General features: G+C 35.4%; 3 protein-coding genes and 2 pseudogenes across 3 annotated transcripts; 3 read left to right on the top strand and 2 right to left on the bottom strand.

Moving 5' to 3' along the window:
• Window positions 1-11177: 11177 nt before the first annotated feature.
• On the bottom strand, window positions 11178-15692 carry LOC122277549 (annotated as a pseudogene).
• Window positions 15693-20494: 4802 nt separating this feature from the next.
• On the bottom strand, window positions 20495-26871 carry LOC122276910 (annotated as a pseudogene).
• A 21624-nt stretch (window positions 26872-48495) lies between these two features.
• Window positions 48496-50388, top strand: LOC122275360 (berberine bridge enzyme-like 18). Its single transcript, XM_043084372.1, has one exon. It carries the CDS (start codon window positions 48534-48536, stop codon window positions 50145-50147), a length of 1614 nt encoding a protein of 537 aa, XP_042940306.1. The 5' UTR covers window positions 48496-48533; the 3' UTR covers window positions 50148-50388.
• Window positions 50389-58566: 8178 nt separating this feature from the next.
• Window positions 58567-58983, top strand: LOC122276909 (protein MKS1-like). The gene has a single exon (XM_043086802.1). It carries the CDS (start codon window positions 58567-58569, stop codon window positions 58981-58983), a length of 417 nt encoding a protein of 138 aa, XP_042942736.1.
• Window positions 58984-69919: 10936 nt separating this feature from the next.
• Window positions 69920-71745, top strand: LOC122274963 (berberine bridge enzyme-like 18). The gene has a single exon (XM_043083846.1). The coding sequence runs from the start codon at window positions 69959-69961 to the stop codon at window positions 71570-71572; it is 1614 nt and encodes a 537-aa protein (XP_042939780.1). The 5' UTR covers window positions 69920-69958; the 3' UTR covers window positions 71573-71745.
• The last annotated feature ends 344 nt before the right edge of the window (window positions 71746-72089 follow it).

Below are 72089 nucleotides of genomic sequence, written 5' to 3'. Positions count from 1 at the left end.
GAGTAAAGCTAACGAGTAAAAGATTCAGTGGAAGAAAACAACTATCATTTGCACATAGTTTTTGTTTTTATTGATAATATTGGATATATTTGATAAAATGTAAAAAGAAGAGAGGTATGGTGATGAATGTGCATGTCAAGAATTATTGCATAATTATGTCATAATTGTAAAATTAAGCATAAACATGATATCAATCATTTAAAAATCACAACTTGTATTTATTGTTATTAACCATTTTTCCATCTAAAACCAATAATAATATCACGAAGAATTTAAAATACATTGGTTTTAAATAGCTAAAATATGTAATATTTAAGCTCAATCACTCTCAAAGCTGCAATAGCTTTCCCCAACAGAGGGTCAAGGAAGGAGGCACAGGTGGATCTTAGGGTGGTTGTGACACACCCATTCCAGTCCCTAATAACTACCCCTATATATGCCAACTCTGCAGTGAACTTTGTTAGTAGTAGCATCCCAGTTGACTTTGTAATGGTGTAGGGGGGGTTTGCACCACTGGGGTAGGGTGGAGATCAAAGTAGTTTTCTTATCTTGGGTCCTCTTTAGCAATTGAAGCTCTGATATACTAGAAGAAACTAGCTTGGTGACTTGCTAGGGGGGATAGGAATTGGGAGTCAAAGACCAACTTGTTTCTCCTGTGCTAAAGCTGCTTGGCTGTAAGCACCAGTGTGATCTGATCCTCAATAGACAATGTTGACAAGAGCTAGTCTAGGATCTAGTTAGGGACTACTGACAACAATGTTGACAATGTTGAGGCATATATGCATGCCTTTTGATGCATATATATATAAAGAAAAAAAAGAATATTTTTTGTGACATGTTTATGTTCCATTAATATAGTTTTCATTTATGTTAATTCACAACAATAGAATTTGGCTTTTGTGACAGATGAAACTGTTACTAAAAATGACAAACCATCACTAAAACTAGTTTGTGACAATTTAAAATGTCACCACAATGGTCACGTAAAAGGGATCACAGAAAAGAATTTTGTGACAGTTTACTGTTCAAACATCACAATTGATATAACATTCAAACATGAAAATTTTTTGTAACAGTTCAAATATGTCACAAAAACTAACCTTCAAATGTATATATAAACGTTGAACGTAAACTCGACTGATTGACATTCGAACAATAGAAGTTGACATGTATTATTTTCATTTCGAACATTTAATATTTACTCAACGGAGAACCGCTAGAACATGAATTGCCTGACGTTCAGATGTTTGTATGAGGGTGGGTACGTTTGGTTTAACATTCGAATGGTTAGATTGTATAAGGGGATTCAAGCAAAGTGCATTACATTTGAATGGTTTGTTATAATTTGGTGGTGTTTTGTTCGAATGTTTCTTATTTACATTTGAACGTACATATTAGAAATACTAATTTCATAAAATTAAAAAATATACAACTTGTATCATATCACACCATAAATTTAACAACTAATAATGTCTTATAGAGTTACAAAATTAGATATGAAAAGTTATAAACAATGATAATATTGATAAGATTTATTTCTCCTTCTTTCCTCACACATTGCGATTATGCTACAGTGACATAACACGCTCCATTTGGACCATCATCTACCTCTATACTTGTTCTTGGACTTCAACGCATATTCTTTCCTCATGGTCTCTTTGTTGTTCCTGCAAATACATATCTAAATTTGACTGTTGCGATAATAGAGACTCCAACTCTAGCTATCTCAACTCCATCTATTCAATTGCTTGACATGTTGCATCTAAATCCTTGGTGAGATTATTGTAAATGTAATTTATGTTTGGCTAGGATTAGATGTGTATGATGTTAGGAATAAATGTAATCTTAATTGGACTGTAGTGATCCGATAAGAATAAGTATTTGAATTGGAACTCTTATCACATCTTGTTTATATTATAAGATAAGAGTCAACAAGAGTCCTAAGTATGTTTAGAGTCTAAGCATCAGTTGACAAGATAAAGACGCAAGTTGTATTAAAGAAACTGAAGCTGATCTGAACTCCATGCAATCCAGAAGGATAATCTAGTCTAAGGTGTTTGCAAATTGTTAGAAACTTATCTGACTGTGATACTGGATAAACCTATCAGCTGAGTCATTCTCCTAGTCAATGATAGCATTACAGATCTATAAAGGAGTCAACTGAGAGTTTACCCTCTGGACTTGAACTGCACATATTTACATTGATCGAGAGCTTGAGGATCTGGGTAGAACTTCAAGGGATCGTGCAAAGGAAAATTCTGGTGTGAAGAATTTTTTCCGAGAAGCTCAATTCGTGGAATTGAGCGGGAGCATATTCTAAGGGGGAGTTTTTCTGTTCGAGATTCTACCACTAAAGGTTCCAATAGGAAAGTCAACGATTGGAGAGTGTTAGAGGTTCTGACTACCTACTCAAGTAGAAGACAAGTGGGTCGCATGTCTTGAGTAAACGCATCTAGTTACAAAGGTTTTGTAAATGGTTTACTTGTAGTTCTTATAATCAATGAATTGACTTTCCTGGGTTTGGTTGCCCTGTAGGGTTTTATCTTTGAAGAGTTTTTCAAAGAGTTTCCCTTCACAACCAAATAAGTGTCTTAACGGTATTAAGATACATTGGTTACTAATTTATGCTAACAACTTGTATTGAGTGTTAATGTGTAGAACCAGGGGTACTTGGATAATTTCAATTAGCATCAGAGTGTAGTTCACTCAATCTGAGTGTGATACATTCCCCTTGAAGATCATGGCAACACTATCATCACCATTAAAATTTGATGGTGATAACTATGCCTACTGGAAGGTAAGGATGAGAGCGTTTCTAAAACCGCTTGATGACAAAGTATGGTTAACCATGGAATCAGGATGAACAAGGCCCACATCACCTATAGAAGAATGGACCAAATTAAGAAGAATCTAGTAGCTGTAATTGGAACAACAAAGGTCTCAATGCCATTTTTATGGCAATTTCACTTGATGAATTCAAGAGGATTTCTATGTATGAGAATGCCAAAGATGGTTGGGATATTTTGGAAACCACACATGAAGGGACCAAGATGTTGAAAAATACTAAATTACAAATATTGACCTCAAAATTTGAGGAAATAAAAATGCTGGATGATGAGACCTTTAATGAGTTTTATGCTAAACTAAATGATATTGTTAACTCTAGGTACAATCTCGGTAAGAATGTGAAGAAGGCACGAGTTGTGAGAAAAATTTTGAGATCCTTGCCTGAAAGTTTTCGACCAAAGGTGACAGCCATAAAAAAAAAAAAAAAAAAAAAAAAAGTAAAACTTTAGTCACAATTCTGGTAGAAGAACTGGTAGGCTCTTTACAAACCTATGAATCTACTCTTCCACAACAGAGGAAAGGTAAGTCCATTGCACTCAAAACTACTAAAGAAGAGAGTCATTCTAATGATGAACATTGGTGCAATGATGACCTAGCCCTTGTGCCAAGAAAATTATAAAAATTCTTGTTTAATAAAAAGAATTCTGGAAAAATGAGAAAATGTAAGAATTTTGTGAGAAAGAATGAACTTGAAAAATGGAATAAAGACAAAATCGAGACTAAAGAGAAAGTGCAATGTCATCAATGTTCTGGTTTTCGTCATATAAGAATTGAATGTCCGAATTTTAAAAAAAAGGAAAAAGTTTTGAATAATACTTTGGGTGATGATTCTGATTCTGAAGATTCAGACACAACTTCTAATAGTGAAATTGCTTTTATTGCTTTCTCTGGATCCATTACTGATCATGCTGACAAGAACAAACAATGCGTTGATGACCATGTTGTGAAATTTGGTAAGTGTATGAAATCGTACCAAGTAATGTATAAGAAAGATGTTGAACCCATGAGGACTATTTACCAATTAACTATTGACATTGTTCTAATTCTAAGTTACTTGAAAATCAAGAAAAGTGGTGGATTTTGAATTCGAAAAACAGCAACAAATTAAATTAAATCAACAACTAAAAAATTGACCAAACACTTGAAAATAAGAAGATTTCACCCAAGAAGAAAACACTAAGGCATCCGACTCACCTAACCAATCCGATCCCAAATCCTAACCATACAATCAATCAATTATCATCCTATTTGACAGCGAAATATTCTAACTTATCTAAGACCTTCTCTAGAGTAGAATTAGAATTACTCAACTTACGATAACCTAAGATATATCTATGCAAATTTAAAAGCATTTGAGCACATTAAAATTAATAATATTTCACATAAAAGTTAGACAAATCATGTTGGCACATTCTTGTCTTTTGTTCAATTCATTGCATACATCATATGAAGCTAAACTACATACATCATCTCTCGATTTAACATGCACAACAAATCATTCAACTATTGGCCAAAAAATTGAAGGCATTAAACTCAATGATGTATACTCAAAAGGAATGATAAAATTATGATCACAACGAAATAAGATTCGATATTGTCATGCAGAGGCTACATCGTAGCTTTAGAAATAGAAATTAGTTCATAATCTAATCAAAACAAACCATAATAATTCTGAAAGTCATAATGAGAATTATATAAAGAGAATATTAAAGAGTTAAGAAGGAAACTCTATATAGATCAAGAGTTAAGAGAATATTAAAGAGTTAAGAAAATCTGGTAAGCATCTACTTATAGCTCAAATATATGTAGATGATACTGTGTTCGGATCCACTCTTAATAAACTTTCACATGAGTTTTCCAAAGAAATGAAAAATGAGTTTGAAATGAGTATGATTGGTGAATTAAATTTCTTTCTTGGAATTCAAATTAAACAAACTGAAGAATGGATTTTTATTTCACAATATAAATATGATAAAGATCTTGTTAAGAAATTTGGCATGGAAGGGAAGACACATGCGCGCACTCCGATGAGCACTTCAATTAAAATATGTTCGGATTCTACAAGTAAGAGTAGTGATCCTACTCTCTATAGAAGCATGATAGGAAGTCTTCTTTACATTACTACTAGCAGGCCTGATATTGCTTTTAGTGTAGGTGTCTGTGCACAATTTCAGGCAAATCCTAAAAAATACACCTCACTGCAGCAAAAAGAATCTTGAAATACTTGAATGCTACAAATGACTATGGAATCTAGTATTTCAGAGATTCAAATCTGAGTCTGGTTGTCTATTCTGACGCTGACTGAGCTGGTAATGCTGACGATAGAAAAAGCACCACAGGTGGTTGTTTTTATGTCGGTAGCAATTTGGTAACATGGATGAGCGAGAAGCAAAATTCCATCTCCCTATCCATTGCTGAAGAAAGATCACTCAAGAATTTTATTCTCTACACTGTGAGGAGGTAAATCTGACCTCTCAACAAGTTGTTGGCACCATGCATATACTCATATAATGCACCAAGAAAGGGGGAGTCTATGCCTTGAATTGACTAGAACTAGTTGAACTTATAGCCCAAATAGAAAAAGGTCTCCTCTTGCCATGCCCACAAGTCAATCCTTATAGAAAAAGTCAGGTGTTTAAAAGTCATTACGGAAAAAGACAAACACTCATGAATGGATCTAAGCTCTAAGTGTCTTTGAGAAAAAAAAAGCATTGCCTTATTCATTATGGAAAAAGATGAGCAATAGAAACTGGACATATAGAGTCAATCTGACCTGTGCTTGGAGGGAAATACCTTTTCAGGTATATAGGCCCTAGCATAAAGTTTGACTTTCTATGAAAGTCCACCCTTCTTGGAATGTTTTAAAGAAAGGGGGAGTAAGGAAAAAAAAAGGAGCAAAAGAAATAATAAAAATGGAAAGACTTCTTTGCCTCACTCACACACACACAAGTTCTTGGGAGGTTCTCTATTAAGAAAACTGTTCAATGGTAAAGACTGATCAGTTGGAAATACTTCTCCTAAAAAAAAGGTAGATGAGTTGAACAAAGTCCAAGACAAAGAGATTACTCAAAAAGGCTCAAATCTTATGGATGATATATACATTTTTTTCTTGTTTGGGTTTTTAAAATTATTTTCCTTTTCCAAATTATTTACAAAAACATTAAAAAAAAAGGAGCATAAATAACTGGACTTAATGTGGAGAGTTGCCTCTAAGGCATACTATTCGTGTTGAGAGAAAAGGGGGCCTGCGTGCATGGCACGTTTCAGGCCTTGGGCGAGAAATTGGAAATAAAACTGCTCCATAGCATTAATTGCATGCCATCACCACTAATCTATCATTAAGCCCCGATTCTCATTTCCCATAACCTTGGTTGCCTTCTCCAATACTCATTGAGAAGGAAAAACCCCAAAATCTGTTTGTGTTTTCTGAAACTTCATTCTTCGTGTTAATCCTTCTACACGATCTAAAGGTAAGTTATCTTTTTTGAATATAGTCTCCGAAGATTGATCGTCTCTTGAGGATTCCTTTTAGGGATTTACTGTGCTTGCTTCTTTAAGAGTTGTCTGAAATACCTTAAGCTTATGGAAGTCTGTTTGGTTTAAGACTTGAAAATCTATTGGAAGGGGTTAGATATGGTTTTGAAAAAACATGCATGTTGGGTTTTGTTGAGAAAGGTGATGAATAGAGTCTGCATGACTCTGTTTGGCTGGCTTTAATGTTGTTATTCTTCACTTTGTATTGCATGAATTTTTGTTAGGGTTAGATAATTTTTCCCATCCCATAAAAATTATTGAACATATATGTGATTTCTATAAAATTTTCTATAAATATGAGTATGAATGGGTAAATTTTTTAGGAGATATTATTTCACTTTGAGATCAGGTTACGTCAATACTCATAAAGGATTATTTTCTTGTGTAGATGAGATACAAAACCATTGCAAAAAAAGCCAAATTCGATCGGAAGGTACCTCCAGAAAATTCTTTGAGTAAGGAGGAATTTGAATCACTTGAGAAAACACCCAAGAAAGCTAAGGTAGCAGACTAAGGGTTAGCTTCGAATAAGGGAGTAGGGAGTACTTCAAAGCCTTCCTCCACAGGCTCAAAACCACCCAAGTTCTCTAGTAAGGAAGCTGACACTGCATACAAAATAGTTTTCTCCAAAACGAACGTACTTGGAGAAAGAGATGTAATCTTAAATGACTTGAATGAACCTGAGTTTGAATTTATAGTCCACGGTTTTGCTGACAAAGGGTGGGAAAAGATCACTAAGGGAGATCCAACTCCCTATATTCAAATTGTTAGAGAATTCTATGCCAATGCTTTACTAAGTGTTGATAACAATTTCATTACATTTGTGGTGAGAGGAGTTGACATGATTATCACTCCCGAGATCATAAGAGAGTTCTATGAGCTCCCAAGTGTGAAAAACCCAGGTTTTCCATACAAGGGCATAGGGACCCCATCTAAGGCTCAAATGAAAGATCTATTTTCTGGGCCCAGCGCACTTGCATGGCCTCTAAAACTTCATAGGCTCTCTATGAAATCTATGCTCCCCAAATATAGGTTCTTGGCAAAAGTGGTTTTGACAAATCTGTGGCCCATCTCTAGGCATACTGAATTGGTAGTTGAGCAAGCCCAATTTATATATGCCCTAGTGAAAGGTACACCTATGGATCTCCCCTCCCATGTTGTTGATGTGATTTCAAAGGCTAGAACTGACAAAATAACAAGGAAAGTCTGCCATTTGGAGGCCTTATCACTAAGTTGGCCAGAATAGCTAAAGTTCCATTGAGAAGCACCGAGGCCACAATCAAAATGTATGGGAAGATCTCCTCCAAAACTGTCACCAAGTCAGAAGCAGTAGTTGGTCTAAAGAAAATGAGTCAGGCTGAGGCATCCACATCCTCTAATCCTCCCCCAAAACAATCCACTGAAGTAGTTGAAAACCTTCAAATTTTGCATTTAAAATTTGACTCGTTTGTGGACAAATGGGAAGAAAAGATGGGGAAGATTTACCAAATGCTTACAGATCAGCAGGATGAATCATAAAAGATAAATGAAAAGCTGCAGTAAATTGTATTGGATGTAGATTAGATTTTAAAAACAGTCACTCCACTGAGGATGAAGACAAATCTGACTCTGACTGATGCTGCCAAACATAGGGGGAGAAGGGATGAAGAGCGGGTAGAGGGAGCTAGGAGCTGGGCAGTGCTGACAACATGCAACCACCACCACCATTTGTTTCGAAATTTTTTTTTGAAAAGTTATATTTAAAGTTATTTGAGTTTGGGTTGTACATTAAACAACGATTAGTGTGTTTTATTTTGCATACTACATTAAACTAATATTTGCATGTGTAGGTTTAGACTTATTGCTACTTCACATATTTCGCTATGATGAAATTTGATATGAAGTATGACTGTCTATATGAGATCTTTGCTGGTGGTTGGTTAGTTGTTTTTGCAGGTTAGATTACATTCAACCAATATAAGTTGGCATATCAATCAGCCAAAGGGGGAGATTGTAAATGTAATTTATATTTGGCTAGGATTAGATGCGTATGATGTTAGGAATAAATGTGATCTTAATTGGACTCTAGTGATCTGACAAGAATAAGTATTTGTATTATAATACAAGAGTCCTAAGTATGTTTAGAGTCTAAGCATCAGTTGAAGAGATAAAGAAGCAAGTCGTATTGAAGAAACTGAAGCTGATCTAAACTTGATGCAATTTAGAAGGATAATCCAGTCCAAGGTGTTCACAAGTTGTTAGAAACGTATCTGACTGTGATACTGGATAAACCCATCAGCTGAGTCCTTCTCCTAATCAATGACAACATTACATATTTATAAAGGATTCAACTGAGGGTTTACCCTCAAGACTTGAACTGCACATATTTACATTGATCAAAAGCTTAAGGATCTGGGTAGAACTTTATGGCATCCCAATATTGATTTCACATGATTTACAATCAAAAGCTTCCTTTCAGTGGTTGAACCAGCCCGGAATCTTATTCCTTGGAAGCATAACGCCCCAAATTTCTTTTTGAAATGTTAGTTCACTCCAATTTTTTTTCCTTATGATGTCTCTATGATGCAAATATTAGAAGTTTTCAACAATACAAGCTATAAACCAAGGCACACACAAACACATATAAAAGAAAGAGATTGAGAGGAGCAAAGACATATGTACCTTGTCCCACAAAGGATTTGGCACAAGATTCCCTATATTGTCTAGCACTTTATGGCATCCAGATAAGTCAATCCATCTCCGTGTATAATCCCATCCATTGAATTTGATAAAATGTTTTGATGCATCTGGACAAATTTCCAATGAAGTGGGTGTAAGAATTTTTATTCTTTCTTTGTATCTAAAATCACACTTGATACATAATTTTAAAAATGGTGCAACCTATGAGAGGAAGAAAGAATTTATGAGATGGATGTGCTAGCCGTTTAGCATCAGCTCTTGGGAGAGGCCAAGAAACACAGCCTCGAGTAGCTTTCCTTGTGTTCCTAATCAACGTAATAATGTTGTGGTTGCATTCTCTAGCTCCACCTACTCAGAAATGCTCCACCTATTAAGGATGGCCAAAGAGAAGTATCATGTCATAATACGACGATCTTTTCAACATGCCTGACATGGATTGTCAAACTATACGCAGACATGAGGCATACAACTTGGAGTCGTGTAGATAAACAGAACAAGGATGAGCTAGCGGATCGTGTCCTTATACTAATTGTCAAAATTCAGCTACACTCTTAATTCAATAATTTTGATTTATTCAAACTTTATTCACACTAACATTGCTTCCGATTGGGCTGATTTTATATTGGATTAGACTAAAAGTAGCCATCGGGAGACGATGGCAATGGCACTTGCTCAAGAGTATAATAATTTTCACTACCTATTACACTGCAAGTACCTTGAGTATGAAACACAAGGTGCTGCTATTTTTGGAGGGACAAAGATGGTTGAAAAAGTCATTTAGGAATGTTTATGTTAGAGATGGGCGAGTGAAGACTTTAAGGTAACAACTTAGGCATATTTTTTGGAGTTTATTAGGAGATATAATTAGTAATTATTCACGATCAACATAGGTTTGATCATTTCATACAAAAATAATATTCAACTTGTTGCATAAATTCTAGAACTTGTTGAGGCGGAATAAACATAATAGGAAAAATCAAAGGATAAATCACACGGGTGGTAGAAAGTTTTTTATTAGGCTATTGGAGGAAAAGGCAAATATTATATCTTCATAGTGAAGCCTCTCTTTAATTTCTTTCTCATCAAGAAGAATTGATGACAATGTTTAATTGTTAATGAATTTTGCTACATACAAGCACAGTCGCGCACTAATCTGTGTACTAACACTGATTTATTCATACTTAAAATTTAAATTAACACTGTTTTCAATAAAATCTATTTTTTGACCAATCACATCACATTGGTGCACAAATTAGTGCACAATTGTGCTTACAACTATACTTTTCCATTGTTAATTCATTGATGCAAGAACAAGCTCCATATTATGTTACTTTTTATAGAGTGGTACATTGGTCTACAAAGAAGGGGATATTTATTACTAAAGCTGCTGAGCACAATTACGCAAGTAAAACAAACAATGCAGTTATTTTTGTGACATTATATAGATCATTGTGGTTTAATGCCTAATATTGAAACATTTAAATTTTAAAGAATATGATGGTTGAGAGGTTGATTGAGATAGATAATTATTAGATTACAAAAATTAAAATATAAAATTAAATACATGAACTGTCACAATAAGAAGACAAACTTAGGAAGTATAGTATCATTTTCTCAAACAGTTATCCATGAGATAACTAATCTAATACTAGTGCTTTAGTAGATATATCAGTCTTTTTTACTCTAAAATTTGAACATTCTAATCTTTGAATTTTTCACCATTTATCAAATTATTCCATTTGTCATTGCATTCACACCAATAGACCATTCGAAACGTATTGTCGGCTCTAATAATGGTTCGAGATGTGTCATTTTGACATACCTTACATGAAAATTCAAAAACAATAATAATGTTTTTTTTATTGAAAAATTTACTAGAAAAGAAAATTGAAATAAAAATCGCAAAAATTAGATTTCAAACAAAAAAGGAAAAAAATAGATTTTATTAACAATGCTTGTGATCAATTGTACTCATGATTTACTTAATTATTTATAGTTTAATCACATCCAAACATTTGGGATGAAAAAAATGGCGTAAGATATATCTTTGCTACTTAAGTACCATATATAACCATCTTCATATATATATATATATATATATTTTCAGAACGGTACACAAATTTATTGATTGCCCTCACTTGTAGCGAAGGAAAACCATGGTTATATTTTAGACTTGTCGGGGTTACATATTATGAAATAAAACCCAAATGAAGTCAAAATACTAAAACCGAACCTGAATACAAATTATAACCATCTTCATTTATAAAGAAGTTGCTTAATGAAAAAACAGGGGTCACGGATGGGAATCTTGAACAAGTAGAATTGCATTTCAAACAAAATGTGGCACTAGCTTCCGTCAAAAGTTATCGGGCATCTAGCTAGCTTCATTTATTGAGCCTTGGATAGTGCTACTTCCACGCCCATCTGGTCTTCTTATACCAATACCCGCGTTCTCCAATTGGGGCAACACATCTGATCTGGTGCTGTGTATAAGAAATGCAGGTCTTGTGGGAACTGGTAGAGTAACAGAGTGGCTATTAAACATGAGGATGACTGTAGCCATGGTTGGTCTGTCAGTCACATTTTGTTGAACACATAATAATCCAAAGTGGATGCATCTCATTATTTGAGTTGTTGACCTGTCCTTTAATGTGGCATCTACAAGATTTGAGGTTGTTCCCTCCGTCCAATTTTTCCATGTCTGCATGATGGTTACATTGAGAGACACCACAATAAGCTAGACATTCATTTGTGACTTACTATCTGGTCAGACTTAATTGAGATAAAAAGGAAATGCATATAAAAAAGAAAATATTTGCACTTACATAACTTAGAAGGCCGCCAACTTCATTCTCTCCCTGAAAACTAGAGTTATTTGTTTTACCGCTCACTATCTCCAGAACTAACACGCCAAAACTAAACACCTCAAATTTTACTGAAAATTGTCCACGCATTACATATTCTGGAGGCATGTATCCACTGCAGGCGAACATTATCAGTAGCATTAGTTTAATTTGAAGGACATCATAGCTTTAGGTACATGTAGTTTTTTATGAAGTTTATTCCATCTTCTTTATTGGAGATGGTTTAAAGGATTTCCCATGTTGTTTGTTTCTTTGGCACAAACTGTATGTGTTACTTGTATATAGCATGCTACATCCTAGTTACTAGCTATAGATTATGTGGATATACTTACTAGGTCCCCACAATTCTGCTTGTTTTGCCTTGAGTTTGATCTGGTACAAATAATCTTGCTGTGCCGACATCTGAAATCTTTGGATTCATATCTGCATCTAACAAAATGTGGCTAGCCTTGAAATCACGGTGAATAATACGAAGTTGTGAATAGTGCACTCTTGTTTGGATCAGCATATTCATGCAAATGTACTGTGAACATGTTGAAGCAATGTACACGGAAGACAAGACAATTTCGTTAAGATGTAATCACTATGAATAGAATTTGGGATTTGAGAGGAATGGTAAACATACCAAATATGAACTTTTCAAGGCTTGCATTAGGTACAAACTCATAGATTAGAAGTCTTTCCTTTCCTTCCAAATAGAATCCTAGGAGCCTTACCAAATTCCTGTGTTGAAGAGTAGCCACTAACTTGACCTCATTCTTAAATTCTAGATCTCCTTGTTGAGAAGCCTTGGACAACCTCTTCACAGCTATTTCTTGTCCATTTGGAAGCTCACCCTGAAAGATATGTATATACCAAAATCTAGCATTTATAACCTCAACATTCATGATATCAGACTTAAGTAATTATGACGAGTAAAATGACATAATTTACGACTCGATTACACCTCATTACCTTGTAAACAATACCAAATCCACCTTGTCCAAGCTTGTTTGCAGCAGAAAAGTTGTCGGTAGCAACTTTAATTGTCTCGATGTCAAATTGCAAGGAATCATAATTAATAATTTCATCCATGCCTTCACATAAGAACAGGTTATGCATCTGAATTAGATTAATGCATTGCCACAAGAAAAGTAATACAATTTGCTATTTTCTTCATACAAAGAAACAACATGCTCTGCATAATTTAATGTCATGCATCTCATTATTTGAGTTGCTGAAGTACTGGCCTTGATTTCTAGAACTGATTGACTATCTGACTGATGGTAGCAGATTTTATTTTATATTACAGAATCCCCATGGTAAAGCCAATGCTTTATGCAGAAAGATGCAACCAAAGATAAATCTTAAAAAGCAATAACCGAAGTTAGTTTTACCAGTATTGCTTGGTACGTAGAGAAGAGATGCTTAGTACTTAGTTTTACCAATATTGCTTAGTAATTATAGAGAAGAGATGCATCACATCAAAGGCATACAGCAAGGTGTCTAGATATCAATATTTTCCCGGCTACTTAAAGAAATGATAGCAACAATGTAAAATAAACAAATATTGAACTTACTTTTAAGTTTCTCCCTTGGCTTCTTCACTCTTAAATAGAAGAGGTAGAAACATGACATGCAGAAGATTAGTACAGCAGAAACAACAACCAACGCCACTATAGCAACTGTAGTTCTCGATGAGTTACTTTCCTTCCCTGCAGACACTAGAGTTCTACTTCTATCAAAATAAAACTAAAAATTCATTTAAAAGAGACTGATTTTGAATTAGATATCTGATATTAGGTTTAAATAAAATTGTATGATCAAGTTAGTCTTATTCTTTTCCCAAATTCGACTGAAAGATATTAGCAATTTTTAAACTACCAATGCAAGTAGTTGATCAGGACAAAAAATAACTATGGATTCTTGCATTTCATTTCTTAAGTACTTTGTATTATTATTGTTGGTTTTCACTGAATATAAATAAATGTCACTAATAATTGAGTAGGTGGGAAAAGAAGCTTAATTATTTAATTAATTTTTTAACAATTTTCTCACTTTTTGATCAAATTCTTATTTAATTTATTAATTTACTTACTTTAAATAATAATATTAAATATAAGTTTAAGGTGGGCAAGTTTTATGCAAATCCTATATATAAAAATATACTTTTTACCCTAAAAAATAGACTTTTTTTTTTTTCAATTTGAGTAGTTCTACTCTTTTCAAAGGACTTACCTGAAACTTGTAAATTAAAAATTTATAGAAATTAATTTTTTTAAATTATTTTTCAGTCGGATAAGATGTGGAGTTAGAAATAAATTTTAAAATTAATTTATACGTTAATACTTAATATCATGTGAAAGGCTAAATTAATAAAAAGCGATGAACTGAATTATATAATTTTATATTCTAAAAATATAGATATGGACCACATGACGGCATCCCTGCATGCGAGGCACTACACAAGAGGTCACTCCAGGGATTTAGTGGGTACAGAATTGAAAGGTTCGTTGTTTCAAAATTTCAGCTGGGGAGACGCCGAGACGGCACCGCCTAGGGGACCATTCGTTTGCTAGTGCATGAAACACCCAGAAATATGCGTCTCTTTCTTTGTGGAATAAAGTTTATTTAGACAAGAAATACAGTGGTGCATAAAGACAGCTCATTTCGGGAGGTGAATAGGTAAAGTTAAAGATATGTATACCTACTACTACAAGAAAGAATTGTCTAATCGCCTAACGAAATTCTAATTTATATGTAATATTCTTCTCTCAAAATCCCTTTACGGTCCATAAATGATAAAACGTTGGCAAAGTAGGATTATATACCTTGTAGGACCAAAACAGAACGAAAAGCTCGCTTACCATACATACCTTGTGTGGGTGGAAGCAGTTGTACTGGTGGTGGGGGAGCTGGCTGCGCTATAGGCGGTGGTGGAGGCGACGGAGGTGGTGACTCAGCTGCAGGGTCATAGAAACTGTATGTCTCAAACCTTAAATAACAGCTTGGTGTTACAAATACTCCTCCCACCTTTCGGCCATTACAACAATATGACGTATATCCAACCAACGTAGCAGGCAGTTGTTGCAGTCCAGCGAGTTCAAATCAGGAGTACACTGCAAAAGTGAATAGATTGTTTGGAAGTCTGGGGCTGCCTCGCTTTTCAGAGCAAACTTGCGAGTAGAATTTCCAAGTGCAGCGCTATTTCTTAGCCTATCTAGCAGGGGTCTCAGCACGTTGTTGAACCCTTCTACGTTGGATGCGTTTTGTACGTTATAAAAAGCAAGCATAGGCTGCTCCTCCATAACGCCAAATATAGACCTGTTTGAGTATCTTACAGTACATTCATCGGATCCGGACCACATGATTGCCTCCTTCTGATTGGGACAAGACTTTAAGAGATCTTGACTTGTCGAATTGATACAACCACGGCATACATCCGGCGTAACGTCTCCTCTACAAAGTGCAATCGTGTTCACTTTGTCGCGTAATTTTCTCCGGCGGTGAAATTGTAAAATTCGTAATCGATCTTCGTGTTGGAAGACATGGAGGTCAACTAGGTTTGCCCTGTAGGTACTGTCGTTGCTGGTGTAGTTACCAGTTTGATAGCAGTACTGCTGAGCCGTGGGAGTAACACAAGCAATAAGAGTCGATTTGAATAACATATGATCTTCGTTGTTCCTCTCTCTTTAGCCTGCAAATCAAGAAACTAATATGATTAAGTTTTATGGAGAATAGGAAGGATGGACTTGCGCTGTACGTTAAAGATACCAATCTGGAAATTTGTGTTGCTTCTGTATTATTTGTAACATAAAGCAGTGCGGGCAATTAGATGTTGAAAATTCCAAGTCTCTGGTCATACGCGTTCATTTGTCATTACCCTTCCAACTAATTATTAATGTATCTAATGATATATTAATGGTATTAACCATCAACTTTTAAATAAAAACAATTCATTTATTTAATATTCATTTAAATAAAAATAATTTAAAGATGATAAAAAAATATAATATTTTATATAATAAGATAAAAATAAGATAAAAATACCTTATAAAGTATTACTAAACGCAGTCAACATTGCGGACTCTCCGTGCATGACCCAACGTGTCCAATACATTAATTAATAAAGAGAAATACTTTTTGCAGTCGGCAGATGCAGTCGGCTTGCAGTCGGTTATAAAAAAAAAATTAATATAGGACCTACATGAAAAAAAAAATTATTTTTATAACTTTTTATAATTCATGTAGGTCCCCCTGAATATAAAAAAAATTTTTTATAATTTTTTTTATTCATTCCGTACAGTCGACTGCACGCTGACTGCATCTGACGACTGTATGTAGCAAAGCCCATTAATAAAACACTTTTGCACAAACCCCACTCTCTTATCTCTCATCTGCTCTCTAGCACAGTAACACTCCGTTTATAGTCCAGGCGACTTTTATGCATGCGAAAGTTTTAATATTGTTAATAATAAAGGAAAGTATTTTTAAGAATATTTTAAAAAATTATCAAAAATAGAAATTCTTTTAATATATTTTGACAATATTTTCATTATATAATCTATTCTTTTTATTTTTTAAATTAATTAATATTTTAGTTTAGCTTATACATTTAGATTAATTTTAAATAAAACATAATTATATGACATTACATATAGAAAGATATTGTAAATATAAAACAATACGAGAATATCATTACTAGTTGGAGAAAATATTTAAAATGAATAAAAAAGATTAAAAAGTATAATATTTAAATAATATAAAAGAATAAATAAGCTGATATATGGTATATTGTAAAATTCGATATATAAAATAGAAAAATAGATTTTAGTGACATATTTTAAATGATAGGATATATAACCCATTGAGAGTGCTCTTATGATCTTATTTCATCTTATCATTATGTTTTTTTAAATTTTCACACAAATTATAATAAATAATTTAATTTTTTAAAATCTTAAAATAATAATAATATTAAAAAATAATATTATAATAATATTTTATTTAATTTCCCACTCTCATCTCAATTTATATCATTTAACATGCCTTCTTCTGAACGGTTACGTCGTTCACAGTCCTTAACAAATAGACACGTTAGTAATCCACACTAAATCCCATGAACCACATTATAGGGGATATCAAAGCGTGAACGGAGTTGAACCAGTTCTTCTCTTATCGCAAACGTTTTTTGTGAAGCTTTGGATAATGCTAGAGGATGGAGACCCAATCCGTTTAACCTCTTGCACCTGTTTCAAATACAATGAGTTATGCAAGATTTAAAACCAACATACAGGTAAAGGATACCATCAAATTCAGAATTTGCAACGTAAAGGAACCATATTCATCCAAAAAGATGACACTTTCGCAAAAAACCCGAGGACCAAGATGGAGACCAAATTTCTGAATAATTGGCCGAAATCTTTCATTTTCCAGTAAAAAGAAATCCAAATCAAGAAAGAAGAAAAACTTAAAAATAAAATATAGAGAAGCCCGTACATTATCAAAACGTTGATGAAATCAAAGGGGCTTCCGACGGTGGAGCTAAGTTTGCAAAGAATAGAAATGACAAGATCATTAGGCAAGGCATCGAACAAGTTAGACTTTGTGTTTCCGTCAATGGCTTCTATTTAAGATACCAACTATATCTCTTGCTTGCTCTGCCTTTCTCTCTCTTTCATGGACACAACTAGTTCTTTGTTTTTGGTGTTGAGCAGTGTGTGAAAGGAAGTCTTTATTTTCACGATCTGAATTTTTTCTTTCTTCTAAACCATGCATTTTCACCAAATGGGCTTCTTGTTTCGTGCATAAGCCATTTGCCTTTTGATTGTTGGAAAAAGTTGCTCTGTTTTTCTCTATTCAAACCAACAAGGTTAGGGTTAGAAAAAATAAGGGTTCTTTGCTTTTGCATTTTCTTGTAACCTTAACTGTAAAAAAGTTTTGAAGGTCCTAAAGAAGTGGCTCTGCAAATTACGGTTTGTTACGTGAGGTAAGTTGTCCAATTTTCACTGAAATTTTGGTTGCTTACTGCTTAGGCTCTTGGTGGCTAGGGCTCGAAGGAGGGAGTGGTTCCTAAGAGAGAGAGAGGGAGGAAGGAAGGGAGATGGAAAAAAGGGAGTTTCTCTACAATGCGGTTACAAAGTTTGAAAATGAAGTGTCTACATGGCACATTTTCATTGGATGTCGTTTTTTAGGGGAGAAAGGACATGCCGTTGTGAAGGTTTTCTCATCATTTAATTCCCAGTCAAAATGGCACCAGTCTCCGTTAAATGCTCTTTTTTCTTTCCTTCACTTTTACCAAACCAGATGAAGACTGTAATGGATTTCGTCGCACCCATTGTGGTAGATTATGTTGATGCTTTCAACCTTCTTTTTATTTAATCAGACGCTTGAATTTAGTGCTTCCATGGACTTGAAGGCCAAATCTGGTGAGATGTTGGAAAGCATAGATACTGACCTTGCTGACATTTAGTTTGAAGAGTTATTAGCATAAGAGAAGGATTCATTTTGGTATGCTGATTTGTATGATGACCTCGTTTTTCTTTGTGTTTGGATTCTGCTTATATATTGCTTATGGCCAAAGAGCTTCTAGCTTTTGCTCGATCTGATGAAGGAGCTCAGGGGCAGAGAGTAGTCGATCTTGGTCTAGACGGCATGGCTGAGGAGTGGGGAATGATTGGCCGATCTGAGGCCGAATCTCACCAAGCATGGTGGGGAGAGAGAGAGAATGGAGGAAAGAGAAAATGAGGACCTCAAAGTGGTGGAGGAGATGAGCCACTCGATGCAGGTGGAGGGAGATTTTGGTGGTGCAGGTTGGGTGGAATTCGGTTGCTGCAAAGCTTTGTTTTGGGACGTGTATGGTGGTGAAGGAGCTGCACATGCCAAAGATGGTGGAGGATCTGCATATCCAAACGTGAATTTTCTTGTTATTTTATCGGTAAGATGACTGAAATAATTTGTCGGTGAGATCGAGTGAACAATTTCAACAGTTTCCCTTTATTTATCATTATCTTGCATCACATGTATTACTTTTGTTTTTGTATTTATATATAAAATTGGGGGCAATTTTGTTTTTAACATCATCCTGAATTGAGAAGGAAAGGTATTAAAGAGTTGAGGGGGTTTAGGCATAAAAAGGTGTTGTGTTCAGGTGTAGTGAAATGCATGGTCATTATGCAAATATGATGACGTGTTGCATTTGGATTGGAGGGTTGATTTTCTGAGATAACCAGGTGTGCTGGTTATAAGATTTTCTCAAGAGTTGATTAGTCAATTAGATGGCTGGACTAAAACACAGACTCGGATCGATACAAATATGTATAACAAATGTTGACCGACAAATGACAATTGCATGATATATATTTTTCTAAGCGACAATTGCATATATATAATTGTAGATGTTGTTATCCCTAGTCACATCATTATCGTGGCGGAGTAATTTAACTAATTTTTTTATACAAATGAAACAGGAAATAATTTAAAATGAAGAATAAAAAATTTTCTATACATGTATTCAATCGACACTGATAAATCAAAGTGAAGTTGCAAAGGATGTTTTTTTAATGCGTACGATGCTGCTGGTGGGTGGCTGCCAAGGTCAGCTACATCCTACAGCTCATCTTAAGTTGCATTGACCAGCTTATTGTATTTTGCGTTATTTTGATCAAATACATATATAGAAGAAAGTTTATCACAATGAATTAACTCTTGAACAATATTTAAAATGCCCTAAAATAATGATAATGATTGTAAGCATCGTTTTCTAATAAGAAGTTTTTCTTTGTTTCTGTATTTATAATTCTTTATGACTCTTGTCATTGTGTCAGCAACAAAACATAAGATTGGTGTTAAGATAAATTTGTTTAGCACTTAAGATAAATTTCTTTATGACAAAGGTGTGGTACTGTTTGTTTCTGGCTAGTAAGAAGGAAAGGGGTGTAACTGACCCACTTGAGATTGAGTTGTTGGCAAATCTAAGGGACCTTCAACTATGCATACACAGAGGCACTAACAACTTAATTATTGAGGGTGATTCTTTGATTATGGTCCAAACTATTCAAGATGAGAGAGCCTTGCTCCTTATCACTGCCGGGAAACTTAGTTCAAGATACCGAGGGGCTTATGCATATATTCCCTCAGTGCAGTATTCAACATGTTAGATGTCTTGGCAATGAAGGGTGGATAAACTAGCTAAGTATGCTTGGCATATTGAAGACTTGAGTGTGTGGGACGGGTTTATTATTGATTGTAGGTGTTAAGTCTGTTGTTTGGATAGGGTTGTAATGTTTTCTCATATTTTAAAGAAGTTTCTTCTTTCTTTTGAAAAAAAAGAAAAGAAAAAGGGACTAGAAATTTTGAAACGATTCTTTTATGGAGAAATATTAATTAGCGAGACTGATAAGTCTAAAAAAAATAGAAATGATAAGTCACTAATGGCTCTCGTTCTTGTATCGTTCAAGATATTTTATAAATAATATTTGAAAGATATACAAATGTCTTAAATTCATTGTCCAAAATGAGGAAAAAAAAAAGTCAACGCATTGTCTTTGTGAAATGTCTAAATAAAGATGTCTAATTACTTCCATCAAACTTTAGCGAGCATCTAGATCAATAACTGAAACTCTGTTTCTTGAAGCTTGGAAGGACTGATTAGGAGACATGTCTGATTCAATATTCCCATACATAAAAAATGCAGGTTGTGAGGGAGCTACCAGAGTGTTAGAGCCATTATGGAGCATCACAACAACCGTAGCCATCATTGGTCTGTCTGCTGCGTTTTCTTGAACACATAGCAATCCTATGTGGATACATCTCATTATTGCAAGAGTTTTGTTATATACAAGCACAGTCGCGTACTAATCTATGTACCAATATTGATTCATGCATACTTAAAATTTAAATTAACACTATTTTCAATAAAATCTACTTTTTGACTAATCACATCACATTGGTGCACAGATTAGTGCACAATTATGCTTGCAACTATATTTTTCCTTACTGCAATCCAGACCTCATTCTGGAATCTACAATATTTGAAGCAGTTCCCACGCTCCAGCTTCTCCATGCCTACAAGACATAATTTTAATGAATACCAGAGAGACAATTCCTCTAGCATGTGCACTTATTGGCGTTGCACTTACAGGAAAATGGAAGGGAAATGTACCCAAGTATGATTTTACTTATATAACTTGGAAAATGCTCGTCCATTTCGAAAGGAATGGATCCCCTGTCCACTCACTATTTCTAGCACTAGTACTTCGAAACAAAAGACATCATACTTTACAGAAAATTGCTTATGTATTCTATATTCTGAAGCTATATATCCACTACACATTGATGACAATATTATTAGTTTTTATTGAATACTAATGAAGTGAGACCATAAATTTCTACAACATTTTAGTCTCCCTTTAATTTTGATAAGAAGCTAAATCTTAGTAGATTAGAGATGCAGTTTCTACCACATCAAATACATATCAGTTCTTTCCTTCCAAAAGTACTTATGAGGTCCCCACAACTCTGCTTGCATTCTCTCGTGTTTGATCATTAAAAAAAAAACATTCTTGCCGTGCCAAAATCTGAGATTTTTGGATCCATTTTTCCATCTAGAAGGATGTTACTAGCTTTAAGATCACGATGAATAATATGGAGTCAAGAATCTTCATGAGGATAAAGCATCCCTTGATCAATGCCTTCGATGATTTTGTAACGTGTTTCCCAATCAAGATGTGCACCTCTGATTGGATCTACATATCAAAGCAAGTATGTGGCTAATGATTTGAGAAAAATATGCGACAAAGTAATCTAACAAGAGAGTAAAGAGATATTAAAGATACAGTGACATGAAACTGAAATGCAAACATACCGAAAAGAAATTGATCAAGGATTGCATTTTGCACAAACTCATATACTAAAAGCCTTTCATTATTTTCCACTTCCAAGTAGAAGCCTAAGAGGTGAACCAAATTACGGTGTTGTAGTTTGGCCACCAACAAGACCTCATTCTTAAATTCTAAATCTCCTTGTCTCGACTCTCTTGACAGTCTTTTCACAGCTATAACTTGTCCGTTAGAGAGTATACCCTGTGAACATACAACGGTAAAACCTTGAAAATTAGGATCTTTTAAGTGATCCTAAACATTTCTCCACCACAACTCATTCAAAATCAACTCTTACTTGAGTCCATTGAAGTGGACATTTTTGTTGGCCGGAAGAGTCCGGAGCTGCCGTTGATGCAGAGATCGAGAGGTTCTCGTAGGAAGCTATAGGAAGGTCGGAGTTCCGACACTACATGCATGTAGAGATCGAGTGGGTCACTCGTGGTGTTGCAAACCAAGTTTAGCTACTACAAAGGTTTTGTGAATGTCTCTAAATTAGTTGTAACAAACTAAAATTTCTATAGTGGATTTGAGGTGGTGTCTTACACCCGGAGTGGTTTTAGATTTTGAAGATGTTCTTTAAATGAGTTTCCACTCCGTGATCAAAATCATGTGTTGATTATTTGTGTTATTTGATTCATTTATTAACTGCTTGTTTGTCTAATTTTTAAAAAGCCATAAAAATTAGATTACACCTATTCACCCCCCCTCTAGGTGTAGTGTTGGGTAGAACCACTGCCTTTTCAAGCATCATTTCCAGTATCTCCATTTATTGACTTGGAGCCACTTGCCGAATCTGTTCCAGCTTTTGGATAATTTTTCTTGATGTGCCCAAATTGTTCACACTCTCAGCAGACTACTTTCTTCTTCATGGAGTTCTTCATTTTTCCATTTCCAGCTGCTACCATTACTAAGTTTACAAGTGGAACATTACTTCCACTACTTAGTCTTCTCTCTTCAGAAAAGATTTTACTGGTAACCTCTGAAAAAATTATTTTCTCCTTCCCATATATCAAAATAGGTTTCATGTGCTTATAAGAAGGTGGAAGAGACCAGATGAGTCTCAATGCTTGATCTTCATCATTAATTTTACTCAGCGACAATGCCATTGAGAATGTTTAAATGATGTGAAATAGTTACACCTTCACTCATCCGCAGTGTATGAAACTACTCCTTCAGGTACACACGATTTGAGATGCCCTTCGTCTGATACAACTCTTCAAGTTTTTCCCAGAATTCTTTTGCCGTAGATATTCCATGCATATTTGCAAGAACATTTTTGGCCAAGCACAGACGTATCGCACTTGTTGTTCTCAAATCCAGATCTTTCCAATCTTTATTGCTCATTTTAGATCTGCTCATTTTACCAGTCACACTAGTACCAGTGCTGACTTCAGGTGTTGGTCTGCCCTTCAATGCCTCATGTAATTCTAATTGAATCAAGACATCCTTGACTTGTACTTGCAACAAGCCATAATTGATTCTCCCATCAAATTTCTCCACATCAAATTTGACAAGATTCGAAGGCCTACTTTCTGACATTGCTTTGATGAATTTTACTGTAGAAATGAATAGTACCTCACTAAGTCAGTTCCCAGGAAAGATTGGAGGGTCACAATGGACACACTTAAAATTTCCAATCTCCTAGACAGAACTTCCTTAGACTGTATGTATCCACCCTATCACACTAAAACTCCACCACACAAAAAAAAAACCTAGTGGCTTTGATACCAATTGTTGGAAATTTGGACCTCTCAAATTCACCCCCTAGGATCTACCCTTTGCAAGAATAACAAGAAAAATAGAGAAATAATAGCAACACAACAAATTTACGTGGAAACTCCAAAACAGGAGAAAAACCACCAGACTCAGAGAAGAAAATTCACTATGTGAAAAATTGTTACAATCACATAATTTTTCTCCTCACCCCAAACACACCCACAAAGTTATTCTACTAGTAAAACTTTAACTTTACACCTCTTCCCTTTTTACAAAAAAGCCAACAGAGGAATTTAACTAAAGTCAAAAGTTACTAAATAAGGTTTCGACTGGTGCACTTAAACTAAGAGACTAAACCTCTTATTTATAACTTGGCCTAATGTTTACCTATTTATATCCCACCGGTGTGGAACTAAAAAAGAAGCAATTAGTCAACATGCAGGTCGTGAGGGAGCTGGCAGAGTGTTAGAGCCATTATTGAGCATCACAACAACCATAGCCATCGTTGGTCTGTCTGCTGCGTTTTCTTGAACACATAGCAATCCTATGCGGCTACATCTCATTACTACAAATTTTGAGCCAAACCTCATTCTGGAATTTACAATATTTGAAGCAGTTCCCTCGCTCTATCTTCTCCATGCTTGCAAGAACATAATTTCAATGAATACCAGAGAGAAAATTCCTCTAGCATGTGCACTTATTGGCATTGCACTTACAGGAAAAGGGAAGGGAAATGTACCCAAGTATAATTTTACTTACATAACTTGGAAGATGCTCCAGATTCTCTCCATTTCAAAAGGAATGGATTCCCTGTCCACTCACTATTTCTAGCACTAGTACTCCAAAACTAAAGACATCAGACTTCACAAAAAATTCTGGAGCCATATGTACTCCAAAACTATTGCTTATGTACTCTATATTCTGGAGCCATATATCCACTGCACATTGACGACTTTATTGAATACTAAAGAAGTGAGACCATAAATTTCTACAACTTTTTAGTTTAACTTTAATTTTGATAATAAGCTAAATTTTAGTAGGTTAGAGATGCAGTTTCTACCACATTAAGTACATATCAGTTATTTCCTTCCAAAAGTACTTACGGGGTCCCCACAACTCTGCTTGCATTCTCTCATGTTTGATCATCAAATAAAAACATTCTTGCTATGCCAGAATCTGAGATTTTTGGATCCATTTTTCCATCTAGAAGGATGTTACTAGCTTTAAGATCACGATGAATAATATGGAGTCGAGAATCTTCATGAAGATAAAGCATCCCTCGAGCAATGCCTCTGATGATTTTGTAACGTGTTTCCTAATCAAGATGTGCACCTCTGATTGGATCTACATATCAAAGCAAGTATGTGGCTAATGATTTGAGACAAATATGCGACAAAGTAATCTAACAAGAGAGTAAAGAGATATTAAAGATACAGTGACATGAAATCAAAAACGCAAACATACCGAAAAGAAATTGATCAAGGCTTGCATTTTGCACAAACTTATATACTAAAAGCCTTTCATTATTTTCCACTTCCAAGTAGAAGCCTAAGAGGCGAACCAAATTACGGTGTTGTAGTTTGGCCACCAACAAGACCTCATTCTTAAATTCTAAATCTCCTTGTCTCGACTCTCTTGACAGTCTTTTCACAGCTATAACTTGTCCGTTAGAGAGTATACCCTGTGAACATATAAGGGTAAAACCTTGAAAATTAACATCTTTTAAGTGATCATTATTACCCGTTTCCAAAAGAATATATCTATTTAACTTGTAAACAGCACCAAAAGCTTATTTGCTTTAGAAAAGTTATCTGTTGCAACTCTAAGGGTGCCAAAGTCGAACTGCAAGGATTCCATGCTTCTAATTTGATCCACAACTTCACAAGAGAAACAGGGAAGCACTTCATGAATGGACTAAAGTTCATCACTGAAGATGCTTGACATAAATTTTAATTTGTTCATTCTCAAGCAATGGGCTCTCCAACACAAGTGATTAAAACAAACTGACTTCCAATTACTTCCATATGGTAATGTAAAAGCAAATATCGTCACATATAGAATTATTTCCTAAATTATGTGCTTTATTTCTTAATTGTTTTATTTCCGAATTACGAAGACTGCCTAACTTTTGAATCATAAATAGCAATACAGAGTTCTTACAGTTACTTTCAACTTTCTTCCTTGGCTTCCTTGATTTTGTATAGATGCAAATGGAGATGACTACGAGCATAAGAACCACAGTTGGTACGACTATAATGGTGATCGTCCGAGATGTGTTCCTCTTCCTTCCTGCAAAAACCATGTATCTGTGACTTGTGAGCGTTCTCTGAGGGTTAAGGTTGGAACTAGCATTGTCTCTTGATATCGTAAGTAAAAGTAACCTTAGAAATATTGCTCAGAAATGCATTTAATTGGAGGCTATGATTCGACCATCTTAAGAGAGAGATTGGAGATTCATGCAAATGGCCTTGGTACCTGTTGTGGTGGTGGTATAGTTTGATGATGGAGGAGGAGATGCCGGCGGTGCAAGTGGAGATGACGGCGTGGAAGCATCGGGAGTAGAGGAAAGGAAGTTGAAGACCTCAAACCTGATACTGCAGCTGGGTTTGAACACTCTTCCACCTTCCTTCCCATCACAACATTGTGGAAAGTCTTGAACTAAAGTCCCGAGTAAGCAATCGCTGCATCGTTGCTCTGACAAATCAGGGGTGCACTGCACAAACGCATACAATGGTTTCGATTCTGCTACGGTTGTCTTGTTTGCCGCAAACTTACGAAGGGAACCGCCTGCTGCAGCTTGACTTGTTAGGCTTTTAAACAAGGTCCGAAGATCATCATTGTACTGATCCACAAAAATGGTCGATACGTTATTTGGGTTGACAATAATTGAAGAAGGATCTGTTTCCATGATGCCAAAAATGGAGCGGTTCGAGTAACGTAACATACAGTAGTCGAACCATCCAATTGCCTCCTTTTGATTGTGGCAACGCAGTGGGAGAAGAGAGGTAGCATTATGTAGGCAACTCCGGCAGGTATCTGTGTTAACATCCCCTCTGCAAAGTCCAATTGCATATACTCTGTCGGAGTTTTCGCCATGACAGGAATTGTAGAAGCCATAGGCAATTTCACAGTTCGAGGTGAGAGAGGAGAGGAGATAGTTGAGATTTGCCTCGTAGGTACTGTTATAGGCGTAGCTGCCCTTGTATGAACTTTTGTAGCGGGCGTTGTCGTCTGGCTGCGCGACAGCATGGGCAGTGAATATTAGAAGGGCAAGGAAGAAGAACGGAAATCTAGGGGAAACCATTGTTTTGTATTCCATGAAACTGCAACAGTAATCATAGTTACTTTTTTAAGATTGTAATTGACATTTATTTGTGAAGCGAGAAGTAGAGGGCTGACTTATTTCCACTTTCCATCCGCGTTGGTGCTATCAAGGAAGATAGCAGAGACAACTCACAAACAGCTCACAGTCGACAATCCAATTAGCAAGATTTGTGCAAGCGTGATTCTAGGATCAGTTTTTAATTTGGTAGTAATTTTCTGTAACTGTTTACATCTAAATGCTGTATATTTACGTTACTGCCTTCTATAGATAGATTACTCAAATTTCGTGTATAAAAAACTTACCTTGTACATCAATACGATTTGAGTTCAGAATTTTTCCAAAATCATTAGCAGTGTTATTCTCTTTGAAGGTATCAAGAGACCCGGTCTCTAACGAGATTTAATTTCCTTCTGAAAATGGCTGCAATTCTTGAGTCCACTGCTAGTCCGATTATCACCATCAATACTTCCCCTACCATCAATGAAAAACTCACTCCATCCACCTTACCTCAATGGAGAGCCCAATTTGAAGCACTGTTGATTGGATACGACCTCATCAACTTTGATAATGGGGAGCATACATGCCTTGCCAACGATGCCGAAAATTTTGCAACCTCCAAAGCAGCGAATTCCCACTAGATTTGCCTAGATAAACTAATCATTCATGCTATCCTTGCTTCCACTTCCACTGCCATTACTCCATTACTCCTCTTCTTGCATCCTGCAAAACATTTCACCAAGCCTGGAAAGCATCCACCCGTCTCTATGCGGGAAAATTTTGAACACGTGCAATGCAACTCAAAGAGGACTCACATTGCAAACTTGCGGCAACCGTTCAGTCACTAAGTTTCTCTGTGTAGTTAAGATAATTGCAGACGAACTTGCACTAATCGATCATACTATCTTAGATAACGATTTGACCCTTTACATCTTAAATGGGTTGGGTCCAAAGTTTTGGGAGATAGCCACTCCAATTCATTCTCGAGAAACCTCATTAAAATTTGAGGAAATTCATGACCTTCTTGTTGGCCATGAAAACTATATTTGAAGGATGGAAACCAACTTTGCACAACAACTAATTGCCACTGCAAATTATTCGCAACGGCATTGAGGAACAAGCAGCAATGACAACCACCATTCTTCCTCTTCTTCAAACAAAGGCCATGACAACAAAAAGAAGTGGGCTTCCAATTCCGGGCCCCAAAAATTCAAGCCCAAATGTCAACTATGCGACCAGGTGAGCCACAAAAAAAAGTTGCTCCAAACTTGGGTCCAGTGAAGTTACCGCCAACTGTGCGGCGTCTTCCAAAAACAGTGATAAAAAATGGCTTGTTGATTCAATAGCATCACATAACATGATGACCGATCTTTCCAATCTTTCAATACACTCTAAATATGATGGTACTGATGAAGTGATAATTGGAGATGGATCGGGTTTGCCTGTATCTCATGTTGGTTCATTATCTTTTAAATCATCGAATCATATCTTTCATCTTAATGATAACTTATGTGTTCCAACAATTAAAAAAAATTTGATTTCTGTTCATCATTTCACCAAGCAAAATGATGTTTATCTTGAATTTCATCTATCTTATTTTTTTGTGAAGGATCGGATCATGGAAGCGAGGCTTCTCAAAGGCGCATGTGAAAATGGTGTGTACCCTTTGCCGGAGAAGTTAGCTATGGCTTCCAAAAATGTCATTGCTTATGTTCATGAATGTAACTCCAAAGATGGATGACACAAAAGACTTGGTCATCCATCTTCTACAATTGTCAATTATTTAATTCGTGCTTTTTCATTACCTCCCAATAAAAATGACAACAATGCTTTATGCAATGCATGTTCTCAACATAAAGCTCATTGTCAACCCTTCCATTCTTGTGGTTTAACTAGCAAAGCACCTCTTGAGTTAATTTATACTGATTTTTGGGGTCCCTCGCATAATATTGGTATAGATGGTTTAAAATATTACGTCATTTTTATTGACCTTCATACTAAATATATTTGGCTCTATCCAATGTTTCACAAATCAAATGTTTAAATCATTTTTCCTCAATTTCGAAACCTTGTGGAAAATAGATTTAACACTCGAATCAAGAGTATATACTCTGACAATGGAGGTGAATACATTGCTCTTAAATCATACCTTTCGGTTCATGGCATTGGTCATTATACAACCGCTTCTCACACTCCCCAATAAAATGGCATGTCAAATGGCATCGCCATCTTGTTGAAACTGGGCTCACGCTTTTCTAAGATGCAAATCTACCACTTTCGTTTTGACCCTATGCTTTTCAAACGGCTACATATTTAATAAATAGAATGCCAACCACAACATGGCAAAATCAAACACCATTTGAAAAGCTCTTTCATCAGACCCCCAACTATCTAAAACTCAAACTTTTTAGATGCATTTGCTATCCTTTGACCTGGCCATATAACAAGCATAAGCTTGAGCCCAAAGCTAAGCCTTGCATCTTTGTGGGCTATTCCCTCCCTCAAAATGCATATCTATGCTTCAAGCCCGAAGCCCATCGTCTCTATCACTTGAGACATGTCTTGTTTGATGAAAGGAAACTTCTCTTTTCTGGATTGTGTCCTTAAACCTGTGAGACCACTGACACTGCTTCGTCCTCTCCTCAAATTGAACCTCTCGTGCTGCTTCCCCTGCTGACAAACCTAGCTCAGTCAGTGCTAGCAACTACTTCTCAAGAATTGGGTACTCATCATTCACCGTCACCCTTGATGGAAACTTCTCCTCCACTTATTCCTGACCAAGTATGTGTTTCTCAACCATCCTCTTTGGTTTCGAATGAAGTTTCTCTCCCAAATATATCACCACATTTTGATCCTGTTGTCACCCGATCACATACTATGGTGACTCGGTCAATGAATAATATCTATTGACCAAAAAATAATTTATAGTCACAGAGCATCCGATTCAACCCTCATTGGAACCCAACATTGTGAGTGAAGCTCTGTCTGATCCTCATTGGTGAGATGTTATGTCCTCAAAGCTAAAAGCTCTCATGCACCATGGTACATGGCAGTTAGCACTCCCTCCAAAAGGATGCAACATTATTGGATGCAAATAGGTCTTTAGGATCAAAAGATTGGCTGATGGATCCAATGACAAGTATAAAGCGCGGTTAGTCACAAAGGGTTCAATCAAAGACCAGGTCTGGACTTCAAAGAGACTTTTAGTCTTGTAGTGAAACCGGTTACCATTTGCACTGTGTTGTCTCTTGCTGTAATAGACAACTGGATGTGAATAATGCATTTCTGTATGGATAACTTACAAGAAAAGTCTACATGAAACAACCACTTAGATTCTGAGATCCTGACAAACCAAACCACGTTTGTTAACTTCAAAAGGCTATATATGGTCTCAAACAAGTACCATGTGCTTGGTATTCATCCCTTAAACAAGCAATGGTCGAATTTGGTTTCTTCAATTCTAAATCCGATTCTTCATTGTTTGTGTTCAGTGCTGGTTCCATTATAGTCTACTGCTTGGTATATGTAGATGACTTGGTTGTAATAGGAAATGATTCAAAATTTGTGGCGAGTATCATTACTCAACTTGGACAAAAGTTCTCCATCAAGGAGATGGGACCACTGCATTTCTTCCTTGGCATTGAGGTTATTCGTATAACTCATGGCTTGTTCTTAACACAGCACAAGTACATCCGAGATCTTTTGGCAAAAACAAATATGGATGGAGCTAAGGATGTTACAACTCCACTTTCAACCTCGGTTCCTTTGAAATTAGATGATGGAGCCTCAACAATGGATTCTACAGAGTATCATCGTGTTATTGGTGCGTTGCAGTATCTTTCTCTAACAAGACCCAACATCAACTTTGCTGTCAACAAGTTATCTCCGTTCATGCATCATCCCACAATAACTCACTGAACAGCCACAAAAAGATTGTTTCGATACTTAAAGAACACGATTTTTAATGGAATAACCATTCAGAAAAACATACATCCAACACGCACATGCTTTATTGATGCGGATTAAGGAGGCAATTTGGATAATAGAAGCTCTACCTCAGCATATCTTATTTTACTTGGCATGAATCCAATTTCATGGAGCTCAAAGAAACAAAGAGCAATTGCAAGGTCATCCACGGAACCTGAAAATAGGGCGCTAGCCACTACAGTATCTGAATTAATGTGGATTCTTTCACTCTTCCAAGAAATGAAGTTTGCTCTTGAAAAGTCTCCTCTACTACTTTGTGATAATTTAGGTGCCACACATCTAAGATTCAATCAGGTTCAACATTCAACGATGAAGCATATTCAGATAGAACTTCATTTTGTCAGAGATTTGGTTCAAAAAAAGGTTCTTCAAGTTTGGCATGTCCATACCAATGATCAGCTAGTAGACTTGTTAACAAAACCTCTCTCGAGTCAAAGAACAGATCAACTCAAAAAAAAGATCGGACTTGCTGATGGTAGCCTGTTCTTGTGGGGGCATATCAAGGAAGATAGCACAGACAACTCACAAACAGCTCACAGTCAACAATCCAATTAGCAAGATTTGTGCAAGCATGATTCTACGAGCAATTTTTGATTTGGTTGTAATTTTCTGTAACTGTTTACATGTAAATGTTGTAGATTTACGTTATTGCCTTCTATAGATAGATTACTCAAATTTCTGTATAAAAAACTTACCTTGTACATCAATACAATTTGAGTTTAGAATTTTTCCAAAATCAATTGCAGTGTTATTCTCTTTCATGGTATCAAGAGAGCCAGTCAAAAGAGATTTAATTTCCTTCTAAAAATGGCTGCAATTCTTGGGTCCTCTGCTAATCTGATTATCACCATCAATGCTTCCACTACCATTAACGAAAAACTCATTCCATCCACATTCCCTCAAGGGAGAGCCCAATTCGAAGCACTGCTGATTGGATATGACCTCCTCGACTTTGTTAATGGCGAGCGTATATGCCCAACCATCAATGATGAAAATTCTACAGCCTCCAAAGTAGGGAATTCCCACTGGATCAATGCTTCCACTACCATCAATGGAAAACTCACTTCATCCACCTTCCCTCAAAGGAGAGCCCAATTTGAAGCATTGTTGTAACGCCTCGGTCCCGTAGGGGTCAGAGAATTACTTCTTATCACATAAATCATATCTCACAATACAGGCATAGACTCTAAATTCTCAACGACGCATAGGACTCTCTGTTTCAAATAAAATACTCAAATATAATCATTCTAAATACCACAAAACCTCAAAATAAATATCAACTTTCCAATATACCAAGTCGACAAAGCAAAACAAAACTATTGCATAAAATTCTTTAATAACCAAAGTACCATCTTTGTACTTAATCTACTATTCTTAAATCATCTTATCCAATGCTTCCTAATCTGATCTTCAGCTGAAATATTCAAAATCATCTGAAAAATATTATAGAGATAAGGGGTGAGTTATCAACAACTCACTAAGCAAGGCACATATACTAGTGTGTACAACATGAGACATTTTATAAAGTTTCATATGCAGAAAACATAAACATTTCATTTTCATATATAGATCTCAAAACATATTATCAGGAAAATAGAGCGATGTTTCAATCTTTTCATATTCAGAAAACCAACTATTCATATTTAAAAACACTTTGGCACAACATAATTGAACATTCTCATCTTATCATATCATATCGTATTGTATTGTATTAGATCATATACCATGTTTAACCCCCATGGTGGGGTTGTGCTATCCCAAGTGGCCAAACCAGACAGTATCATATTGTGAAAGTTTTCCTTTTTCAATCTGGTGCCCTGAGTGTACACACAAGAAAGAACACATAAAAACCAGTTTGCTTTCAAAGTGGGTGCACTCATATCATATCATATCATGTTGGTACCAAATATATCACATGAACCAATATCATTATATCAGAACCATATTCAGAATCAGAATAATAGCAGATAAGTATGCCAAAGATTTTTCATATTCATATTGTATCAAATTACATATGGAACACATTCCTATCATTTTCAAATGATCAATAACAAATCCAAAACATTTCATATCACATGAAAAAAAATTCTCAAATATCATATTCGCTCTTTTTCACATTTCGAAATATGTCCAATATTGCTCATGTATACACTTTTCATGTCAAAAAACATTTTCTCTTTTTTATATAGATTCATGAGTGAATGCAGAACATATAACTGAGGTTTTTTTCACGTTTTCTTTCCAAAAATTAACATACACATTTTTACAAGCCAACCTCAATTCTTTTTTTTTCTTTTTTCTTTTTTTTTTAATGCAAATCTAGCATATGAGCCCCGCTTACCTGGACTTATTAACTTTCTAAATCTTCCTCATAACAGTGCCAACAGAAATACAATCATTAACCTAGCTAAACCCAAAATGCCAACATTAACCTATTTTAATCTCTCAAAGAAACCTAAAATTCTCTTAACTCTAAAATACCACCACTTTCTCTCAAACAACTTAATCATATTTAAAACTCATATCTTTATAAACTATTATTAAAATCAAAATTTAATACTACTAACATATAATGTAGTAGGAAATCATAATTCTCTTAAACAATAGTAGCTCATAAAATATTTTTAATAATACTTATTTAAAAATCAATGCAAACTATTAATCAATATCTAATTTAAAACTATCAAATAATTATTTCTATATAATAGGCCTAAAGTGTTTAAAACAAAAGATTAAACGCTTACGATTTACTACCAAATCTAGTTGTAAAATTTAATACTAGATCATGTAATTAAAGCCTTTAAATATTTTCTATGAAATCATCTTTAAATATTTTCTATAAAATCAACACATCTAAAATATTTCAATAGTTTCTTAAATATAATAGCCAATCTATACTTTTAATTTACAACCTAATAAAATAATTATATCAAATTTAAATAATATAAATAGCTAAAAACTCATTTAATAAGACAGACTTAAATTGGTTTTAAAGTATTTAGAATTAAAATTTTATTATTTACTACTGCATGTTTGGCAGCTGAAAATAACAAAAACGTGAAACAAATAAAATGAATTTTGAAAAAGAATGTGTAGCGCAGGAGACAAACTCACCAACAGAGGATGAGAGCCACGAAGGGACAGTGAGCTGGGTAAAGGTCGACGGTGGTGAGCTCGACGGCATGGCACTGGAGAGAGAGAGAGAGAGAGAGAGAGAGAGAGAGAGAGAGAGAGAGAGAGAGAGAGAGAGAGAGAGAGAGAGAGAATGATGAGCGAGAGAGAACAGATAGAGAGATTGTGTGAACACGGCGTGATGGAGAGTGAGATGTTACCGAAAGAGGGGTGGCGATAGATCATGGAGTGGCACATGGGTGGCGGAAGGGTTGCTGGTCGGCGTCGTTAAGCTTCACCGACGTGCCACGGGGCTGCAGAACTGAGGCGGTGAAAAGTGGTTTTATTGCTCTATTTCGGGGGGTCAAAAACAGGGGACATGCATTGGCTTGAAACGTGGCTTGATGGTGTAGGGCCAGCGCGGTGGAGGAGTTCTTTGTTGCACTGAGGCTGAGCGAAAACTTCTGTGGTGATCTTGCAGGCCGTTGGGTTGTGGGGAAGAAACCGAGAGAGGGAGAAGGCGTGAAGGACGCTCACGGTGTCACAGCGTGGGGTGGTTCAGTGGTGAGTGGTTAACAGTGCTTGAACACTGCTAGGCCTTGTGGCTTTACTGGTGGCTTCCGTCGAGAAGGTTGGTGGATATCTCGGGTTAATGTTGGCAGCAACTGGTTCGTGGTGCGTGGTTGGATGGTGGCTTTTCTAGGTGCCTTGCAACTTGGTGCTGAGAAGATTGATAAAAAGAGATAGAGGGCATCGATCTACAAGGTGAAGTGTATTGAGAAACCGAAATGCCAAGTATCGAAGGAGCGCACGGATAAAGAAACAATAAAAAGGAAGGTGGTTACGTGCATGGGGCAGTGGTTACCATGCAGTTGCCGTGCTTGATGCGGGAAACTTCTTGTATGTAGGGAGGAGCAGACGAGTGTGAAAGAAAAAGTAAAAACTTGGGTGTGAGTGACAGGAAGGAGTAACTGTTGGGTGGTTGTGCGGTGATTAGCAGTTGCACAAAAACAAAAACTGCTGCATGAAGTGTGATCTAAGTGGATGGTTACCTAAGCATACATGTTGTTGGAAACCTAATGAATGAGACGGGAAAGATCAACGTGCAAGAAGAGGATACACACATTAATAAATATATATATATATTTTGGCCAAGTTTCCAAACTTGCTAATGGCTCTATTCTCTAATTCCAGAATAATCCAACACGTCCCAAAAATTTTAACCTAAATAAAATAATAGTTCATGAGCCTGGGCCTGGGTGTTACAATTGTTGATTGACTATGACCTTATCGACTTGGTTAATGGTGAGCGTATATGCCTTGCCATCGATGCCGAAAATTCTGCAACCTCCAAAGCAGCGAATTCCCGATGGATTAGCCAAGATAAACTAATCCTTCATGCTATCTTTGCTTCCACTTCCACTACCATTACTTCTCTTCTTGCATTTTGCAAAACATCTCACCAAACCTGGACAGCACTCACCCATCTCTATGCAGGAAAATCTCGAACACATTTGAGAGAGTATAACGTGGAAGGAGAATATGAAATTGTGGTTTTGGCGTGCTTCATGGTCTTCTCAAATGGTGGTAAGTTGTGGTGTCCTTCCCTCAATTGTAACGTGGAGGCTATGGTTGAGGAGATGCCGAGTGCGCATGGAAGAACATCTAGAAACGATGGAAGAAGTATGACAAGCGGTTAGATATTGGCTAGCGAAAGTGATGCAGGTATCTTCAAAATTTTGGAAGCTTGCATGTGGTGATGTGGAAACTTTGAGTGACCTAAATAATGATGTGATTCATGTGAGACCAAAGCATGCCCAAGTGGTCAGGTGGGTGAAGCCAAAGAATGGTAGATACAAATTAAACACGAATGGAAGCAGCATGAATAACCCAGGTGCCTTGGGTGTAGGAGGATTGCTTCGTGATGACCAACGTAATATGATTCTTGCTTTTTCTGTAAACCTCAATATAGGTAGCAACAATGCAACGAAATTAAGTGCCATTTCACATGGATTGAAGCTATGTCGAGCACTAAGGTTCCAATGGGTGGATGTTGAAACCAATTCACTGATGGTACTGGTTTGGTGGATTGGTGGTGCAAAGTGAGAGGGTGGTACCTTGAAGTCTTTTGGGAGGAGATCATGGAAACTTTTAGAGAGGGGGGACTATTCCATACAGCATGTCTTCCGTGAAGGAAATGCCCCCGCTGACTATTTGGCGAAACTTGGTGCTCAGGGACAAGATTGAGCATGGCATAATATCTCCCAGGTTCCTAGGAAACTTTGAGGTCTCATTCGAACGGATTAACTAAACATTCCCTTTTTACATATTCGGTAGACTAAAGTGAGGCTCCAGTCAATAAAAGCCCGCTCTATTTTTAGAGAAAAAAAAAAAAAAAGAATAAAAGAGCATACCAAAATGAATCATTCTTTTCTTTCGCTAATAACTCTTCAAACTAAATGTCAGCAACGTTTGTATCTATGCTTTCCAACATCTCACCAGATTTGGCCTTCAACTCCATTGAAGCACTAAATTCAAGCATCTTATTAAATAAAAAGAAGGTTAAAACCACCCGCATAATCTACCACAATGGGTGCGACGAAATCCATTATAAGACTTCATCTGGTTTGGTAGAAGTGAAGGACAGAAAAAGAACACTAATTAGGAAATTCTTGCTCATTTAACAGAGACTAATGCCGTTTGGATAGTGAGTTAAGATGGGATGAGTTGACGTGAAAGTTGAATAAAATATTATTAGAATATTATTTTTTAATATTATTATTGTTTTAGAATTTGAAAAAGTTGAATTATTTATTATATTTTATGTGAGAATTAGAAAAAAATTGTAATAATGAGATAAGATGAAACACATCTTGTATCAAAATGGGGTTTGAAGAGAAAAGTTTGAGAATTTTCAGTGTGGAAAGAAATGGTTGATTTTGTGAAAACATTAAGGCATTTGAAATGAAGTTAGGAAAAAAGGGCAGTGGAGGGAACAATTCTAGTTTGCATCTGAGAACTTGCAGCTCACAAGTTCATTGATCAACAGGTTAAGTGTATCAGACCAAGCAATACTGCTCAAAATTTATATACTAGCTTAATTAGGCCATTGATATTAAAAAATATCGTCAACAAAGAACATAGTATCGAAATCATGTATAGATCTATTTCGGAAGGATGCAACAAAGAACATGCGTGCATACATAAACCTCAAATTTGAAACGAGTGTCACTGATGACGATATCACAAACAAAAAGACCAATACTATAATCTTGCCTTCACCAATCACATCCAAAGTATCTTAATTAATCAAATTCAAATTTGTCTACTTATATTAATCTGATTGAACTAAATCTGCAGCAAATTAACTGCCCATGAGATCATATAATATATATAAACACAGTTGAAATCTCGTTCCACCCAAAATGTGTCCAAAATGTAATGTTTCATTAATCAATGTGTTGGTCACATTGGGTCGTGCACAGGGAGTCTACAAATGGTGCCTACATTTAAACTTTTTTCCTTATATTTTCTTGTTATCTTTTTATTATTAAATTATTTATTATATTTCATTTGTTAATCTATTATATAATATTAAATCAAAAAATGTCAATGGTAAGATAATAAAATAATAATAATAAATAGATTTTTTCTTTTAAAGAAACAGAAGAATATGCATTTCACCTTCAGCAAGTGCTTATACCCTTTGATCTCTCTTTGTTTTAAACGCTCATGTCCTGGCAAATTAAAGATGAGAAAATGAAAGTTGGGGCATGAACAAAATGTTTTCTTTTAGCACCTATATATTAAAACATAAATGATATTTGCAATCGTGAATGTGCAAGCGTCGCGTAATTATTTTAAAGAAAATAATAAATACGGAACCTACATGAAAAGAAAATTAATTTTTTAACAGTAGATCCTACTCTTTTTTTAAAACAATTGCACGATACTTACACATTTTACGAATGTATGTAACACTACTCAATATAAGAAGAGTAGCATTACACGAGTTGGAATTACTCTTCTGATTACAAACTACAGTGCTCCATCATTTTTTAGTTCAAACTTCGTATGTAAAACTTGGGTTATGTTTGTTTTCTCAGATTGTTTTGTTTTTCTATTTTTTGTGAAATGAAACTCAATAAGGATTATGCATTTATTTTATTTTTTGTTTTTGTATTCAAGGCATGCAACAATCACCCGTGGCGTTGAATTTGTCTTTCTTCCACATGGAGTATAAATTTTTCTCTTCTTGACCCTGCCGGTCCAAATAAAAATCATCCTTCTTTGCTCATAAATCTTGATACGGCAGTAAAATAAAAAGAAAAAATCTAATGATCTAAAATGAGTACCCCTGGTTATCAAAGTTGTGAAGAGATTCACCCACTTTCATGGCACACGCTCGTCTATCTGTGGATGGAGAATTCTCACTTTCATTTTCTGGGAAAAATTACGAGTGAAGATGGAGTAGTGATTGAAGACTTTGAAGTAAGGGGTCAATTATGTTGGAAAACCCCCAAGTGTGAAAGGCCCATGTAAACATATAGACTCTCACCCACCAAGAGAAGCTTCCCACTAGTCTTAGATGGCTACAGCAGCACCTCAACAGTCAAGGATAGCTGCTAGAAATTTATCCATATTTGTCAACAATGGTAGCTACGTTAGGTAGGCTTCTCCTATAAAAAGGAGACATTTTGCAATGGTGTAAACCACCCTCACTAAGGTGAGCGATCAGGAAGAGGCAAAATGTAAGGGATCATCACTGAGGTGAGAGATCAAGATAGAGGGCTGTGGACGAAATATAGGTTCTAGGGAAACCTAGAACAGAGAGACTTTTGAAAGATAGAGAACTTGTTTATGAATGTTTGTAATTTTGTTCAAACATATTGAAAATAACGAGTTTTCACTCCAATGGACATAGGTAAGTTACCGAACCACTTAAATATTGTCTCTATATCGTCTTGTGTGATTCTTGGACTAGTTTGAGACGCAACAATTGGTATCAGAACTTTGGTTTCATGCTGTCCAGAAAAATCAAGTTAATTGAAAACAACTTTTGATTACACAATGACATTCCTCGTGTCAAGACGAATCTGTTGCTGCAAACGACTTGTGTGCCACCATAGCTGAGGCTTCAAGATCTTCAGGGTTGGCATTCATCATTGTGCGACGGATAGCTTCACAATGGATCAAAGCATAACACTCCTCGAGTTCAGGAGTAGGATCCATTTGCAAAATCTCACCTCGAATTTGTTCGAAGTCGCCATCTAATCTGGCAAGGAAAATGTGCACTCATTGACGTTGCACTGATTTTTGATAAGTTTCAACATCTTTAGAATTCTCCATAAACACCTTTCATGGTGATCCAATTCACTGAAAGTTTCAATCAATTCTCTGTAATACATAGAGATTATTGTGCCCTTATGTTTGGCAGAGAGAGCTTTTTGATTCAAGGCATATACTTGCAACTCATCCGATCCATCATAGAAAGCCTTAGATAGAGCTGCCCAAATATCACGAGTTGTAGGCAAGCGAAGGTAACGTTTGATAATGTCTACTGTCATAGACATCAATAGCCATCTCTTGACTTTTCCATTATCCGTTTACCACTTCTCATACCCAACAATCTCCTTTGTAGGAATGGGTAAGGTGCCATGAATATAGGAGAGTTTCTCATTTTCAGCAATATGCATCTCAATAATCTGAGACCATAGATCACAATTTGTTTCATTGAGGATGATTCCTGCATTGAAAGAGGAACCTTCAGATTGAATGATGATGGGTGCAGGATTGCTTATGGTGTGGTTTGTTCCATGGTGGGGTTAGGTGTTTGAGAGGTGGGTCACGGATGAAGAAGAAAAATCAGAGTATTCCAAGACTTGTCGTGGCTCTGATACCATGTAGAAAAAGTATATTTTCATTCATATCATAATAGACCTTTGGTAGAGAGTATATATCAACGTATAGAGCCCCATTAATCAAGCTAATCAAATTTTGGCTATGACTAATTTACAGCTATACAAAAAGACAAGAATAGGAAAGAATCACCAAGACTAATTACACATATCTCGGTCCTCCATTTCAGCATATCCCTTGCCCACTCACTATTTCTAGCACTAGTCCTCCAAAACTAAAGACATCAGACTTCAGAGAAAATTTCTTATGTTTTATATTCTGGAGCCATATACCCACTGCACATTGACGACAATATTATTAGTTTTTATTGAATACTAAAAAAGTGAGATAATTTTCTACAACTTTTTAGTCTCCCTTTAATTTTGATAATAAGATAAATCTTAGTAGGTTAGAGATGCATTTTCTACCACATCAAATACATATGGATTCTTCCCTTCCAAAAGTACTTACGAGGTCCCCACAGCTCTGCTTGCATTCTCCCGTGTTTGATCATCAATCAAGATGTGCACTTCTAATTGGATCTACATATCAAAGCAAGTATGTGGCTAATGATTTGAGAAAAATATGCAACAAAGTAATATAACAAAGAGAGTAAAGAGATATTAAAGATACAGTGACATGAAATCAGAAGCGCAAACATACTGAAAAGAAATTGATTAAGGCTTGCGTTTTGCACAAACTCATATACTAAAAGCCTTTCATTAATTTCCATTTCCAAGCAGAACCCTAAGAGGCGAACCAAATTATGGTGTTGTAGTTTGGTCACCACAAGACTTCATTCTTAAATTATAAATCTCCTTGTCTCAACTCTCTTGACAGTCTTTTCACGACTATAACTTGGCCGTTAGAGTGTATACCCTGTGAACATACAAGGGTAAAAGCTTGAAAATTAGCATCTTTTAAGTGATCATTAGTACCCTTCTCCAAAAGAATATATCTATTTACCTTGTAAACAACACCAAAACCACCTTCTCCAAGCTTATTTGCTTTAGAAAACTTATTCGTTGCAACTCTGATGGTGCCAAAGTCGAACTGCAAGGATTCCATGCTTCTAATTTGTTCCACAACTTCACAAGAGAAATAGGACAGCACTTCATGAATGGACTAAAGTTTATCATTGAAGATGGTTGACATAGATTATAATTTGTTCATTCTAAAGCAATGGGCTCTTCAACACAAGTGATTAAAACAAACTATTTTCCAATTACTTCCATATGGTAATGTAAAAGCAAATATCGTCAGATATAGAATCTGAAATTATGTCCTTTATTTGTTAATTGATAGATGCTGGAAAAGTTGTTTTCTTTCCGAATTACGAGGACTGCCTAACTTTTGTATTATAAATAGCAATACTGAGTTCTTAGAATTACTTTCAACTTTCTTCCTTGGCCTCCTTGATTTTGTCTAGATGCAAATGGAGATGACTACGAGCATATGAACAACAGTTGGCACAACTATAATAATGATCGTCCAAAATGTGTGTTGGTAAATATTTTGAAATGCTTTTTAAACTAGAGAATATGTAAAATAACAAGGACAAATTAGAAAGAGAGAATCCGGTGTTGAGGCATGTTGCGATGGACGCTTTCCTTAGATGCTCTAAAGGAATGAGAGGACTCACAGTCAACCATTTAGGCTATTGTTGACCAAGAAAAGAGAAGGGCCGAATAGGTATCAAAGGAGTTGGAGAAAACCCAACAAAGGGTAGCTATCCAGAACAATCATTGAGGATCTATGGAGCGACTTGTCCCATGTCCAAGAGGTTGTTCCCCACTTAGAGGGGTAGTGGCCGGTCATATTTGTCCACGACCAGGCTTGGTCATATAGATACATTGAAGGGCTCAAGATGATGTGGGACTACATTCTTTTAAAACCCTCAGGCAGATTCGAGGGTGCTTGTGGCACACTTAAGGGCCCTCAACATCCGCGATCTCCCTCTAGAGCTTGATACTCTTGAGCATGGTTGCAAGCAGGGCCGAGACATGATTCCCGATGCCTTCCCTCCAGATTTTGATGCTCCCGAGCTTGATCCCGAGGTGCCCGAGGTAGACCTTCATGCTCCTGTGCCAAACCCTAACATTCTCGAGGCAAACCTTGATGCTCCGGAGTTGGATCCCGATGCCTCTCTACCTTAGTCTTTGTTTATGTTTTCCACATTGTAAAGTTCCTTAAAAAGATGTAATTGTTTTTCTCTATAAAGAATTTAATCGTAAATAAACACTCATTTTTTCCTCCATTTTCCTTGTTGTGCACATTCATTTACTCACTGATTTTTCCTTTGCTTGCTACTGGTCAACCTGATGGATCTAATGGACCAAATAAGTCAAGTCCGGGTGCTTGACTTCCCCAATCTCCTTGTCGGCCTAGTTTGTGGAGACATGGGTTGGGAATTTGATTTTCCTTCTTCTTTTCTCTTCTTCTTTTTTGAGTTTGCTTCTTTTGCTTTCCTTTGTTTGTGCTTTGTATATATATTTTTGTGGGATTTGGGGAATGTACCGGTTGAGAGATGATGTCATTTGCTCTGTAGGCAATTCATAAGTAGAATTGACCCTTCAATGTAGTCGAGTAACCCCGATCTAGTGGAGCTCTTAGGTAGTTAAGCTGCATCGCTGAGAGATAGGGCCCTTATTTCATGGGAAGAGAGGCCGGGAAGCCTTTGGCTAATCCCTTCTCTTTGATCTCCTCAAGGGAGGGACAATTTTCCACATAGCCGATATGTTTAACACATTGCTAGAGTTAGGTAGGATGTGTAGTCGACCACATAGAGTGCGTACGAAGGTGGTGGGGGCAAGCAAGTGACCCACCACCTATTCAAGGACCTTCGAGGTCGGGTGGTGCCTGACCTTTCCCGCATGTTGACTTGTTATAAAAATGGTGACAAGCCAGGAAGTCAAAAGACTAGACTCGTTTCTTTGGTGCGATGGAGGTCGAGCAGTGCGTTCAGCTTGGACTCGCCTCGTTGGCCCTTGCACTTGGCATGGGCGGAGCAATGTTAAGGTTGGACTCGCCCTAAGTTGTTAGAGGAGGTTGAGCAGCGCATTCAGACTGGACTCTCCTCATTGGCCCTTGCGCTTGGCAAGGAGGGCTAAGCAGTGCGTCAAGGCTAGACTCACCCTAAGTCTTTAAAGGAGGTCAAGCAACGCCTTCAGACTGGACTCACCTCGTTAGCCCTTATGCTTGGCAAGGGGGGTGAGCAATACGTTAAGACTAGGCTCACTTTAAGCCTTTAAAGGAGGTTGGCTTTTGTTGGAGGAGATGTGATCCCTAGAGTAACGTCGGGCCGACGAACTCACACCTTGTCATGAAGTAGACTGGGCTGCCTTAAGGCTAGATTGGCAAGTCAACCCTTGATAGGAAGTAAGTAGAAGATGTTTGCCAATGCATCAAAAGTCAAACCAGTTAGCGTAAACAACCTTCGACATTCACTAACCTGAGCTATCCTGTTGAGGTGCGATGCAAGTCTGAGGCATTATTAGTTTGGCATTCCGCTACAAGAGTTGGCAGTAGTGGAAGGACTAGACCCATACTCCACTAAGGAAGGGGTAGGGATGCCTTAGGCTAAGCCTACCCCTTTGGTCCCACAAGGGAGGTAATTTTTCGGACAGCTAGGAAGCCGATCCGCAGTTCGTCATAATGTGGGCGGGGTAAGTTGTTCGATTAACTGAGAGATTGGACCTGCTCCTGTCCATTGACACCACAGGGAATGTAAGTGTTGGGTCAGGCTGGCACTGATCCCACTCTTCGTTGTGGTAAAGGTTGGCGTAAATTGTTTAGGTAGCCAAAAGGCCGGACCCGCTCTCCTTCGTGAGGGAGGTCAGGTTGTCGTAAAGGCTGGGCCCGCCTATCATCCCTCACGGGGTGGGATTTTTCGGGCAATTTGAGATTGGACCCACTCCTACTTGCTAACGTCCATGAGGAAGGTAAATTTTGGGTATTCGAAGGCTGGCCCACACTTTACCGTGGGATGGATAAAGTAGCCTTAGGCATTACACTCATCCCTTTGGTACCTAATTGAGCTATAATATTGTGATTATTTTGCATTTAAATTCGAGTCAATCACATTTTTCTTTCTCGTAATTGAATAAGTTGAGTCTCAATAAATCAATTCTAATTCAATTAATAACAACCTCATTTTATGATATTAATATTTAATTTATTACATGAAATTGAGGAAGTTAATTGTTGTGCATATATGCAGGTAGGCATGCGGAAATTGTATGTCTTCAAGTGCACATGCACATTTTGAATTTTCATCACCATATCTTGCAATATGCTCTTCAAGTTAGATGGAAGTGGACCCCAAAGCCTCTCTTCAAAGTGGAACCACCTTGACTCTTTCTTCAACTAAAGCACAACATTGTATCACACGGTAATATGCAGGAGGAGGTAGCTTTTTGGCTCTACATACATGCTTATCTTCAAAGTGGACCCACCTTCACCTTTTTTTCAAAAGCACAACACGTAAATCTATCTTCAAGTGGTCTTCAACAATGAATAAAGCATTCCGTGGAATTGACTTCAACATGGAAAAAGCACTTCAAGCACCTGTGTCAAACGAAAAGTAGCATTGCTTTTTCCTTATCTTCAAAGTGGACTCGGCTCTCTTAAAGGCATAACATGCAAATCACAGAAATATGCAGAGCAACTTTTGACTACAAGCATGCTTACTTCTCTTAAAAGTATAACGAGTAAATCACGGAAATTATCTTGAAGACCACAGCCACCTGCGTCAAAAGCAAATTTAGCTTCACCCTTCACGTCCAGCTCGTCTAGCCCCTGCTACTCACTCATGGACTTACTTCACAACAGCTTCATCTAGACGCATGGTCTTCAATTTATGAAAAAGTTTATCTCGTCATACCAACAGATGGAAGCACCTCACAAAAAGCTGCTCTTTCCCTTCTTGGACATACAACCCTTGCTCCATGCGAAAATTAACTGACATACAGCCCCTGCATCAAACGGAAATCACGCCAGCTCCGGCCTAAAAAACAGATGCAAATTCAGACTTGTATTGGGTCTCTTTGGGTCTTGAAAAAATGAAAGGCAAATAGTAGTTTTGCTCTATTGGGAAGACGCAGCATGAGAGTCACGAATTTGAGTTCTGTTGGTCCAAATCACAGAAAGACAATGTTGTGGTTACCAGAAAAGTGAGAAAAAAATGGCCGGGTTTCGGAGTCTAAAGAATTCTCTACCAAAAAAATCACCGAGTGCATGCTCCCCCTTCCATTGAGTCTGACATCCACGTACCACTTACCACCGAGTTTGTTGTAAAAAGACATCACTTGAAGATGAACTCTATAACAAACATCACTCCGAAATTCACTCTATAATTGAAAGCATTGCATTGGATTCCTATATTTGATATACCACTGATTAATAAATAGCATAGCATTTCAAAATTTATACTCATAATTGAATACCTTTTTTGTTTGTTATGAGTGACGATTATTTAACAAAAGTTATTGTAATCACATGATTACTGAGTACAAATTTTTTGCATTTATATTCTTTACTTTTCTATTAATCAGACACAAACATTAAATTCATATTATGTAGGAGCATTTGTCACAAACATTTATATAGGAGCATTTGTCATATTTAGAGAACATTATAACATAGACTACACAAAGAGAATAAGTGATTCAACTTGGTGCAGACCTTGATCAACTTAAGCAACAATGTCATAAAAAATTAAATGCGCTCTCAATTAATCCTATAGAAGAAGACACATAATGATCAATTATCTCCCAAACAATCCAAACAGTATTTTCATCTGCTGAAAAAATATTTGTATTGTCTATTCTACTTTTGCAAAAATCTAGGACTTCAATTTGTCTATGTCACTCGACTCCACAAATTGTATTAAACTATGGTCTATTTTGAACAAATCTTTTCGTTTTCTAATCTATCTAAATATATAATTATTATACTTCGCTAGCTTATCATTATTTATAGATATTTCCTAAAATTTTCTTTTTTGTTTTTGTGCATTAAATTATGCATTAATTAGTTTTTCTGTAAAAAATCATATTTTTTTTATTAAAAATATTGTCCCACCCAACCATACAACAAATGTGTTTTGCACGTTATTTCGACTCATTATATATATATATATAGGCGGACAAGTGAAATCCAAACAGGGCAGAAGCCTAGCCAAGCACCCGTCCTAACCTTTCAAAATGGGCAGTTGCCCGCCCTTCCGCCTGTCTACACACCGCAAGCAGGAAAATTAGAAAATAGCCCAACATAAAGTGATTACACTGCCTGTACCACCACCACAAGTATATCCCCACCATCGGATTCTTTGCCCGCAAATCCACCAACAGCCGTCCGCTCTGCTTATTTCCAATAATGTAAGTTCATGTACAACGTACGCCACCATCTTCAACGTGGGATTATATATACATTTTTTAAACTATTTAAACATTTTTAAAAAATAAAAGAAATTCACATATTCATTTAAAAATACTTACTTAATAAGTAAGTAAAAAGAAAAATTAAAAAATATTTTTAAGTTTTTTTTTAAAGTACTTTTAAATATTTTTTAAAATAAATTCACAATATTATTAAAAAATATTTTCTTAATCATTAAATAAAAATATAAAATAAAGAATGATAACACGGATTCCTAACTTTTACCTATTTATATAAACCAAAGTTAAAGAATTCATGAAAGTCAAGAAAATAGAAAACTAGGAAATAAAGTCTTAAAGAAACTTAGACTTTATTGATTTTCCATGCTCTTATTGATTTTCTAGGCGCAAGTAAATAAAGTCATACTATTCTTTTTCCATGCTCTTATTGATTTTCTTTTTCTCAGTATATAAAACATCAGTTAAGTTTTTATTTTCTATTTTTTATACCATAAATCCATATATAATATACAGTGGACCCTACGAACTTCTTATTTTCTTATATGATAGAGATGTTTGTCTATCATTTTCCTGCTTATTTGATTTTGCAATGGAATTATGCCAATATATATATTGATATATAATATTTGAAATATTAATGAAAAATCCGAAACTTATTGACTTATTTATTTTTTTCTGAATTTCCTACTGTACTTGGAAATAATTGCGGATCGCAAGGATTAGGCATGCATACGTACTGAAAATGAAATTTCAGAACTTCTGACCGTTGACTAGACAAAATGGCCTTTTTATCATCCTTCAGATGTAGCTTAATTTGAAATTTTAGTTAAAGCAGATTATAATTAAAGAAAAAGTCAAAGACTTTGAAAACTTCAAATGATCCGTGCATTATGCAAACTTCAAATCCTTATGCAGAATTCAAATCCTCATGCAAACTTTAAATGGATATATATAAACATATAAAATTTGTAAAAATGCTTTGAGATGACAGCTTTCTCCTATTTATTTTTTTAAGCATTCTAGAAGCGATATTATTGATCATGATTTCAGTAACAATATTAACATAATTATTTTCATAAGAAAAATTCTACGAATTATACTACCATTCTATTTATATTCTACTAAATTTATCTTACTAAATGTAATGCAAATAACCATTAATATTTTATAACTTGTTTTAAAAGATAAATTTAATGCATATATATATATATATATACCCTATGATCAGCTTCTTTTAATAAATTTTTTGGATTCAAAGTTGGACCCCTAGTTTCATAAATCCATATATAATATACAGTCGGCGCTGCGAACTTATTTTCTAATATGATACTACAGATCAGCATGTTTACGCCCGACTAATTACTGTTTATTCCAGGAAGATCTTGCAATATTGGAATTAGATTTGAAAAGAAAAACCCGACACTTATTGACTTATTTATATATTTTTGTCTGAATTTGCTTCTATACTTGGTAAGAATTGCATGCGGAACAAGCAAGGATTATGTAGGCATGGATACGTGTCAGATGCTTCTACGTACAATGGGCAGGAATTTTTCCATTTATATGAAAATTAAATTTCAGAACCTTTGACAATTGATTAGACAAAATCTCTTTACAAGTAAAATTTATAATTTTTTTTAATTTAATAATTCTTTATACGTAAGATTTATAATATTTTTAATTTTATATAAATATATATAAATTTATCTTAATATTTAAATATATTTAAATTAATCATCTTAAATAAGGTGCGTATAGATCCACGTATAGATATTTTCGAAGGCTGAGCTTTTACCATTCCACCGCGTGGCTAACTATGTAAATTAATTCGATCCACGTACAATCTGCAAGGTACGTAATTAGTGTATATCTCGTGTTTTGACGGCGCCATATTAAACTATAATGTTCTTGAAATCTGAAACATGATCATGCAGGTCGATATATATATATATATATATTGCTACTTATAAAAAAATTCGTATATCAATTAATTTGCTGAAGAAAAGTCGTGTACGTAATGAAAATTAATTTTGTCAAAGTTCTATGTTGTCATGGCGATTTGGGCTAATATACTACGTACGTGCGCGATAGCTGCGTGTTTTCTCATTTTCTATGTACGAAATTTCTTGTGGGAATCCACGGTTTCCTGCAAAGTTAAAAAATATGTATGTTATATGCAACAGCTGTTATAAGCACCATTGTACGTACAATTTTCACATTAATTTCCAAGTATTCAACAAAGTACGTATATATCTCCTCATAACACTATAAATAAGGAAGCTCGCATCCTCTTTTTAAAGCAGAAACACAAACAAAAATGAAGCCCGACGTTAGCTCTTCAGTGCTTATTCCATTTGTTATTAGTCTTCTTTTCTCATTTTTATGGGCAACTTCGGCTCACACCCATGAAGAATTCCTTCAATGCTTGACAATTCATGCTGGAAACTCCACCTCCTCAATTTCTCAAGTCATATACACCCCCGTCAATTCCTCATATTCATCTGTATTGGAATTCTCCATACGAAATCTTAGATTCTCAACACCTGCCACCCCGAAACCTCTAGTCATTATTACGCCATTGCATGTCTCCCAAATTCAAGCAAGCATTAAGTGTTCCCAAAAACATGGCATGCAAATAAGAGTTAGAAGCGGTGGTCATGATTATGAGGGCCTTTCTTATGTTGCTTATGCTCCATTTGTCATAATTGATCTGATAAATCTTCGTTCAATCAATGTTGATGTAGAAAATGGCACTGCATGGGTCGAAACCGGTGCCACTCTCGGTGAAGTATACTATACGATTGCCGAGAAAAGTAGAAACTTTGGCTTTCCAGCAGGATTATGCCCGACTGTGGGTGTTGGTGGACACTTTAGTGGAGGAGGGTACGGCACCTTGTTGCGTAAATATGGCATTGCTGCAGATAATATTGTTGACGCCCAAATGATTGATGTTAAGGGCAGAATCCTCGACAGAGAATCCATGGGAGAAGATCTATTTTGGGCCATTCGAGGAGGTGGAGGGGCTAGCTTCGGAGTCATTGTTGCGTGGAAAATCAAGCTGGTTCATGTTCCATCAACTGTGACTGTATTCACAGTTAATAGGAACTTGGAACAAAATCCAACAAAGCTTGTTCACCGGTGGCAATATGTTGCAAACAAGCTTGATGAAGACCTATTCATTAGCGTCGAGTTAAGTGCTGCCAATTCTAGCCAAGAAGGGGGGAGAACAATACAAGCTTTATTTTATTGCTTGTATCTCGGAGGGATAGATAATCTCCTTTCATTGATGCAAGAAAGTTTTCCTGAACTGGGTTTGGTAAGAGAAGATTGCTCTGAAATGAGCTGGATTGAATCTACCCTCTACTTCGCTGGGTTTCCAAGTGGGGAACCCTTGGATGTATTGCTAAGCAGGACTCCTCTAACAAGACCAGATTTTTTCAAAGCAAAATCTGACTACGTGACGGAACCTATTCCAGAAGTTGGCTTGGAAGGGATTTGGGAGAGATTTTACCAAAAAGGGACCGAGGAAGCTAGTTTGGTTTTGATTCCGTATGGAGGAAGAATGAGTGAAATCCCAGAATCTGCAATTCCTTTCCCACATAGAGTTGGTAACATCTACAAAATCCTATACTATGTGAGTTGGGAAGAGGAAGGAATTGCAGAATCCGAGAGGCATATAAGTTGGATCAGAAGGCTTTACAGTTACATGGCTGCCTATGTTTCAAAATCTCCAAGAGCTGCATACATCAATTATAGGGACCTTGACATAGGAACAAATAGTAAGAAAGGCAACACAAGCTATAGACGGGCAAGTACATGGGGTACTAAATATTTCAAGAGCAACTTTAACAAGTTGGTTCATGTGAAGACCATGGTTGATCCCACTAATTTCTTCAAAAATGAACAAAGCATCCCGGCTCTTTCATCCTAGTGAGAAGTACTGATTTTAAAGCTGATACTTAATTATAGAAAATATTGTACTCAACAATAAATATCCTCTCTCTATCTCGTTTTACCTATTATTCCATTTAATAAGCACATATCATAAAGGCGATATATATCGATATTTTATGTGCATTGTAAAATAAAAGGGTTTCCACACAAATTGAGGCATATATGCATGTCTCTTTATACATATATAAATATATATATTGTGACATGTTTATGTTCCATTAATATAGTCTTCATTTATGTCAATTATATATTTTGATCTGTTGGTTTGGTTGTTATGAATTAATGATACTCAATTACATCACTTACAACCATCTAGCTCTTACAATTGCTGGTTAGAGGAAGCGTGCCGCTAACAAATTAATGCATTCCAATTTTCAACCAAAATTTGACATATCATAGGCAGCAGATGATGGAAAAAATACACGATCATTGTCCATATTTCAATGGATAAATTAATTGAAATTAAAATAAATGATTAGGTGGCTTATTTGATATATACAAAAATAATTTTAGATAAAAATCCGAGCTCTATATATCTATATATAGTACTTGTGGGTATTTTATATCTAGAATTCTAAAAGCATTGTCAAATAAAATATATTAAAGCAGCTTCTACTTAAAGAAATGGCATCGTGCCACGTAAGTTAAGTTTTTTTTTTTCTTTTTTCTTTCATTTTTACTGTCCCTGTCATTCCTTCCTTGCCCCCTTCCTCAACCCCTAAAACTCAGTTTCGTTGTTCCTTTCGCCGTTCTTGTCCAATTCATCATTCTTTTGGACTAATTACCTCGGATAACAAGCTTTGAACAGAGCTTTTTATGGTCTTTCTTTCTCTATTTCTCATCAATTTAGGGAAGGTAATATGGTTGTGGATTTTTTGTCCCAGAGTTGTGAGGAAGGAGGTGGTAGTATGTATGAAGAGTATGACTTACTTCCTAAATAGTTGAAGGGTTTTTTGTGGTGAGAGAGGTTGGGTTTACCTTATATTCATCGGTAATCTTTCAAGGACTATGGGTTTGTCCTTTTTTTTTTATTGTTTTTTTTTTTTTTTGGTGCTTTGGTTGGAGTATTGGTTTGATTTGTTTGTTACACGGTATTTCTTCACCTTAAGTGTGAGTTTTTTTTTTTTCAATAAAGTTTGGAGGTTCCATCCTCCTTTTATTAAAAAAAAAAAAAAATGAAGCTTTGAATAGAGAGGTAGCTTTCTGGATCTTGCAGAGCTCACTCTTTGGAGCACAGAATGATATAGATCTGGTTTCTCAAACATGAATTGATTATCTAAACAGAATCCCAAAGTGGAATAAACTTTGAATATTCGAATTTAAACCACATTAGTCGAACTGAGTTTATGTGAATTTTTCTCGTTTAATATTCAAATCAATGTTAGTACTTAAGACATCTCATTTATTAAATGAATTGGATTCGAATTGAGTATATATGAGCCAAGCTCGAACTGTTTACGAGTTGCTCTATTCATTTGCAACCTTATGGGGGGAAAAGCAAGGTTTACATGGGACGCGTACATTTTTTTATTGTTCATGGTACAATTCAACACACTACAATAGATTGTAAATTTTGTAACTGACGAAACCATCATACAAAAAAAAAAAATCGACTTGAAATACTTGATGTAATGGAAAAAAAAAAAGATAACCCAATCAACACACGAACCCCATCAGGAAATTGATGTGTCGATTTACTGTTTAACTGTCACAGAATATATTTTTGTGAAAGTTGTATTTCCACTATTCAGTTTATTGTTCAAGCCTAACATCCAATTTATGACAGTTTATTTGCGTCACCCAAAGAACATTTGAACATTATTGTCAAATGTTGTGGCAGATGCATATTCGAACATCATGTTGTAGCATTCAATTATAGTGTGAGCAAAATGCAAAATGATATATTGAGATTCAAAAATCATAAAAACATAACTATATATAAAATTAGATTTTGATAATTTGCAATATACACGTATAAATAAAATTCTAAAAATACAATGTCTTAATATATATTTCAGATTTTTGACGATAATATTTCATGAAGTAATATTCATCCATTATTATTTTTGTAATAAAATATTTAGAATATATTTGCCTCATAGAAACTATCAATCAATCTTTTAAAATATCATTCTATTATGTAAGCTAGTTTATTAAGTTTGATATAAACTCTAGATATTTTTCTTATAATATTGACACATTAAGCATATAATACTACAATAGAGACTTTAAATAAGTTTTTTCTTGCTCAATGAAGTCTAGAGGATAATTCCTCTAAACTATTTTCCATATAGATAATCAACCTTAAATGATTTTTTTTATAATTTTACTTTGAATTCCATATTAAGAAGTCTAATATTGTAAACAAAAAACTTTAGGATCCATACTAATAATTTTATTATTTCTCCTAAACTTAGTTTTGATTTAATTTTAGTGAGACTACACACTTGAAAATAAATAATATATAGAAATTATACAAAATTCTGGGACTATAGGTAAAAAACTAGAGAGACAATTTTAAGTATATTGAAATTTTATAAAATTTTGTAGAGCATACGGGGATGATAATGTTTTGGGGGGGGCATTTTCTATATTTATAAAATTATGATTAAAAACTAGGGTATATTTTGATTTTTCAAAAACATTTCTTAGATAAACGTAGGTCTGCCACTAATTTGAATGTAGGTTATGTAACATTAGAATGCTATAGTGTGATTAGTTTGAATGTCAGTTCATAATTCATTCGAATGTTAGTAACATTCGGATGTATTAGCCTACATCTACACGTTGTACACCACATCTTCACGTTGTACACCACATCTTTGACTGTGGTCTTGTTTGTTTGAATGTTGATACTTTTGAGCATTTGCCACAGTACGTTCTAACTGATTTCTGTTTGTAGCATTCAATTGTCCAAATTGTATCATAAATAGTTCGAGAGTTTTACATATCCCGGACATGCCACAATCTACAAACTGAAGATGCAGACCATATCTGTACGAGGTGTTCAGTTCGAGGTAATGGCGGATGTCTTTACTAAGCTACTCTCTTAGGTATCCAAGAGCTTGTCTTCTATGGATTAGGTCGAGCAAGCATCTGATATTGGGACGTCTACTAGTTCTCCCCTTTTCAGGATGAGCTTATGGACATAGATGGTGCCTTATCAAACAATGCTGAGATTATTGTTCATAATGAAGACCATGAAGAGGACTTTTGGCTCAGGCAGAGAGATATCACACACTGTTCGAGACAAAAAGCTCATTATACCAAAATATATTGTTCCCATTTTTTAGGATGTTGCAACAAACATAGACTCGATGGGACATAAGGCCACCTTCAGCTAATGCATAGTTCCTTCTCCCTTTAACATGGGGAGATCCTATCGACTTGACTTTATGGATATTTTCAAGGGTTTGTTGCGAGTCTAGTGTTATCTGTGATACCCGTATTTTAGTATATTCTTATTAAAGGATTATTTTAATTGATCTAAAATATTAATTCTTTTGTTCTAAATTATTGGATTTCTCGCTGGATTTATTATATGATTTTTAAGTTGTGAAAATTATTTTGATGTGCTTTCTTAATATTAACTATTGTATTGCATTTAAAATACTCTTTATTTTAAATTAGTTTATTGTTGAATTTTATTATTTTAATTTATTAAGTCACCGTGTTTAAATTTTTTAATTTAATTCATCGTTTTAAAATTTATTCTCGTTGGATTAGTCTGAGACCCTGAGTTGGAAAATGTTAGACCTCATTTCATTTCATTTCTTTTCCTTTTTCTTTTTCTCTTTTCTCTTTTTTCTTCTTTTCTTTTTTTCTTCTTCCTTTTTCTTTCTTCCTCCCCTGCCTCCTAGCCTGTGCGTGACCCCCCCTCTTATTCCTCTCTATGCGTCTCTCTCTCTCTCTTAAGCTAGTCCAGCCACCGTGCACCGTCGGTTGTCACCACCCATCTTACCATCCTCACCTCATGCCATCGACCTCCCCACCCCAGCCATCACTCTTCAAGCTCTCTCTCTCTCTCTCTCTCTCTCTCTCTCTCTCTCTCTCTCTCTCTCTCTCTCTCTCCTCGCTGGCTGTGTGTAGTCCAGATGGGTTTTGTATTTTCCTGTATTGCCGTGTGCCACTGTGTAGCGCCACCACCACCACCACCACAGCTTCCCCTCCCACTAGCCAACACCCTCCACCAATCTCAGCCCCTAACTCACGGTCGTTTGCCCTCACGAAGACCACTAAGCCACACGATTTTTTCCACTTCCAGCTGCCGTTGCATCACCACTGACCACCATCTTTTCCCCACTTCACCACCTACCCTTCAGCTTCGATCCGTCACTGGTGAAGCCCAGCCATCTCATTTTCCATTTTAGCCTTTTTGTCTTTCGACCGCAGTTTGTGCCACACCCACGGCCAACCACCACTTCCATTAGCTTCACCAACACCCCTAAGCCTAACCCTAGCCCTCCCTATTCTTTGTTTAATCTCTTTCAGATTTGGGTGTTTTGGTGCCCACAGCCACAATGCATTTTACACTGTTACGTTGCTTTGCTGCCACCTTTTGCAACTTATTTATCCTCCAAAAATTATTTTATAGCACTGTAAGTATTGTTCAAACATCCTTTAAGATTTAAATATATTTTTGCGTTAACAATATTTTGTGATTGGTTTGTTGTTTAGGACTGAGTCTGAGGAGTTCGTGGGTCGGATGAATTGGAGGATGGAGTTATATGTGTGTTGGTTGATGTTGGGATTTGTTGGATATTTTGTGTCTTGTTGTGTGCATTGCATGGAGCATGCATATTCTTGTTTATAAATGGAAAATTGGTTTTTCACATATTACATGCATGTTCATGTGCTTAGAAATGAAATAGGGTTTTCATGTGTTAAGTGGATTTATGGGTGTGTGTGTATCACTACCCCAAGCCGGGATGGGGCATTATCTCAGTGGAGCTTCTCTGGTCACTTGGGAGAGGAATATACTGAGTGATGCCCTCTGGGTTGTCCTTGGGTGACAATGGGATCGGACGGGATGATAACGATCTTGTGCCGACTCCTTGGCTCCTATACTGGCAGGGGCTAGAGGATGCTTGGCTACGAACGCGCTGAGCAAGAAACTGGGCATCGCTCGTTATGAAGTCACACGCATGATCGTTACCCATGGTGTGGTGAAATGAGCCAGGGTGTGTGGATGATCCCTAGGGAAGATCATGGTGCATACATATGAAAATTGGATAATGATTTGAGATTATATTTTGGGCCATTTTCTTGGAAAATGGCGAGACTTGGATATGTAGGCCATTTTCTGGGAAAATGGCAAGGAAAATGTTTTAAAGGAAATGTTTCGAGCCAAATGTGATTTTTGGCGTGAGTTAGAAAAAGGATTACTTTTTGGAAGGGATTATATTCGGATCTCATGCATATGGCATCATGTTCATGCACATTGTTGTTGCTTGAATGTATTTTTATTTTGTAGGTTGCTTGGACAATTACTTACCTACAGTATCGTCTTTGGTACCGTAGATTTTGATGCAGATATCAAGGAGGCTGAGCTTGAAGAGGTGGCTCCGCCGGATGAATGATTTGGTGTTACTTTCTTTTATATCGGGATTTGTTTCTTGCTTTTGGATCTTCTATTATGGTTTTGTTATGTTTTATCGGATAATTGTAATACTTTTGAAATACTTCTAATTTGGCGTGCATTTAAAAGTGTATTTTAAATTTCTAGTACTTAGTTGGTTGACTTTAACTTAACAGCTGTGACTTCTGCCTTACACATGTTGCATGTACACACACTTGACACTTAGCAATCGGATGCGTGACCCGTGTTGTCATAATCCCGAAGCCTCGATTTTCATGTGTATGTAGGAGTTGGGAGCATCACATTATCTTCATCAACAATCTTCTATATGGGGTAACCATTAGTTGGTTGCTATTGCAGTTGGGATTAGTGCCCTAAGTTGATAAGTGGTTGATCAAGTAGATTAGCCCATTTGACATGAAATCACGTAGACGCAACCTTGGCTAGGCCAAGGCGCATGCTCAACATGAGGCTAGGGCCTACACAAGATCTTGTGCCACCGACCCAGATTAAGGATGGTGTTGAAACCCAAAATTGGACTAGTGGGGAGCAGCTAGTTGGCACTACATGGGACACGCGTCCTGCTTAAGTTGATGCGATGATGGATTTGTTGATGTGATTTCCTTCACTAGTATAGGAGGTCATTCTTGAAACTATCCATTATCTGAAGATCAGCGTTATTAGTGTTTTCTACAGAAGGTTACTGATTATAATCCATCATTGTAATGTTTGTTGTCTAAAATATAATTCAGCTGTTATATATTTAATCTTTTGTTGTAGAAAGTTGTGTTCGATTTAAAATTACACAATCACAAAGACCAAACAGAAGGCCCTGTAATCTATTTCAAGATTATAGGTATAGACATATTAACAGATTTCCAGCTCCCTGTGTTTTGTTAATGAAAAAGACAATGAAACATATTGGGGAGGAGGCATCTTTGCTTCAAGCTTTCTAAAAACATTAATCTTTAGCAACATTTGTGACATTATTATTTTAACTATGAGTACTTATTTATGCAAACATTCTGCGACCAATTGGAACTATCAAACCTAGATGCAGAATTCTCAAATTTGATTGAAAAAAAAAACCTAAATAAACTGTAATCACTTTCTACGAATAACTTATTAAATAGTTATTTTGATCACCCTACATTTGCAACAAAATATCCGTCATATGACCATGAAGGCCCACAAATTGACACTGGAATGGTAATGTGGTAGACCCGATGTATGTTGTGAGGAAGGTGAGGAAATTCTTATAATTTCAATTGACAGGCTGGTAATCTATGAACATGTTGCATTTTTTAATATAGGAGATTAAGCTTATTAAAAATTATAACCTATCTAGATTACGTAACTACCTGGTGCACTTTGAATATAACACCATAAATGTAAAAATTGCTAAGCTTAACAATATGCTAAGCTGCGAATCTATTTGTAGCAATTATAAAGATGCTGAGAAATGGTGAATTTTGGACCAGTGAGTTAGAAATGTCATCCAACTCCTAAAAGAGAGGTTTAGAACAAAGGCTATCGGTTACCTAAGAGAATTAGATACCCAATGAGGAGAGTAAAGAATAAGTTTCATATTATTTTTCCAGAGTTGGTAAAAAAGCCACAAATCTATGAATACACATTGTGCCAACCAGGATAAATTAAGTGAATTGCGGATAAACTGTTCTTAGAGAGTTTGTTGACACATTTGAGGATAATAATGAAATCTATGGTGAGGGCCTAGCTTAATATACTAGAAACTATGTTAAAATCTTCACATCTAGGAAGGGTAAGATTCTATCAAATTATAATGGAGTTTCTAATAATATCAAAGAAAACTCTAGAGCTTATAGTAGAGAAAAGAGCTAATTTAAGAAATACACTAGGGTCTCGAAGCACAAGATACCTTAGGATATACAATGTCGTGAGTGTCATGGTTTTAAGCAAATTAATCCTTGAGTGCCCTAATTAGAAGAGAACCCAAGGAAAGTTGGTCAATTCATCCTTGAGTAATCACAATTTGAGTAAACTGACTGTACTGTGTCTTTGTGAGTTGGTAGGAAAAATGTGAATTCCATGACCTTTGCTTCATCTATTGGAGATAACTGTGATTCTAGTTGTAAGATCATGAAAGTCTGATTTGAAGCTAGCATATGAAAGTCTCTATGAAGAGTGCATCACGTAAGAAAAATATCAATATTGCAAATCTTAAGAAGCTAGAGTAATGTAAGGGAAAAAAAAAAATACATCACCTGGATTATTTGACTGTGTGCTTGTGATATTTTAAAATCTGATATTTCTATGTTCATTGGAACAAAGATAAATCGGTTGACAAGAAAGTAATTGTGCAGGCAAAGTAAAATTGATATATCAGATTTTCTAGTACTACACTTAATATATATTGTTCTCGGAAATCACCATTCTCAAGATAAAATCTGGTTTTGGTTTATGTCAGTCACATGTAGGGCTGGGCAACCGGGCCGGATTTTTTTCCTGCCCGGTGCGGAACCCGGATAACCGGGTTCCGGTTACGGGCACTGGCCCGGAAAACACTCGGGCCAGTGTCCGGTTTCTAAAACCCGGGTGCATCCGGGCAGGGTACCGGATTTAAAACCCGGTACCCGGGTTTTAAATCCGGTACCCGGGTTTTTTAAAAATACCCAGCAAAACACTGGGTTATACGGTATAAGGGTATAACTCATACCCTTCGGCATCACGTTCCCCCCCCCCCCCAAATCTGACTCTCTCTCTCTCTCTCAAACAATCTTCCTGAAACCCTACAAATCATCCCATCGCCGTCATCCACGCCACCGTCTCAGACTTCATGTCCATCGTCCAGCGCCTCACCGTCCCGTCTTCTTCATCTATATCTTCGTCCGGCGCCGGAGACCTCTCTCCCGCTGCGAGGATCACCTCCATCGAGAAAACCAGCCCGTCGGATAGAGAGAGAGACAGGGCCAGCAACGCTGCCGCGGTTATGGGTATGGTGGAAGGAGAGGGAGTAGTAGAACTGGGTCAAGCTCATCCGGGGATATCATCTCCTGCGCCGGCTACTTTGGCTTCAATTCCCGATGGTTTCTTCTCTCCAGGAAATGAACTGCACAGCTTTCCTCCGTTCCACGATCTGAGTCCGTTTTGGCATAATGGGTTCACGGCGAGTCCTTCGGGGTTGTTTTCAGCTCCTTTGATTTCTTCATCTCCTTCTTCGATGGACTTATTCAACAATTTTTTGGACTTTTAAGGCTTTAGCTCTGTGCCGCCGTGCTTTGGAAGGAAGAAAAACCACGAAAACGCCTGCAAATTTTCACATTCCAAAGTGGTAAACTATTTTGCATTGACTGACTTTTGGTGGAATCAAAATTTTCCAACATAACTATTTGTTTTTTTTTCTCCTCATTAATATAATCAGAAAAATGTTTATACCACTAGGCTTGTATTCTAATTGGGTATGAATCCAATTATGTAATTTTTGGGGATGGTCTGTTCTCTCTCTTTTTTTGGAGTAGTTTTGTTGTTCTTGAATTTCTTGTAATTTGTAGCACTCATTTTTCTGGTGCCGACAGAAAAGTTTGCACTTTTTTCACTCATTTTTTCTTTTATTTCTATAATGTTTGATGTTTGTGATATGCCAAATAGGGTACATAACATTTTGGATTACAATCTTAGAGCCTCTGCTGAACTACGAGAAATGTAGACAGAATGTTCTGCATTATTTAGCATTTCGGATCTGCATTATTTAGCATTTTGGATTACAACCCGGGTAGAGGCCGGAACCCGGATTTTCGGGTTGTAAAAACCCGGATCAATCCGGGTTCCAGCCCGGGTCATAACCCGGGTATATCCGGGCCGGAGTCCGGCCCGGATTTGGAATCCGGGTTCCGGGCCGGGTATACCCGGATACCAGGTCCGGTACCCGGTTGCTCAGCCCTATATGTGACTGATTCCATGTCAAATGTTTTGGTGCATTTTGCATGAATTTTACTATCTATGGATAACAGCAAGAAAGCTGGATATTTCCAAGCCATATGTACCACATCCTCCCAAGATACCTAGCTAATAAACTGATTGTGTAACTACTTGCCATCTTTATTGTAAGATTAGCCATATTTGAGCTAATTTAAAGGTTGAACCCCCAAGGACACATGAAAAACAAATTTTTATTAAATAATGAGTTGAAGTTAGTCAAGAATATGAGTGACACATTTAATAGATTTCATGACTTACAAAAACTTATCTCGAACTCATAAACCTACACATAAATTACTTAAGAGAATTTGAGTTCCTAAAGTTGATGTCATTCTCCCGTCAAAGAGAGTGGTAATGGTCTTACGTACCTAGTATTAGGGAGACACCACATGCCTAGGAGTACTCTTAATGCTTGATCATATATCCTAGTGCAGCATTGTAGTTTTTAGATTGTGAGTTGCTTTTTTCTTGTTTTATGTTTACATTGCGTATTTTGGCTTATATTTCTTTTGAATTCATAGTTACATTCACTTCTTTCCTTTAGCAAAAATAAAAAGAAAATCTTGAAAAGTGAAAGTTTGACTTCATATTAGATATTTTTGGATATGAATATAATATCATTAGTGGGATTAATAGAGATACACTCATTGCATGTACATTATGAAAAGGGTGTCATGTTACAAATATATCAAATTTGTGAATTACACCTAATTGACTTTGGAGTTTCGAATCTCAACCACACACTGACTTCAGAGTTTAGACAGCTTGATGCAAGTTTAGGAGTTGGGAAATATGGATTAATCCATTCCCCAAACCCAATTAGATAATGATCATGCATATCCACAACTCCACAACCCAATCAAACTGAAAACTGGAACGTTTTTCTCTAAAAGTAGCATTTATTCAAGTAAACAAGTACTAATCTATATTCCTTAGTCTACACGGAAAATTCTACTATGTCAGGTGCATGCCTGCTTGCCTTCACCATCAAAAACCTACTTGGGACTGGAAGTATATTTTTGTTCTGATATTTAGTACGCCTAGTATATATCTCTAAGGTGCTTCATTTTCAGGAAATAAATCATGTGCTGACTTAAGACTCTTTTTTATATAAAATGAGTCTTTATGGTTTTCCATGAATCTTTTCATGCCATTTTCCCAAACTCCAAACTGGACACTGTCATCGTCTCCAAAGATATTCACAGTCACCTTTTCCTACTTTTATTTTTACTTGAAAGCATTTTCCTTTCGCATGGCCCACAACTCAAGTTTGGTTCAAAGGTTAGGGTTTCATATTTGGTCCAAAGCAGCTCATATATATTCTGTTTTTCTCTTCTTTGACACTTTCTGGCAGCGACATAAAGGTCGATGCTAGTATATATGCTACTCTAACTGCGACATGCCAAGGTCAATGCTAGTATATATGCTACTCTTCATACTACCTAATTAAGTACTTGATCTCTTGGTCATCATAAATGCAAATCATATTTTATAACCCCTAAATGCCAACAACTTAAAAAAATATAATGAATAATGAGACTTGTAAATTCCAAATGTACAAGTCTTGCACAAATTTTATATTAAAAAGAAGTAGACCCCAAGCAGAAAAAATCTACAAAAAATTTACTTTCTTTGTAGGGTCTGGTATTTTACAAATGGCTGGTGACAAGTTTGAGCATTTAGTGCTTGTTCCTACCATTACTCAAATATAATTGCCCACTAAAAATCCTATATCTGCTGAGTGTTAGGTCTTGACATGGGTTCCGACAGAATTTTTTCATAAGGAGTAAGCTACATGCTCCACTTTACTAACTTTAAAATCTTAGTTGTAAAGTATGAAAGAGGCATCAATAGGGGATCTCCCTGTCTCAAGCTACATGATTTCCCAGTATTTCATTCTCAGTCCATGGGCTCTCGGTTATCTCGAATAGAATAAGATACAGAGATTTCTAACATTCCATAATAGTTTTTGGGGATAAATTCAGCTTAAGATTTGACTATCAAAATTATTTTTCATTAATTTTAATAGTCAGAACTTGGCACAGATATTTGTTTATCAAATTTGATAGTTCTCAAGATGGCACCATTGAGAGACCGCATTACCACAACAAAAGTTCAGAAGTTCACTTGCCTAATGTGGTGAGAATGTAAAAGAACACAATAATATCAATAGCCATTTTCAAAAGAAAGAAGTACAGAATAAAGAAGAAGAGGGTGGTTGATTAAAAGGTAGGAATCAAAAGCAGATGAAGGGTAGACAAGAATCATGAGGAAACAACAACATTATTAATGTAAGGAAAGAGTACGAATTCCATTAACTCTTTTATTATTATTATTATTATTATTATTATTATTATTATTGTAATAATGAAAGCGTTAAAATAAAATCAAGGATGCAAGAGGAGTGCATGTGGAACACACCGAACAAAAAGCCACTGGATATATAGACAACACAATGTGTATAGAAAGAAAATAAAATAAAAAATCGTATAAGGTGCAAAAGGTTTGAACCCCATGTTCCTTAACACAGTCGAGGAGTCGACATTTGCAGTTGTCCATTTTGGGGATTAATTTAGCTTACACTTACTCAAATGCTTGCAGCTACTATATAAAAAATTGGTACTTTATACACAAATCAATTAACTACATATAATAATGCTACGGAAAAGGGCCATGCACTTTAAGTCGAAAATGCTCTATTTTTCCAAACATAGGTCACACAAATGGTTAGTGTTATGCTACTACCTCCAAACTTAGAACACCCCGTACAAGAAAAAAACTAAAATTCGTGCGAAAGGAAGAAGATGGGGGAGCATGGAAAAAATTTAGTATGCAACTAAACAGGCAAGCTGTGAAAAACAACAATTTATGCATGAATGGGGAGCTTTTATGCGAATTAAAGGGAGAAGAAAACATTATACCTTCACAAACAAAGCCTGCCCTGAAAAGACGCCTCGGTCGAGTCCCCAAAATGAGCCCAACACAGTTAGTACACAGGCCGAATATAGACGCAATTTCTCTTCCAAACTCGCCGATGGGTCTGAACTAGTTGAAGGCAAACTGAGAAAGCCGCTGAGAAACATGAACTAGGGGGAGAAGGGGGTGGAATAAGAGACTCCGAAAAGGCTAAGAACTTCGTGAATGTGTGTGCGTTGTAAAACCTTCAAGTTGAGTGGTTAATCCAAGGAAAATGCAGGGGATTGTAGAAGGTAATTACTGAAGGTTTTGCAGATGATGGGTAGGGAGTATGGTTTCGCCGAAGAGGAGTCAGGGGATTTGGGAAGTAAGGTACTATTTGGGGCAAAAGTGTTGGGGGGAAATAAAGCAAACTTAGCCCATTTTGGTGCCTGACTTTATCCCGACCTACAATGTAGCGCTATAACAAGTTTTTTTTTTTTTTTTGCAACACCATTAGTTGCCGAGACTATAGCATAAATCGCTGCAATAAAAATTTTAACCTCTCCCGCTGCCGAACGTTTTAATTAGCGTTGAATATATGGAGCAATGACAAAATCACTGTAAATAATAATCATAAGTAGCGAATTTATTCCCAGCAATTAAAAAAATGCTGAGAAAAGCACATTTTCTTGCAGTGACAAATTGATGGACTGTTCGATGTGCATATTGGGCCTCTTTGGGGCATCATTAGAGGAAAAAAATATCCTCATTTGACTACCGCTTAAATATCCTAAACGATAAGCTCAATACGTTGGCAGATGAATTTCATGACTTCACAAGCAACAACTACTGAGTTGTGCTTACTAACTCTGGGTTTTCGTATATATACTTTTATCATCCTAAAATATTTTGCTCTTTAATGTAATGAACAATACCAGTTATTTCTGTTTATATATTTTGTTCTTTTTTATATTCTAAATATTTATTTTCCTTCCAATTCATGTTTCAAGAAGTTATTCCCTGTTTTGGTCTTACAGCATGTTCGGATATCTAGATTCAAAATTTCAAAACAAGATCATATGTTCGAACACTACGCACACACGTTCACACAGGGACGAAGCTAGAAATATTATTTAGGGGAGAAAGGTATCTGTAAACTTTTTTATAAAAAGTGTGACATAACTCCATATATATTATATATACATAAATACATGCTTTCTAAGTACAAGTTTTAGATGTTGTATTTGGCATGGGTTAATTAAAAGATACCCAAGGACAATTGAACAAGGTAAAGACATTAACACGTTTAAAATATCGACTAGAAACTTCAACTAAAACGCAATCACTCATTGTAAAAAGATTATGTAAATACAAACAAAAAAATTATGTCAATTATTGTGGAACTTGCGCTCTTTAATCAGAGTTCTTTATAGTCTTGATCATTTTATTTCTGATTGTTGCACAGTTGTAAGAGTATAATAGAAGTGAGTTTCACCCGGTAGAGAAGAGTGCGCTGGAAAAAATATAGAGGAATTAATATCGGCGCAAGAAAAGATAAAAACCAAACTTTTAATAAGAATGATCTCGTCCATAGGAATTTATTATTATTCTCTCTAATACTTGTTCAAATAAAAATTCTAAGAAAGCATAGAATTCTCTAAACAAATGAAACGATTAGAGACAAATTCACTCGCTCATAGATCTATTGTGTGTCTTGCGAGTTTGAGTAGTACTAAGTGAGACTTGTTTAGTGGTTTGCTCAACCTAATGTCTACTGTGAATCTAGCAAACTCTCGGGTTTCGCTACTCTTGTGCAATTTTCTTCCTTTTCCAAGCCTTCTGTTTCTTTTAAGCTCATTTATACCTTTGTTAAGCATGGCAACACTTGCATTAGTTATGATCAACCCATTCTTGCCTCTTTTGGTTACACAGATAAGATGAGATGAAAGTCGAATAAAATATTAAAATATAAATTTTATTTTGAAATTTGAAAAAGTCTAATTATTTATTGTATTTTATTTAGAAGTTTGAAAAAATTGTAATAATTAATTAGATGAGATGAGTTGGGATAATTTGTGAAAACAAACGGAACGTGACATCTCGTTTGAACTAATATTATAATAATAAATGTCATTCGAACCAAATTAAATCTATTCCAACGGAATTATACTAATATATTTCTATTTATATTACTAATACTAATATATAATAATACTAATATTACAAAGTACAAAATAAAAAAAATATTAATAATAGTATTATAATACTTGTATGTAATATACTTAATATATTTTATCAGATTGGTTATACCGCCTCTTATTATAATGAATAAATACATAATATCTACGATATATTACTTGGGATACGTATATGGTATCAGAGTCATTGGCTATTATATATTGATATTGTTCTTTTATTTGTGATTTTATTTACTTTTTGCTATCTTAGCGTTTTATCGTTATTTTGTGATTTTATAATGAACTATTACCTTGTTCAAGCTGGTATTCATAACCGTAATGAATTAATTTGTGCAAGAATATAATAGAAAACTTGAATTAAAACATTATATGGAAAAAATAAAAGATGTTAAAGAAAAATAATTAAAAATGAGACTAGGTTATTGTTCAATGATGGAAATATATCATATATATCAAAGTAGACAAGCAGCTATAAAAGAATTTAATGATCATTGTAAGTTCTTAAGAGAAGAAATTAAAAGTATAAGAAAGCAACTAAGTATTCTTGCTTTATAAAAATAAAATAAAAATTCAATGATACAAACTTTTTAAACAACGATAACCCATATAAAAAAAAATGAAGTATATTGAGAATCTTGTGTTGGTAAGCTATGAAAATCTATTAGTCAGCCCATTTATGCCAAAACGACTTTAAGGGTGGTCCCGGTAGTATTCCCTCAAGATCTTGATCTACTCATTTTTCTTTGAATATAAGAAATCTTTGTTTTAAAAACTTGTTTCAATAAAATCTTTATTTAAGTTAGAAGAATCCACTACTAATAACAATAGAATCTGAACGTGATAATATTAACCAAGAAGACTATAGTACAATAGACATAGAAAGAAATATACGAGACTGGATTCTTCCTAATATTCCTAAGAATCAAATATACAAAGAGTCTACTTTCTCTTCTAAATTATCATTTTTTACTAATTATACCATTAAAACAATAGAAAAACCCATTAAACTAAATAATGATTATAAATCATTACAATTATTAACAAAAGAAGCTATTAAACACTATAAAGAATAAAAATATTCTTTTATACATATTGGATTAGTACAAGTGGATATAAAATCACTAACTGTAAACGGATTAAATGCATCAGTATTACTTTGTCTGATAGATAGAATATATTATAATTTTCATAATTCATTACTTGGAATAGTAGAGTCTAGCTTTTTTCAAGGTCTGGTTTATTTTAATTGTTATCCTAATTATTCACTTTCATTATTTAATACTAATATTTTAAAAGCTTTAACATTAAATATGAAAAAAAATGGTTATTATATGATGAAAGGATCACACCCTTTGACTGTAGTATATAGAATTCATTATAAACTGATGAAAATAATATTAGAGCCATAAGCTCTTATTATTAGTCCAAATGATACACATTATTATTACAAGCTAGCACACCAAATTCTAGTATACAAATTCCTAAACAAATAAATTGGAATCAAATTACTCTCCCTAATGAATGGTAGTTAGAAAATATTATTCCATTACTGAAAATAGAAAAAAATTCTAAAAATGATTTAGATTACATAGATAAAAAAACAGACAGAACAATCCAAATTGTCTTTCAACCTTTTAGGAGATCATTATCACAATCACATTATTCTTCACCAGCATCTTCTAGTCATCATACACCCAGATCTGTCTTTACTTTAGTTTCTAGAAATAAATCTTAAAATTTTGACACCAGATCTCAACATCTAGACACCCAAATCTAGGAAATTATTCATGGAAATATTATTAATATACCAATATATACTATTAATCATCCTGATATAGCATTCACCTCTCAAAATCCCCAACAAAGTAAAGAGTCTTCTTCTCCGACATATTTACAAGTAGTTAGAGATGATGCTCAAATATTCACCCTGAGTAAAAAAGAATTTAAAATTAATAAAATTTATTTAAAACATGATTATATGTAAGAAGAAAATAAATAGAAAAGATTAATATTTTTCTCCACTTTCATAAAATTAGAAAGAGATTATATCCAAATGAAATATTGTAAATATTTAGAAAGTATATAAATTAATATACCTTTCTTCACATAGTTTGAAATATATAAATCAAACCAATTATCAACCATAAATAGAACAACTAATCAATAGACGAAAGAAAATAATAATCAAATTATTCATGAAGAATACCACCCTCTTGAAGCTATTAAATACAACCAAAAGAATACTCAAGTATTAGCCTCACAAATAAAGAAATATAATTATATATCAGAAAGTAAAAATACTGATAATATAATCTAACAAAATAATTATACCAATTTATATTTAAAAACCACCAGTAAACAATTAGAAAGAATTGAACATCAAATATCTCCTATTAATACTTCCATCAAAGAAACAAAAGAAATTCCTTTATTTATTCCCCATGAAATTCATTCTCATTTAAAATTTAATTTTTCTAAAGCTAAAGATGATTTATTAGAACAAATATATAATAAAATAGAAAAATTAACATCTACTTCTACACAATCTCATATTAATGTATTAAGCAAAACAGACTCACCTGATTTATCTGACTCTGAAATTAGTAATATTGAAAATCAATTTAAAGATTTACAATTAAATAAAATTAGAAGTGATCATTTTAATTGCTCATTTGTTAGAGACTCTAAACATCATGTTTTTATTTCTCGTAATTGGTATCCGATGCCTACCCATGGGATATGCAATTCGAAAAAAGAGAATACATAGTAAGATCTGCTTTTGCAACAGATGTGTTATATAAATGGAATATAAATGGATTATTTAAATATGAAATATTAAACTATTTTCAAGAAATGATTATGGTAGCTAATGTTTATAAAACTAGTAGGAAAATAGATCATCAAATAGCACATATTCTAGTTACAAAATTCACTAGCCAATTATAGGGCTAGTGAGATCATTATCTCTCACATAATGTGGATTATATATGCATTTGTTTTATCTAGAGTTGGTATCTGTGGTTCATGCTTTCCTATCTTTCGATATTGCAGCGATGGGAAGTGATAATCTCTATTTGTCAACTCACTACAATCAATCTCAACGAATTCTTTTCTTGCTTTACTGAAGCTAATAAGCTAATAAATGGATCCATTTATTTCATTTCTTGAAAAATATACTGATCACTTGTTTTCATAAATAAGAAATCTTTTATTAATATAAAAATAAGCATAACCTAAGTATAAAAGTAGTCCATATAATAATGCATCTAGTTAAGAACTAACGATAAATACAAGGAATTAATTCACAAAAATCAAGACCATAGAAATCTAGCAGCACGTAAATAAAGTCTCAAAGAAACTTAGATTATAACATACTTATAGGGTCAATTTCATACAATTCGTTTTCAATGATATTATTGATTTTATTTTTCTCAGTAATTATTAATTTTAATGAGAAAAAATTGTATAAAACATCAGTTAAATCTTATTTTCTATATTTTATACCATACAAAGTTACAAGAAAAATTTTACAAATCATCCTCACACCATATATATATCATATCTAATATTTTTTTATTTTTTATTTTTATTTTTCACTTACCAAATGTGCGATATATGAATGATGAGTATAAAAATTTCATTAATTTAAGAAGAATAAAACTAAAATTATTTTTAAAAATAATATTAAAAACAAATAAAAAAGTGATATTTAAAAATAATGAGTAATAAATCTCAAGATACACTTACAGAATCATTTAGAGTCCTCATGAGCTGTAACTCAGCCCATCTGAACCCATACCCCCAAGCACAGGCCCAGCTTCGAAGAATAACACCGGCCTGCTAAATGTAATGCAAATAACTCTATTTGAATACCTCTACACCTAATACAATGAATATGATATAACTTGTTCTAAAAGATAACTTTAATGCATATATACATATATATACAGTGGGCGCTGCGAACTTATTTTCTTATATGATAGAGATGTTTACCTACTAATTACTGTTTATTCCGCGAAGATTTTGCAATGGAATTATATGTCAAAAGAAAAACCCGAAACTTATTGACTTATTTATTTATTTTTGTCTGAATTTGCTTCTATACTTGATAAGAATTGCATGCGGATCAAGCGGGGACCATGTAGGCATGCATACGTGTCAGATGCTTCTACAATGGGCAGGATTTTTTTCATTTATATGAAAATTAAATTTCAGAACCTTTGACCTGTTATTAGACAAAACTTCTTTAAACGTAAAATTTATAATTTTTTTAATTAAATATTTTTTTATAAGTAGAACTTACAACATTCTTTAACTCCACGTAATCTTAACATCTCAACAATTTTAAATTTATTTTAGGTTGGTTGTATAAAACTCACTATCATTTCAACTCATTATTATTTATAAAGAATTCAAACCAGCTTAACATCCAAACAGAGCGTTAGAATGATCATGGTAAATAATAAAAGATAATTCAACAAAGATAAATTAAACTATATATAATCTTCTTGCAAAAATAAACCAAAATTACGTACGTGAAATCTAAAACATGATGACGCAGGTCGACATATATATATCGAAGAGTCCAAAATTAATTAGCCCCATGTATGCATGTGTACAAGACGATTAATTTGCTGGAGAAAAGTTATTACTCTTTATAAAGTTAAATAAAAATACGTGATATAGATAAGATGAAATATTTTATTAAAAATTAAATAAGATATTATTATAATATAATTTTTAATATTAATTTTTTTTAATTTTAAAAAATTGAATTTTTTATTATATTTTATATAGAAATTTAAAAAAATTATAATGATTATATAAGATGAGATGAGAATTTATTTTTTTCTGTTTTTTTCAACCAAACCATAGTTTGTCAAACTTCTATATTGTCAAATCGCCATTCAATTCGGACTAATTTACTACGTGCACGATAGCTTCGTTCAAGTTCTCTTTTTCTATGTACGAAATTTCTTGTGGGAATTCATGATTTCCTGCAAAGTTACAAAATATGTACGTTATATGCAACAGCTGTTATACGAATTTTCACATTAATTTCCCAGTATTCAACAAAGTACGTATATAGCTCCTCATAACGCTATAAATAAGGAAGCTCGCATCCTCTTTTTTAGCGCTGAAACACAAATAAAAATGAAGCCAGTTAGTTCTTCAGTGCTCATTCCATTTGTTATTACTCTTATTTTCTCATTTTTGTGGGCAACTTCGGCTCACACTCATGAAGACTTCCTTCAATGCCTGACCCTTCATGCTGGAAACTCCAATTCCTCAATTTCTCAAGTCATTTACACCCGTGCCAATTCCTCATATTCATCTGTATTGGAATTCTCCATACAAAATCCTAGATTCTCAACACCTGCCACCCCAAAGCCTCTAGTCATTATTACGCCATTGCATGTCTCCCAAATTCAAGCAACTATTAAGTGTTCCCAAAAACATGGCATGCAAATAAGAGTTAGAAGCGGTGGTCATGATTATGAAGGCCTTTCTTATGTTTCTTATGTTCCATTTGTCATAATCGATTTGATAAATCTTCGTTCGATCAATGTTGATGTAGAAAATGGCATTGCATGGGTTGAAGCCGGTGCCATTATCGGTGAAGTATATTATAGGATTGCCGAGAAAAGTGGAAACTTTGGCTTTCCGGCAGGAACTTGCCCAACTGTGGGTGTTGGCGGACACTTCAGTGGGGGTGGGTTTGGGACCTTGTTGCGCAAATATGGCCTTGCTGCAGATAATATTGTTGATGCCCAAATGATTGATGTTAAGGGTAGAATCCTTGATAGAGAATCCATGGGAGAAGATCTATTTTGGGCCATTCGAGGAGGTGGAGGGGCCAGCTTTGGAGTCATTGTTGCGTGGAAAATCAAGTTGGTTCATGTTCCATCAATTGTGACTGTATTCACAGTTAATAGGAACTTGGAACAAAATGCAACCAAGCTTGTTCATCGGTGGCAATATGTTGCAGACAAGCTTGATGAAGACCTATTCATTCACGTCATCTTAAGTGCTTCCAATTCTAGCCAAGAAGAGAGGAGAACTATACAAGCTTCATTTAATTCCTTATATCTCGGAGGGATAGATAATCTCCTTCCATTGATGCAAGAGAGCTTCCCTGAACTGGGTTTGGTAAGAGAAGATTGCTTTGAAATGAGTTGGATTGAATCGACCCTCTACTTCGCTGGGTTTCCCAGTGGGGAATCCTTGGATGTACTGTTAAGCAGGACTCCTTTAACAAGACCAACTTTTTTCAAAGCAAAATCTGACTACGTGATGGAACCTATTCCAGAAGTTGGCTTGGAAGGGATTTGGGAGATATTTTACCAAAAAGAGGCTGAGGAAGCAGTATTGATCCTGAGTCCGTATGGGGGAAGAATGAGTGAAATCCCAGAATCTGCAATTCCTTTCCCACATAGAGTTGGTAATATCTACAAAATCCAACACTTGGTGTATTGGAAAGAAGAAGGAATTGCGGCATCTGAGAGGCATGTAAGTTGGATCAGAAGGCTTTACAGTTACATGGCTGCCTATGTTTCAAAATCCCCAAGAGCTGCATACATCAATTATAGGGACCTTGACTTAGGAACAAATAGTAAGGAAGGCAACACAAGCTATAGACAGGCAAGTACATGGGGTGCTAAATATTTCAAGAGCAACTTTAACAGGTTGGTTCATGTGAAGACCATGGTTGATCCCACTAATTTCTTCAGGAATGAACAAAGCATCCCAGCTCTTTCATCCTGGTGAGAGGTGATTTTAAAGCTGATGCTTAATTACAGATCAAGATATTGTAGTCAGCAATATTAAATCCTCTCTCTATCTCATTTTACGTATTATTCCATTTAATAAGCACATATGATAAAGGCCATATGTATCGATATTTTATGTGCATTGAAAAATAAAATTAGGGTTTCCACAAATTGAGACATATATGCATGTCTGTGTCTGTATATATATCACACACAAACATGGTTGACATAGAAATGTAAATTACAAATCATAAAAACTTTATAAAAGAAAAAACTTATATGGACGCTTGGCGTTCTATGAGTGTGGCGGTTCATTCCCTTGGAAGTCTCCAAGCTAATAAGAGCTTGGTTGGATGATCACATAGGGGCCTTCCCATCGAGGGCCTAGCTTCTCTTCACCCACAACGATATGCACACCCACTCCCCCTTTAGCTTGAACGAAAGAGACATCGACGAAGGCTTGTCGAGGCTTCATATGAGGCGCATATTTGACCTTCTCAAGCAGTTGAGGGGAG

The sequence above is a fragment of the Carya illinoinensis genome, chromosome 9, assembly GCF_018687715.1.
Source record: "Carya illinoinensis cultivar Pawnee chromosome 9, C.illinoinensisPawnee_v1, whole genome shotgun sequence".
Classification (NCBI taxonomy): domain Eukaryota; kingdom Viridiplantae; phylum Streptophyta; class Magnoliopsida; order Fagales; family Juglandaceae; genus Carya; species Carya illinoinensis.
The sequence above is the reverse complement of the archived record's forward strand: the minus strand, read 5'-3'. Positions and strand labels throughout refer to the sequence as shown.

What these genes read in the sequence shown, in the direction of transcription:
- LOC122276909 (XM_043086802.1), top strand. Translation starts at nt 58,567, where the DNA reads ATGTCCATCGTCCAGCGCCTCACCGTCCCGTCTTCTTCATCTATATCT.
- LOC122274963 (XM_043083846.1), top strand. Translation starts at nt 69,959, where the DNA reads ATGAAGCCAGTTAGTTCTTCAGTGCTCATTCCATTTGTTATTACTCTT.
- LOC122275360 (XM_043084372.1), top strand. Translation starts at nt 48,534, where the DNA reads ATGAAGCCCGACGTTAGCTCTTCAGTGCTTATTCCATTTGTTATTAGT.